We start from the raw sequence: 56,906 nt of genomic DNA on the forward strand, positions 1-56,906 counted from the left end.
TATCAAAGCTGTTTTAAAATGTGTTTCTTGGCACAACATTGCACGAGGCCCAGTTCCATGTCATTGTGCTGTTTTGCTCTTATTGTAAGTAACCGTGACATTTATTATACTCTTGAAAAGCTTGCCATAGTCCCACTGAATACTTGATAAAATGTTCGCTTTTGGGTTGTTTATTCGGACGCTTCCTAAGTATTTGTGGCCAAGTGCTTTTTATTGTTCGTATTACGTACAGTTACATGGCGTTTGATTTTGTCACACGTCTTGATGCGGCCGGTTCCATCCGGCCCAAGATTAAGATTTCACTTCCGGTGGGGAGGGGCGCTCGAACGGAGAGAGGAAGCTAAGAGGCCTGCACCAAAAAAGAGCTGTTCTACAAACTACAGGAGTGGCCTTGTTATCTTGTGTCGCGCTGAAACACAGGACCGAGTATTATTTTAACCTTCCAACGGAGAATTTTTTTTGTAAATATCTAGCAGCACGATCAGTCTGTTTGGCGATTTTTCCACGCGCGTGTTCACCTGCATCCGGGAAGCGCGCGGCGGTTGTCACTCCTCAGAGTTCCGTACTGCAGCAGGATCAACAATAACAAGTGAGCGCAGAGACTGGACCAGGCCCCGGATCTGTGGTAAACATCATCGCGATGGCGTGTCTTGGCGGTTTTAGATGGTGATAAATTTGTCCGGTGAAATTCGGACACTATGAGCCAAAAGATAAAACTCCACCTTAAACTGTAGCCTCAGAAACGCAGCAGCCGGAGACCGGACATGGTGAGTCGACATTCTTTCACACACAAACGCCTGGGAATTTTCTCTCCTCAGCTGATTTACTGTGGGTATTACAGTGGAGTGTAGGAACTATCGGTGACACAAATAAGCAAGTCATGTAGTTACGTCTGTATCAGGGTCCTGGGGTGCGTTGCTTAATGTCGCTTCCTTGTTTTTACGGTCTCGCCACAATAGTGTTTCATATCGTGATTTAGTGCTTTAGTGGAAATGACAGTGTCGGAGGGGCGGACTAGTTACCTGCCCCCTGGGTATATAGTTATGGATTGTTTTTCGAAATTGTGTGACGGATATAACCGCTCGAGGCGTTAAAGTTACCGTTGTATGTCCGGTATTCTAACTAATAACAGTCACCGTTTGAAAAGCGACTTAACGGCTATCCAGGTCGCGAGCCTCCGCCTCGGTGTGCTCGGTACGAGTTGCTGCGCGCGACGTGTCGTGACTCATACAAAGAATTCAGCCTCAGTATGGCTACACGACCTCTTCCTCAAATTCTCTTCCTCCTTCTTACTTTTACAAACAGGCCCAGGCAAATACCGTATGAGCGATAAATTTGGCACGCTTCTGAGGAAAGTGTGAAGACAGAATATGTAGTGTTGTTGTTAATCTGTAGACTGAAGTCAGTTTTAAGTCATTCTGCCCTTTTGACACATCTGTCTGTATCTTTGCTCTGTTCACAGGCATCAGTGGAGGCCTCGTTGCGAGCTCTAGAAAGTCTTATGACTGAGTTTTTCCACAGTTGCACTACTAATGACCGCAAGAGAGAAATTGGTGAGTTTCTTTATTATTTTTTCGTTTATTCAGTCATCTTTAGTAGTCACTTCATCCTGGAATGGGTGTGAGGTGGGAATACACCTGAGGTGGGACATTGGTCTATCACTGGACAGAATCAGAAGCACTTTATTGCCAGGTATGTTACACACACGAGGAATTTGACTCCGGTTCGACTTAGCTTTCATAGTACAGACAGAAGGAAAGTATAGGGGAAAAAAATGTGCATTCAAACACTTTCACACCTACTGGCGCTTTTTTTTTTTTGAAGTTGGGAAGAACCAGCGAACCCAAAAGAAAGTCATGTAGACAGAAGAAGAGGAAACTTTTATTGGTCACATGCACAGTGAAATTCATCCTCTGCATTTAACCCATCTGAAGCAGTGAGCACACACACCCAGAGCAGTGGGCAGCCACACCAGAGCGCCCGGGGAGCAGTCAGGGGTTTAAGTACCTTGCTCAAGGGCACTTCAGCCCAAGGCCGCCCCACGTTAACCTAACTGCATATCTTTGGACTGTGGGGGAAACCGGAGCACCCAGAGGAAACCCACGCAGACACAGAAAGGCCCTTGCTGGCCGCTGGGTTCAAACCCGGAACCTTCTTGCCGTGAGGCGACTGTGCTGACCACTACACCACCGTGCCGGCCTTTTTAAATATATAGAAGTGAATGCATGAAAAACATGCACAGAAACACTACACAGACAGTAACCCATGCTCAGGATCAAACAGGGGTCCTTGGAGCTGTGAGGCTGCACCACATGCGGTTAGGTTAGCTGGCTACTCTAAATTGTCCAGAGGTGTGAATGTTTGAGAGGAGAAAACATCCTATAATAATCTGGTAGAAGGCAACCGGAAATCACTACTGTAATTCTTCCCTAGAAACCATCTGAGCGGACGTGCCATCAGAAAAAAAAGAAAAAGGGTGCAGTGGTGCCACAGTGGGTTAAGGCTCTTGATTACTGATCAGAGGATTGGGGACTTGGCCCCCAGTACTGCCACGCTGCCACTGTTGGGTCCTTAGTCCTGTCAGCTCAACCTAACCACCTTGATTCCACATAGAGGTAGAGAAAAGATGTAAGACGTTTGGGTTTGTCTTTCAGTTTAGTCTTTATCCATTAGTTGGTAAAGGTTAGCAAAGACATACAAAGCCAGCAACTGTATCACCTTGAGCAGCTGCTCATGCAACCTCATAGGGGTTGGCCAATGCTAACTGCTGCCTTCTGTATACATGACCTTCATGACCTCTGGAAGCCATAGCATCCTTATACCTAATGCCCTGGGGCAACATCAGCCTCTTGGACCAACATAGCAAACGAATCAGCCTATTTCATATGTCAAGTGGAACACCTGGCTGGTAGACCTTGACTGAGACATCATAATTTGTTTCCCCCATGATACATGGGCTGTCTCTCTCCCAGACAGCAGGGCCAGTTGTACTCCTTTCAGATTCCTGGCAAGGGGCGGTTGGGTATTGTCAGTGTTGTGTGGTGGACAAAATCAAATCAAATCAAGTTTATTTGTACAGCGCTTTTAACAAACATTGTCGCAAAGCAGCTTTACAGAATTTGAACGACTTAAAACATGAGCTAATTTTATCCCTAATCTATCCCCCATGAGCAAGCCTGTGGCGACGGTGGCAAGGAAAAACTCCCTCAGACGACATGAGGAAGAAACCTCGAGAGGAACCAGACTCAAAAGGGAACCCATCCTCATTTGGGCAACAACAGACAGCCTGACTATAATATTAACAGTTTTAACAGGTATAACCCTCAACTGTCCTCATGGGGCCGTCCTTCACAGGAGTGGGGCGATAAAACTCCGACCAGACACAGGGCACCAGGATGGATCAAGCAGGTCCGAGGGGCAGAAGAGGCCAGCATCTCAATCCCAGGATCAACATGTAACTCAGAGGGACAGATGGGGGGGGGGAAGAGAGAGAGAAAGAAAACACGTTGTTAGGTATGCCCTAAAAATGACAAGTATTAAATCTGTGTGGTAGGCTCGCAGAGACGAGAGTCTTTACATCAGGCATAACACACAATGGCATGTTAATATGGTAAAAAATATATCATGACCTGCTCTGGCTGGATGCTTGATTGGGTGATGGGAGCACACTCCTCAGCAATGATGAGATGCAGAGGGGACCCTTAGGCCTGGCCAAGACAATTCAGTTACATTTCACCGGGTCTGGGACATGCGACAGAATGTCTGACGGCCGATTCCCTGCAGGCTACGATAGCCAGTCGAGGTCCCCACCGTCTCCACCAAAAGATTTCCTGTTGACTCCATGTAACTCAGAGGGACAGATTTGGGGTGGGGGGGAGAGAAAGAAAACACAGGTGGTTAGGTATGCCCAATGTCACCTGAATAAGTAGGAACAGTATACATATTGCACCGAGTACAAGCAGGGACTCCGGCAACTAACTATGACAGCATAACTAAAAGGAGAGAGCCAGAAGGTAACACAGGCATGAGGGAGCCCCGGGACATACAAAATGGATGTGTCCCAGTAATTCTTGATGAGCTGTTTCTGCATTGTATTTTAGATATGATGGTTAGGTTTCCTGCCTACAATGTTCTGATAAGGCAGAAGTATCTTGCACTGAATCTGACCTTGATGCATGTTCTGTAAAACAGTTGTAGGAAGAAGAGCCATCCAAACATCACACCATTTTTACTACTAATAGGTGTGCACTTTGTACATTAGATTTCAGTGTTTTGCATTCATTTTAACCACTTAAAACAGTGTTTGAGTGTAGTGCATTTGACAAAACCACATATGGCTGTTAACACCTCATGCAAAAGTTACTGACCAAGAAGGCTATAACAGCCTGTGAGGAAACTTGGTGTCAGAACTTTGCAAGGCATGTGGGGTGGGGTGTGTTTTTTATTTTTTTGGTGGTGGTTGTTTTTTTGCACACTCAAAGTTCAGTGGCTGCAGTTCAAGTAAGTGAAAATATACAAATTTTCACTTGTGTGAAATTCAGCTTAGCCTAAATTGCATATGAGATTATAATTTTGACATTGGAGTTGCCGGTTATTAAAAATTGCCCTGAGGCTAAAAAAGATGTAACAGAAGCTTCTGACCACCATTTAGCCTCCATATGAGACAAGTAATACACTTGCCTTAATCCATTTTTCTAGACTTGCTTTTTGTTAATTTTCATACTGTTATTTGAAGTATTTTTCTCTGATTGAACCTTTTAATGCTGTAAACATTTGTGCTGTGCATTGTAGAGGAACTGCTGAATAGCTTTGCTGGCCAGCCGGGCTCCTGGAGACACTGTCTCTACTTCCTGTCCAACAGCAGAAATGAATATGTCATGATGTATAGTCTTACAGTATTTGAGGTGAGTATACACAGACCCACTCACATACATTGTACGACGTAAATAATGTATAGCTACCATATGGTGTAATGCACTCAGCATCTATGCTGTATACTAACTCTGATATTCATTTTTAGAACCTGGTCAACAAAATGTGGGTCGGTGTAGCCAGTGAAGATAAAGCAGAGCTTCGTAGCTGCTTGCCAAAGTTGTTGCTGTCCCAGCATGCTCTGTTGCCCTTCTTCATCAGAAATAAGCTCTGCAAAGTCATTGTGGACATTGGACGCCAGGACTGGCCAATGTTCTACCATGACTTCTTTAGCAATACTTTACAGGTACCTGAGATCTGGATGTTTATATTTGGAGATGTTCAATTATAGTTTTAGCCAGCAATATCTCATTCCTCTTAGCTTACTTCTACAGAAGTGCATCGCAGGGTTTTTTTTCCTTTCTAAATATCGACCTTAATAATTAGGTAGTTAAAATGAATGATTTAATTGTCCAGAATTAAAAAAAAAAAGACAGAAAACACGTCAAAAGTTTGTGGATACCTGACCATTATACACACATTTGCTTGTTGAATGTCCCATTCCAGATTTAGTCCCGTCTTTGCTGTGAAAAGAACTTCCACTCTTCTGGCAAGGCTAGATTTTGATGAGATGAAATCGAGGTTATTATTCACAGATATTCACTGAGCCTGAGGTGGATAAATATTCTCAGATGTGCAGTTGGGAGTGGCAAGTGTGAAAGCTGAATGGGGATTGTGCAGATTTCGTGCCGTAAACAGTTAAATGTTTTCTCTGTTGCTCAGTGTTTGAATGTGTCCAAGTGCTGACTGGTGCTGGAGAGAATAATCCCAATATATTCAATCACTTTCAAATTCCTGCAGACCTATTTAATTTAAAGTAACATTTTTGCCCTTTTTGTCTTTAATTTGAAAATCAAAATTGCTGTTTTTCATCATTTCGGACAATTTTGTGACATCTTTAACATATGTGGCAAAACCAGTCACATGGGTCGAGATTTGACCAATATGCCACTGAGAGATGGGCATTTGAAGTAGTCAGATGTTACTTTTTATGAAAAGTCAGAAATGAAAAGATCTGCTTGTAAAGTTTACATAAAGTCCTTAGGAACACATGTAAAAAAGGTTTTAAAATGAAAGTTGGAGCACATATTTATGGCTTCACATATGTACACCCCTACCTTTTTAGCAATGTTAACATTTACAAAATGTGGACTGATTGATTTATTCATAATTTTAAAAGTAATTTTTCCCCTTGTACAACCCCGATTCCAAAAAAGTTGGGACAAAGTACAAATTGTAAATAAAAACAGAATGCAATGTTGTGGAAGTTTCAAAATTCCATATTTTATTCAGAATAGAACATAGATGACATATCAACTGTTTAAACTGAGAAAACGTATCATTTAAAGAGAAAAATTAGGTGATTTTAAATTTCATGACAACACCACATCTCAAAAAAGTTGGGACAAGGCCATGTTTACCACTGTGAGACATCCCCTTTTCTCTTTACAACAGTCTGTAAACGTCTGGGGACTGAGGAGACAAGTTGCTCAAGTTTAGGGATAGGAATGTTAACCCATTCTTGTCTAATGTAGGATTCTAGTTGCTCAACTGTCTTGGGTCTTTTTTGTCGTATCTTCCATTTTATGATGCGCCAAATGTTTTCTATGGGTGAAAGATCTGGACTGCAGGCTGGCCAGTTCAGTACCCGAACCCTTCTTCTACGTAGCCATGATACTGTAATTGATGCAGTATGTGGTTTGGCATTGTCATGTTGGAAAATGCAAGGTCTTCCCTGAAAGAGACGTCGTCTGGATGGGAGCATATGTTGCTCATTGCTCACAGGCTTGCTCATTGGGGATAGATTAGGGATAAAATTAGCTCATGTTTTAAGTCGTTCAAATTCTGTAAAGCTGCTTTGCGACAATGTTTATTGTTAAAAGCGCTATACAAATAAACTTGATTTGATTTGATATGTTGCTCTAGAACCTGGATATACCTTTCAGCATTGATGGTGTCTTTCCAGATGTGTAAGCTGCCCATGCCACATGCACTAATGCAACCCCATACCATCAGAGATGCAGGCTTCTGAACTGAGCGCTGATAACAACTTGGGTCGTCCTTTTCCTCTTTAGTCCAAATGACACGGCGTCCCTGATTTCCTTAAAGAACTTCAAATTTTGATTCGTCTGACCACAGAACAGTTTTCCACTTTGCCACAGTCCATTTTAAATGAGCCTTGGCCCAGAGAAGACGTCTGCGCTTCTGGATCATGTTTAGATACGGCTTCTTCTTTGAACTATAGTTTTAGCTGGCAACGGCGGATGGCATGGTGAATTGTGTTCACAGATAATGTTCTCTGGAAATAATTCCTGAGCCCATTTTGTGATTTCCAATACAGAAGCATGCCTGTATGTGATGTGCCGTCTAAGGGCCCGAAGATCACGGGCACCCAGTATGGTTTTCCGGCCTTGACCCTTACGCACAGAGATTCTTCCAGATTCTCTGAATCTTTTGATTATATTATGCACTGTAGATATGTTCAAACTCTTTGCAATTTTACACTGTCGAACTCCTTTCTGATATTGCTCCACTGTTTGTCAGTGCAGAATAAGGGGGATTGGTGATCCTCTTCCCATCTTTACTTCTGAGAGCCGCTGCCACTCCAAGATGCTCTTTTTATACCCAGTCATGTTAATGACCTATTGCCAATTGACCTAATGAGTTGCAATTTGGTCCTCCAGCTGTTCCTTTTTTGTACCTTTAACTTTTCCAGCCTCTTATTGCCCCTGTCCCAACTTTTTTGAGATGTGTTGCTGTCTTGAAATTTCAAATGAGAGAATATTTGGCATGAAATTTCAAAATGTCTCACTTTCGACATTTGACATGTTGTCTATGTTCTATTGTGTATACAATATCAGTTTCTGAGATTTGTAAATTATTGCATTCCGTTTTTATTTACAATTTGTACTTTGTCCCAACTTTTTTGGAATCAGGGTTGTATTCTCCATGTATGTTCCCTTCAGTCTATAGTTCAAAAGTTCCAAAATTCTAAGGTTCCTTGAACATGTTGTCTATAGTTCATGAACAACAACAAAAGACCCCCTGCTTCAACCCCTCTGTCATGGTTGATGCCATGACCCATACCATACCCATGACCACACCTGCTTTTGCAGCCGCACCCATATCCTCGCCCACATTGATTACCTCGATTCTGTCCTCCTTGTCCTTTATCTAGGTATCTCTTCATCTTCTGACCCATTTGGAGGCAGCACATATGGTTTAGGGAACATTGTCCTTGTAGGGATCAGGAACAAAGGCTCAGATGTGTTTGTAGAGATACTGTTGCCTAGCTAGCGGAAGTCAAGGTGAGGAAAGTGTGACTGGAAGACCACCTGGATAATTTCTTTGCATACAAAAAGGTGATAGAACAGTGTTCCATCAGGCTCAATTTGGAATGTGTATCTGGAAAAAAAGAGTTCATTGAGCTTTAGGATATCAATATGACAAGATGATGTGCCTTTTTCATTAAATTGAGTCTAGCCTGTTATGTGCAGCCACTGTAGGCACTCACTATTGACAACTCATGCTTGCCAATTTAAAAATAAAAGGGCATGAAAAAGAGTCCTATCTGTGTATGTACACATTAATTACATGCCAGTTTTTTCAGAGTCCTGGTATTGAATGTAACTGAAACATCTCGTCCTGGTTTATAGTTGCTTAGTTTTTGTGTGCCTTCAATGTTTGTCCACACAATGCATATAAACTTAACAATATAATGTTAGGCTTTTGTAAGACTTCAGAATGTATACTCAAGAAATTAATGCTGATTCCCATTGTGTTTATGACGCTTCTCACAATAACAACTTCCACAACACGCTGCAGAAAGATCATAGTAACAAGATATGAAAGTATGACTTGCACTACCGTTCAAAAGTTTGGGGTCACTTTGAAATGTCCTTATTTTTGAAAGAAAAGCACTGTTCTTTTCAATGAAGATCACTTTAAACTAATCAGAAATCCACTCTATACATTGCTAATGTGGTAAATGACTATTCTAGCTGCAAATGTCTGGTTTTTGGTGCAATATCTCCATAGGTGTATAGAGGCCCATTTCCAGCAACTCTCACTCCAGTGTTCTAATGGTACAATGTGTTTACTCATTGCCTCAGAAGGCTAATGGATGATTAGAAAACCCTTGTACAATCATGTTAGCACAGCTGAAAACAGTTTAGCTCTTTAGAGAAGCTATAAAACTGACCTTCCTTTGAGCAGATTGAGTTTCTGGAGCATCACATTTGTGGGGTCGATTTAAATGCTCAAAATGGCCAGAAAAATGTCTTGACTATATTTTCTATTCATTTTACAACTTATGGTGGGAAATAAAAGTGTGACTTTTCATGGAAAACACAAAATTGTCTGGGTGACCCCAAACTTTTGAACGGTAGTGTACCTTTGAGGCTTTCTTCCACTTAACTTGGTCAGCATCTCTAGCATCGGCAATTTGGCACCTTCCATGACAAACTCTTAAGTCGGGCTTTTTTTGGGTGAAAGTCATCCTTGAATTCATCTTTGTTGTTATTCAGTTATCACTTTGTGATTTCTCCTGCTATGGTTCATACAGGTAGTTATGCTATGCATGATTTATAAGAAGGCTTCTGATTGGCTGCATTGCATCTTTGTATGTGCAGTTCGCAACATGCATGCATAGGAACAAGGAGAGTTTGTTTACACACGAGGTTTTATACCATTTTATTGGCTACTCATTGAAATTGCATCAAAACAAGTACTGAAGTTAGTGAGTGGGGAAATCTCAACTGTCTTGATAAGACATGAGTAATCGTCAGACATGCAATCACTGGTACAAAGTCTAAAGGGTGTTTTTCACTTAGGTTTTTTTTCTTTTTTTTTTTAAACTTTCTAACAGGTTTTGAATATATTATCTCAAGAAAAGCATGTTTTAAACGTCATAAGGTATGAATTTCTGCAAAAGTCTTTCAAAACATGAAAGTGTAGACATTATGCCAAACTCTAAATTTTTTACTAGTTTAGCCCACACAGTGTTTCCCCATTTATCTCAAAATTGTGACTTCCAGATGGTTTTGTAATAGTGGGTCTCATATATAATGAGGGAGTTAACTGATGTATTCTTAATTTCCCTGAGGGAACCCACCCAAAGGGATCAATAAAGTTTTATCTAATCTAATGTTTACTATACACCTGTCTAATACTGGATACGTTGTAAATACTTTTGACTTTACACAAGTTCAAAACATCTGTATAAATCATTCTAGAGCCATGTGTTGGGTGGCTCATCTCCCATTTTATTGCCAAGAAGGTGACCGCTCTTTAGCGTATTTTTGAGCGATACCAGTAATCCGGATGGTACTCTGTCAAATTGTTGAGTTTCTGTTCAAAATGTGTAAATGTCTGTCAGGTCTGATAATGTAATTAGAGCAAATGTTACTGGACACTGTGGCAGTGTAAAATCATCTAGCGACAATTCAGTTATCTTGTACAACAGTTTATTTCAGTCCACTAATTTTGATTCTTTGAGCTGCTTTCAAAGGTTGTCAATATTTAGTCTAACCGAACTGGGATGTTTCACTGTGCATCACTCTGCTTGTCTGTGTTTGGCAGGTAAAATTCTAGTTCTTACTTTGAAACCGTTATTTTGGTAGTGTTGGCAACATCAGCAGACATGGCAAATGATACTTTTCAGGAATATAACTTGACTTAAAATATGAAAGCTCATAAAATGAAGATGAAAAAGAAGGAACACCAGTTTTACTGGAAACATCTTTAGCTGGAATGTACAGATCAATGTGAGCTAGCTAGCCAGTGGTCTCTAAAGTGCATGTGGCTTCTTCGGGGCCCTATGATCACCACTGGAGCAAAAATGGAGAACATTTGACCATGTTGTGTCCAAAATGTCACTTGTTCAATATTAATTTCTTGTTTATAGAACTGTTGTAGAAAGCAACATTACAGTTGAGGTCATGTTGTACTGGACTGACAGTGGTGAAGTAGCTCCTGTTATTTCTTAAGATCATTTCTTTAATACAGGTTGTTGAATATCTCTCAATTTTCTGCTTGCACATCTGCAGTTCCTCCCTGGTTTAAAGGGAAGAAGCATATTTTTTAACTACTTTTTTTTTTTAAACATCGAAATATTTGTGCAACTGCAGTTGCTTATCAGAACATGAAAACAGCTAGTCAGTGCATGCACACAAGCAGCAACAGCCTCAAGAAACAAACCAAGTTTACAGACAGCAGTAGATATCAGCCTGGAAAGAAATGACTCAAGAACTAGCTGTTAAGACAGTTTTTCTGTATGGTTTGTGTGTAGCTTAAAATTGAGTGAGTCATTTCACTGAAACTGTTTCCAGCAAAGTGGTGTATTTTCTACAAATGTATATTTCCTGTGCTGTTGTATTCAGTTCTAGTACATGTGGGGAAGAGTGTCAGTATGAAGTGCTGATATTTTCCTAGTATACTGGGTGGGATTGGATGTGTGTTGTATTACAATTTCATCAACTAATGTATTTTAATGTGCGATGCTGATTGACATGACACTAACAGTTGTTACATTAGGTAAATTAACGTGTGTGTGTGTGTGTGTGTAGTTGGTGCAGTCCCCTACTATGGCACCTCTTGGTTTGGTTCTATTAAAGATGACTTCAGAAGAGCTGGTGTGTCCAAGGGAAGATTTGAGTGTTGCTAGGAAGGAAGAGCTGAAAAAACTCTTACTGGAACAGATACCCACTGTATTAAACCTGCTGACTGGTGAGATCCGCAAACGCACTCTTCTGTTCGGTTTAAATGTTTTTTTACATGACCAAAGCTGATGGATTTGGGTTTGAGTGTGTGTGATGCTAAACTGATGATTTTTTTGTATTTTTGGTTTTCAGGTATTCTGGAAACTGTTTGGGATAAGCACAGTGTGTCAGTAACGACGCCTCCTCCATCACCTACATCAAGAGAGACAGGTGAGTTGTGTGTTGACCTTTCTTCTTCTGGCTTTAGGTTTTATTACATTTGATTCCATGGAACTTTTGCAAGTATTTTCCCTAATGCATTTATCTTTCACAGGAAATGATAGAAAAATCCCATTATTTGACACGCATGCTCTAGTGAAATCTGGGGAATTTTTTTGGTCATTTTATGATGCACGTTTCTTCATTAGGTGTACTGACTGGTGACGCCACTCCGCTGGGGCTGGAGTTAGAGAGTAGTACGTTGTGTCTGTTGGCACTGGAGTGCTTAGCTCATCTCTTCAGCTGGATCCCGCTGTCGTCCTCCATCACACCGGCTCTCCTGGCCTCCATCTTCCACTTCGCTCGCTTCGGCTGTCAGCTGCCAATCAAAACTAAGCCTCCACCCACTTCCAATGGAGACTCTGCCCCCAGCAGTCTCTTAGCCAATGGGAGCCAGGGAAGGACAGGACACGTGGTGGACCATGCCAAGCGGGCCCAGTTAGGCGTCATGGCTATGAACTGCATTAATGAGCTGATGTGTAAAAACTGTGTACCGCTGGACTTTGAGGAGTTTCTACTCCGCATGTTTCAGCAGACTTTTTACCTCCTACAGAGACTCACAAACTCGCACACCAACATACACACAGTCAAAAACAGACTGCAGGAGTTGGATGAAAGGTAAGAGCACAGGCAAAAAAAAATGAAAATGCACACTTGCATATACAAACTAATAAGGTGCAGAGCCATGAACTGCCGACACACAGTCCGGTGATGACCTCCCCCCCCCTTACTTTTTCTTTCTCTTCCACTTTAACTACTTCCCTGGTTCAGTTATTTGGAGAAGTTCACAGATTTTCTACGACTCTTTGTAAGTGTTCATCTAAGGAGGATCGAGTCCAATGCTCAGTTTCCTCTAGTGGAGTTTCTGGCTTTGCTCTTTAAGTACACCTTCAACCAGGTATGCACACCTATTCTCTTCCCTGCAACACTGCTCTCTGTCCATTCAGTGTCTGAGTATTCTGTTTTGATATTTATAGCCCACACATGAGGGCTACTTGGCTTGCTTGGATATATGGAGTATATTCCTGGACTACCTGACCACCAAAATCAGGAGCCGACTGGCCGACAGAGATAGTGTCTTAAACAGGTGCGTGTTTTTGTAACCCTTGAACGTCAATGCAAAGCTTCGAATACAAATTGCAGCTCAGAAAATTGGGTCGTGCAGCACGCAGCTTGCCACACAGAATTCACTTAAGCACGTATTTCCAATTTAGTCAACTTAAGTTTCCACAGTCATGCTTTTCTTCCTCATCAGATAATTAGAACTTCATTTGGTTTAGCCATGATCGAAAACATGTCAATAGCCTACTAGATGTCTGCCTACCATAAGATGTCTAATTTCCACCATGAGCTGTCTAGTTTAACCATATCAGCTATTACATTTTTCTAAACATTTGATAATCATATGGCATAGTTTTTCTTTGTGGGCAAAATTCACTAGTACAGTTCATGAACTACAGTGTTGAGACTGATGTACTCTGTGGCTCTAATTCAACCCTGGCTGAAAAGCTTGTTTTTTATTTAGTGGTAGCCTCAGCTCCATGGCCCAACGAGCATCTGATGCCTTTTGTACACTTTTCTGGCCATAAGCTTTAGGGCCTTAATGGTTGCAGTATAATTAGTTCTCCACCTTTCCATGTATACACATTTATGCCACTGGATTGAAAAAAGCTCATTTTAAGTTAATGATAAGATATTGTTGTGTAATTGCACAGTATATCAAACCACTTCTTCCTATGAAAATGTATCGTGTTTGGCTACACTTAGTGACAGCTAATGCCAGAGGTTTAGCTTGATAATGCCAGTCAGTCTGCTGATTAATGCAATGTTGATGGATGTTTGTTCAGATAAGCAGGTATGTTGATGCTAATGTTGGTTGTTTTACAGGTATAAGGATGCTTTAGTGCTGCTGCTCAGAGAGGTCCTGAACCGTATTCAGTTCAGGTTGAACCAGAGTCATTTGGAGGAGCTGGACGACGAGACCCTTGATGATGATGTAAGACGCACACACTCTTGTCCATTTTTTAGTGTGGCTCTTTTCAGTGTCTCTGCAGTGCTTCTTTCGAGTTTTTCCTCTGTACTTGAGGAGTGAATTTGCTGGATTGTATTTTTGGACTGAACATTTTGTCTTTGGTTGCTACAGCAACAAACTGAGTGGCAGCGATATTTGCGTCAAAGTTTGGAGGTGGTTGCCAAGGTGATGGAGCTGCTCCCATCGCAGACCTTCTCCATTATGGTAAGTGTGTGTAGCTACATCCCCCCCCCCCAACAAAGCATTTTAGCAAGTCAAATTTTGGTAATTAGACTTCTAATGAAGTCTAATTATTATAATACAGTGAATCACATGAAAACATGGACATAGTGCCCTGCTGTCATCATGTACATCATGGAAAAGAATATCTGTGTGTTTTAGTTCCCAGTCCTTCAGGAGGACTTGGACATTTACCTCGGGCTGCAGCAGTTCATCGTTACCACCCGAACAAGTGAGCCTTTTTCATCTCCTTTACAAAATATTTCCTGCATATTGGCTCATGTCAACAACAAACATGCAAATATCTAACATCAGTATGTGTGCCTTCACCATCATTTAACATCTTTAAAAACACTAATGATGCTTATTGCTCAAACAGAGTGCAAATGGATGAAGAAAAGTTTAAGTACTAAACATGGCTGTTGTTACCTCACCTGGTGCGGAGTCCACTGGGAGGGAGGTGGTATTGTTTTCGGTTGGGCTTGTTTGTTTGTAAACCATATTACAGGAAAACGGCTGGATCAATCTTCATGAAACTTTCAGGATAGATGGACATTGGTCTCAAATAGAACCTCCAACATTTTAGGGGTCATCCGGTTAAGGTCAAGGTTTTTGTGGCTACTGCTTCATATAGAGGCAGTAGCCACTATGTCATTGTGCTGTAAGAGTGTAATAATCGAGCAGTACAGTGTGTTCTGATTGGCTGAGAGCAGCAGAAACTCAGAATCGGAACCATGTTTATTGGCCAAGTATGTTCTCACACATAGTCAAATTCAAGGTCACCAAAAGGTAAAAATTGTTTTTTCGCAATATCTTCCTTCATATTCATCGTAAGTGCTACTGCGCAAGGTTTGTTTTGCCTGGTTGCATTTGGCCAGTAACAAATCAGAATGGTAGACTGAGTGGCTTTTTTTAATGGCCTCATTCAAGTAAGAGTTATACAGTGGTGCTTGAAAGTTTGTGAACCCTTTAGAATTTTCTATATTTCTGCATAAATATGACCCAAAACATCAGATTTTCATACAAGTGCTAAAAGTAGATAAAGAGAACCCAGTTAAACAAACGAGACAAAAATATTATACTTGGTTATTTATTTATTGAGGAAAATGATCCAATATATTACATCTGTGAGTGGCAAAAGTATGTGAACCTTTTGCTTTCAGTATCTGGTGTGACCCCCTTGTTCAGCAATAACTGCAACTAAACGTTTCCAGTAACTGTTGATCAGTCCTGCACACCGGCTTGGAGGAATTTTAGCCCATTCCTCCGTACAGAACAGCTTCAACTCTGGGATGTTGGTGGATTTCCTCACATGAACTGCTCGCTTCAGGTCCTTTCACAGCATTTCGATTGGATTAAGGTCAGGACGTTGACTTGGCCATTCCAAAACATTAACTTTATTCTTCTTTAACCATTCTTTAGTAGAATGACTTGTGTGCTTGGGGTTGTTGTCTTGTTGTATGATCCACCTTCTCTTGAAATTCAGTTCATGGACAGATGTCCTGACATTTTCTTTTAGAATTCACTGGTATAATTCAGAATTCATTGTTCCATCAATGATGGCAAGCCGTTCTGGCTCAGATGCAGCAAAACAGGCCCAACCCGTGATACTACCACCACCATGTTTCACAGATGGGATAAGGTTCTTATGCTGGAATGCAGTTTTTCCATTCTCCAAACACAACGCTTCTCATTTAAACCAAAAAGTTCTATTTTGGTCTTGTCCATCCACAAAGCATTTTTCCAATAGCCTTCTGGCTTGTCCATGTGATCTTTAGCAAACTGCAGATGAGCAGCAATGTTCTTTTTGGAGAGCAGTGGCTTTCTCCTTGCAGCCCTGCCATGCACACCATTGTTGTTCAGTGTTCTCCTGATGGCGGACTCATGAACATTAGCCAATGTGAGAGAGGCCTTCAGTTGCTTAGAAGTTACCCTGGGGTCCTTTGTGACCTCGCTGACTATTACACGCCTTACTCTTGAATTGATCTTTGTTGGTTGACCACTCCTGGGGAGGGTAACAATGGTCTTGAATTTCCTCCATTTGTACACAATCTGTCTGACTGTGGATTGGTGGAGTCCAAACTCTTTACAGATGGTTTTGCAACCTTTTCCAGCCTGATGAGCATCAACACTTTTTTTTTTTTTTTTTTTTTTTTCCCTGAGGTCCTCAGAAATCTCCTTGGTTTGTGCCATGATGCACTTCCTCAAACATGTGTTGTGAAGATCAGACTTTGATAGATCCCTGTTTAAATAAAACAGGGTGCCCACTCACACCTGATTGTCATCCCATTGATTGATTGAAAACACCTGACCCTAATTTCACCTTCAAATTAACTGCTAATCCTAGAGGTTCACATACTTTTGCCATTCACAGATATGTAATATTGGATCATTTTCCTCAATAAATAAATGACCAAGTATAATATTTTTGTCTCATTTGTTTAACTGAGTTCTCTTTATCTACTTTTAGGACTTGTGTGAAAATCTGATGTTGTTTTAGGTCATATTTATGCAGAAATATAGAAAATTCTTAAGGGTTCACAAACTTTCAAGCACCACTGTATAGCCTTCGTATAATGTATGTAGAAAGTGTAGTGCTATACTGACAGCGATTTCTCCCAGAGCATCTTTATAAATCATGTTGAGTAATGGTTAAGTGCGCCAATCGTTTTTCATTCTTTTGCACTCATGCTGCCACCTAGTGTTTTAACTCTGTAACTAAGGTTGGATGAAATGAAATCTCATCGATCTTTCTCAGATGTTTACAGCCACCTGAAGTAATGACTGGGTATATATTAGAGGAAAAAGCCTCATGTATTATTTTGGTTACAGGCTAGAACAGGCTTGTTGGTTGCTATTCCTGTCTTCTGTTATTTAAAATATTAACAACTAAAATGGTAATGAAATACAAAACTACAGTGATACTAAATATAGACATACCTCAAAAATGATCTCATAGAAAGTTACTTTTTTCCGATGCGATATTTGTGCAAAAAAAACTTTGCTAATAGAGTGCCCAGTTCACAAAAATAGTTCTAGCAAAAGGTGTGACAACACAGCATAAGTCAAAGATCTGACTTTAAGGAGACAGTATTTGAGATTGGAGAGATGTGCCACATATGTAATGGTGTATGCACAGACTGATCTGGCAAGAGTTGGGACAGATACGTGAGGAAGAGTGTGTGGCCTATGGACTTTTTAGGCAAATGTTGTAACTGAAGCTGTTCAGGAAGTGATGTTTTTCTCAGTATTGTCGTCTTAAAATACAATCTTTAAGGGGTTTTTTTGTTTGTTTTTTTAACTTGTGGTGATGAACAAACAACTCTGAAAACTAGCACACTAAATGTCTTGATATAAATTTAATTTTATCCTAAGGGTATGCGAACTTTTACTCAACTAATGTATTCATTTCACAGAAAAAAGTCTTAACTTGAGAAAAAATGCTCTCTGTTATCAGGGTCTCAACTCTTATGATTTTGGCTGCTTACTTATCAGTGAGGAGAGTTCAATAAATCACAAACAGCGGGTCAGTCTGTGCAAACACTGGATGAGGGCATTAACACCAATTGAAAATTTGAGTTACCAAATACTGTTTTGCCTTCGCTCTGTTTCAAAGGCCTGCTTCTCAAAAGAATAATGTAAGACATTCCCTAAGAGCAAACAAACTGCTATCCAGTGCAGAGAAGCACTATAGTAATGAATTCCTGTTTCTTGTGAGTATGTGTACAATCCTGATTCCAAAAAAGTTGGGACAAAGTACAAATTGTAAATAAAAACGGAATGCAATAATTTACAAATCTCAAAAACTGACATTGTATTCACAATAGAACATAGACAACATATCAAATGTCGAAAGTGAGACATTTTGAAATTTCATGCCAAATATTGGCTCATTTGAAATTTCATAACAGCAACACATTTCAAAAAAGTTGGGACGGGGCAATAAGAGGCTGGAAAAGTTAAAGGTACAAAAAAGGAACAGCTGGAGGACCAAATTGCAACTCATTAGGTCAATTGGCAATAGGTCATTAACATGACTGGGTATAAAAAGAGCATCTTGGAGTGGCAGCGGCTCTCAGAAGTAAAGATGGGAAGAGGATCACCAATCCCCCTTATTCTGCGCCGACAAACAGTGGAGCAATATCAGAAAGGAGTTCGACAGTGTAAAATTGCAAAGAGTTTGAACATATCTACAGTGCATAATATAATCAAAAGATTCAGAGAATCTGGAAGAATCTCTGTGCGTAAGGGTCAAGGCCGGAAAACCATACTGGGTGCCCGTGATCTTTGGGCCCTTAGACGGCACTGCATCACATACAGGCATGCTTCTGTACTGGAAATCACAAAATGGGCTCGAGAATATTTCCAGAGAACATTATCTGTGAACACAATTCACCGTGCCATCCGCCGTTGCCAGCTAAAACTCTATAGTTCAAAGAAGAAGCCGTATCTAAACATGATCCAGAAGCGCAGATGTCTTCTCTGGGCCAAGGTTCATTTAAAATGGACTGTGGCAAAGTGGAAAACTGTTCTGTGGTCAGACGAATCAAAATTTGAAGTTCTTTATGGAAATCAGGGACTCCGTGTCATTCGGACTAAAGAGGAGGACGACCCAAGTTATCAGTGCTCAGTTCAGAAGCCTGCATCTCTGATGGTATGGGGTTGCATTAGTGCGTGTGGCATGGGCAGCTTACACATCTGGAAAGACGCCATCAATACTGAAAGGTATATCCAGGTTCTAGAGCAACATATGCTCCCATCCAGACGACGTCTCTTTCAGGGAAGACCTTGCATTTTCCAACATGACGATGCCAAACCACATACTGCATCAATTACAGTATCATGGCTGCGTAGAAGAAGGGTCCGGGTACTGAACTGGCCAGCCTGCAGTCCAGATCTTTCACCCATAGAAAACATTTGGCGCATCATAAAACGGAAGATACGACAAAAAAGACCCAAGACAGTTGAGCAGCTAGAATCCTACATTAGACAAGAATGGGTTAACATTCCTATCCCTAAACTTGAGCAACTTGTCTCCTCAGTCCCCAGACGTTTACAGACTGTTGTAAAGAGAAAAGGGGATGTCTCACAGTGGTAAACATGGCCTTGTCCCAACTTTGAGATGTTGTTGTCATGAAATTTAAAATCACCTAATTTTTCTCTTTAAATGATACGTTTTCTCAGTTTAAACATTTGTCATCTATGTTCTTTTCTGAATAAAATATGGAATTTTGAAACTTCCACATCATTGCATTCCGTTTTTATTTACAATTTGTACTTTGTCCCAACTTTTTTGGAATCGGGGTTGTACATGCACCACCCAAGGGGGGGTTTACAGCTTCTGTATGTGTAAGTGTAATGGTTGTTCTTCACTGTGTGTGTGTGCGCGCGTGCGCGCTTCACTTTTTAAATTTTTTATTTTTTTGTAGATCGCAGGTTGAACATCACGGCAGAAGCTGACTGTAGGAAGCTGCACTGCGCACTGAGAGATTTGGGCTCCCTGCTGCAGGCCGTAGGGCGTTTGGCTGAGTTTTTCACCGGAGATGTCTTTACAGCTCGCTTCAATGATGCCTTAGCTATTGTCCAGAGGTACGCTACCGTTTTCTAAAAGCTCAAGTTTTTCATATCACTCATAAGTTGCGTATGTTGGTGATCTGATGTAGCCATTATTTAGGCAAAAATTGTTTTGATGGGCATAGGCCTGGGCAATAAAATGGCGATAACGAACTACTGATACACGCTTCATTAATAGAACGAAAATTGGAATTGTTCAATGAGAAGTTTGGTAGTTTCACTTAAATGCATTAAATGCAAACCACCAGGAAAGCACATAACGAATACTCAGATGATCGTTTGCATGAACAGCAGCACCCCTGCTCATAAATGGCCTGTCGTTTGTTTGTTTATCTGTAACCGCTTATCCCATGCGGGGTCGCGGTGGGGGGCAAGCTGGAGCCTATCCCAGCTGACCATGGGCGAGATACACCCTGGACAAGTCGCCAGCTCATCGCAGGGCTGACACACACACACAGACACAACCAACCATTCACACTCACGGTTAATTTAGAGCCACCAATTAACCTAACCTGCATATCTTTGGACTGTGGGAGGAAACCCACATAGACACGGGGAGAACATGCAAACTCCACACAGAAAGGCCCTCATCGGCCGCTGGGTTAGTTCTTGCTGTGAGGCGACAGCGCTAACCACTACACCACCACACCACGGCCTGTCGTGTCCCTTGATAATGAAGCGTACTATGGGTGAAACGCAAACAGCCACGTATTTAACAGGTTCAGTTGCACCATTGACATGTGACACAAGAACAGAAACGGCATGAGAAAATGAGCAGGGTTTCCCACAAGTCTGATTTGTACTTGTGGTGATAACCATCGAAAAGAGCTGAGATCACAAAAGTGATCTACATGTGATTTTTGGATTGAAATCTGCTGCACTTTCATGGACTGGAATTTGCTCCACTGAAGGTGCTTAGTCACGCATGCTATTGATCAACACCAACCACAGGCTTCAAAAAAATACTGACTCGCTTCTTTTTATTTCATTTTTGTATTGATGAAGATAAGGAAACCAAAAAAATGGCCTATTAATTTCTGTTGCTGACATGAAAACGGAATGATCAAATGTACATGGACTGTTTAATGGCCTTTTTAATAAATAGTTTAATAGGCTTAAAAGAGCTGTTATAAAGCTGAATGCACTGACTGGACTCAAGCACTCCATGTTCTCATGGTAACATTGACAACATGTAATGTACACACTGGTGTAAACGATGTGAAGGCTCTCTGTGTGGTCAGCTGTTTGGCCACAGCGCAATTCTTTATGATACAGTACATTATGTTCACTATGATTTAACCATCACTCTCAGAATATTCTAGTTCTTCATATTTAATTACTAAAACGGGCCACCTAATATACATTAGGTGGCCGTTTATATTCATGGGTGGCCTGTCCAAGTCAAGTGTGTGCGTGTGTGTGTGGGGGGGAACACTGCAGATGATGAGGAAATTGATCAAAGTAAGGTGTTTTCAATTAAAAATAGTGGTTAAATTCAACCTTTTTCTCCTGGTAATGACTAAAAATAGGTCATTAAAATGATCTATATCGACTGAAATGAAATGTTTTATCATGACGAATTTTTCAGCTACATTGCCCAACCCTAGATGGACACAGGTCCAGCCCTTTTCATAATTAGGATGCAGTGCTGCAGCACAGCAACCTATGGGCTCCCCTAGGGGAGCCCATAGGTTGCAGTGCAAAGCACTGCAACTATTGTTCTTCTACGTATTTCTTCTTCTTCTTCTTCTTATTCCTACGCAAATTTTGATTTCGAATAACTCAATAACCGTACGTCGCACACAGACAAACAATATATCAAAACGTGCGGCTCAATCGGACTCGCTATGCTATTACTTTTCTCTATAGAATACGATTTTTTCGCGACGTAGTCGCGAAAAAATCGCCCCAAAAAACCCCATTCATTTCTATGGAATTAATTGAAAAAAAAGCCCTTTTTCAATGTTTTTCAAACATCCACTGCTCTGGCATGCTTTCACCTAGAGACATGATTCAAACTCTAAAACGTAGGAAAACTTATCCTCTGTGGATCTGGCATTCAACTTTTCTGCTAGGTTTTACACTTTCGGATCAGGCCCGGTTCAAACGCCATGTGGTTTCTGGGAGAAAATCCGGCTTTTGAATGGGTGTCTATTGCGTTACACACCAGTGCGCCTCGTTAACTCAGAGTGTAGGCGGCTTCAAAAAAAAGCTCAAAATTTCTCACTTAAACTGTATTTTCATCCACAAATTTCACTCTACAGACATGATTTTCTCAAAAGTAGTAGGAAAACTTGTCCTGATTCACACAATGTGTCTACCTAAACGGTAGGATTTACGGTTTTTGAATGACAAGCCTCAAAGTGAGGAGAGCACAGGTGAGCGGCCTCATTGACTCCCAGTATAAACGTTGCTGAAAAGTCACTCGTTTTTAACTCCCTGTAGCGTCCTCATTTTTAACAATACAAACAAAAAAATACATCATTTTATTCAGGAGACCCTTCTAGCGCTCACTGTGAAAGAATTTTGTGAATAGCTGCTTCCGTTGTCGAGTTATTTGTCATTGTTCGAGGTCTGGTCTGTAGTAAAACACAGCCCAAAATTCAAGACCTTGTGTGTTTTAGCTCATTGACATGCATTATAAACGGGATAGAAAAGTCACTCGTTTTTAAATCGCTCTAGTGTCGTTATTTTTAAGAGTACAAACAAAAAAATACATAATTTTATTCAGGAGACCCTTCTAGCGCTCACTGTGAAAGAATTTTGTGAATAGCTGCTTCCGTTGTCGAGTTATTTGTCATTGTTCGAGGTCTGGTCCGTAGTAAAACACAGCACAATATTCAAGACCTTGTGTTTCTTAGCTCATTGACTCACATTATAAACGTGAGTGAAAAGTCACTCATTTTTAAATCGCTCTAGTGTCGTTATTTTTAAGAGTACAAACAAAAAAAATACATCATTTTATTCTGGAGACCCTTCTAGCGCTCACTGTGAAAGAATTTTGTGAATAGCTGCTTCCGTTGTCGAGTTATTTGTCATTGTTCGAGGTCTGGTCCGTAGTAAAACACAGCACAATATTCAAGACCTTGTGTGTCTTAGGTCATTGACACACATTATAAACATGAGTGAAAAGTCACTCGTTTTTAAATCGCTCTAGTGTCGTTATTTTAAAGAGTACAAACAAAAAAATACATCATTTTATTCAGGAGACCCTTCTAGCGCTCAGTGTGAAAGAATTTTGTGAATAGCTGCTTCCGTTGTCGAGTTATTTGTCATTGTTCGAGGCCTGGTCCTTCATAAAAAAAACAGTAGAAAACTCCAGCCCTTGTGTGTCTTAGCCTCACCTTAGCCGCCCACTTTATTAGGAACACTTCTGTTCGTACATACAACCTACAAACACTCTTCTTAGAGTTTAGAGTTTATTTTATTTTTAAAAGGGACAGTGCACAAATTAAACATTATCCTTGTGGTAAGGACAGATGTCTGTCCCAGGTTATAGCAGTACATGCTAATTTCCGCCTGTAGTCACTTTGGTTATAGTCTTGAATAGCTCTTCTTCATGACGGCTGCTGTCTCAAGCACACACATAATCATTGCATTGAAACATCATTGCGGGTCACACATTCACGGCCAGCGAACATGCGTGACCGAATTGCTTCGCGCACTGCATCCTCTCACAATTTCCCCCGGGGAATTGTCCGGTCTAGTATTGTATAGCTCTAATTGCAAAACTTTTCATCCACTTGTAATAACATGATCAATGTATCACTGGTATTTGCTACAGTTTATTTCCATTAATAAAACAGAAACATCAGCTAAAACGTGTAATTTTTTTTTTTTTGAACATCAATAAAGCCCTTTTAGCTGTGTCCATAGCTCCTTTGCTTCTGATTATAGAATAAAGTAAGGTTCTAACAGGGGATGTAGCTCAGATGGTTAAGCACAGTCATGGCTACCCAGTACAGTAAAGAGGTTTAAAGATTAAGAAAGTTGCACAAGAGCCTCAGAACTTGGATAATGCTGCTGCTGATCATGACGTGGTTACAGTGATGCTTAGATGGGAAGTATAAGCTATAGGGAGAGAGGCAGGACAGAAGCAAGAAATATAGCCACAAATTTCAATCAGTGGGGTCCAAGCACCAAGCCATACTTGCCACGTTATGCTAGGATCAGACTACACAAATTCAGCCTGATTTTGTCGTAGTATACAAATTTCCAGTGTCGGGCCAGTATATGAACTATGGGAACAACAAACAGACTGTGTAGTGTGACACAATTGAAGATCAGCAATGAGGCATTTTGACACCCCACAACACCTTAATGAAAAGTCTAGTATGTAAGATTTTTGTGGCCCAGTGGTTGAGAAACCCTGCTTTAGAGCATACAGCAAATGCCAATCTGAGTAAACGTGTGTTCAACACTGCCGATTTGACAATTTCTTGACTCTTCTACCTGACTACACGCAAGCATGTGAATGATCAGTTGTTGGTCAGGATCAAACTTGTGTTGCCAGTCTTTCAACAAACAAACGGCAAGAATTTTATGGCACTGTGATTGTCTAATCTAACATCATGTCCCTCATGAAAGACAAATATTGTGTAGTCTGATCCCAGCGTTTGACAAAACACTAGTCTATAGATGAACATACTGTTCATATTTCAAAATACCTGCTGAAAGCTGACTGCCTGATGGAAGCCCTGATTTTTTTTTTTTAAAGGCCCAAACATTAAATCAACACAGCAGTTAGCACATAGCCACCATACACCAAATTATAGCTTGACTGGACTTGCGAACAGCTATGAGAACTTAACCATGACCTTATAAATGACTACTTGGAAAGCTTCGTCAGAATCTTTTTATAAATGTATGGGATCAAATTAATGTCAAAAAGATATTAAGCTTATGAAATGTTCACATGTAATAAAATTTTGCAGCTGTAGAGATGTTTTGTGCACACATTTTACACGTGCAAATTTTTGGATGGGGACACAAATTTCCTACCTCTTTTTGTGTATGAATTTTGTTTGTTAAACATGCGTAACACAGCAAACGTAATCCAGTTAAGGCAATACATTGGTGCATAGTTTTGCCTCGTAGTAATGCCTCAGCCATCCTCCTTTCATGCTTTCATTGGTTTTATTAGTATCAGTCAGCTTGAAGTAGCCAACTGAGGCTGTCCAGTGGGTCTCGCAGCTTGCGTTGAGCACATGGGGAAACCTGAACCATGGCCTTTGTGGAAATGTCAAGAAGAACGGCATACACTAGTAACACCAAATCAATTTAAAGCAAAGAAACATATCGATCCCATGGCAGATGATTAATACACAATTCAGAAAATGGTTATGTCAGAAATTGTAGAATAAACATCTATATTTCATTGTTTCTTCTTGATGTTATCTTCTTTATCTCCCTGTCAGGCTTGTGGAGGTCACGTGTTATGGCTCTCAGATCAGCCTGTATGATGTGGAAATGGCTGTCCCTTCAGTTCTTAAACCTGACCTTATAGATGTGTAAGTGCACCCAAATAAAAATCTCACACACACACGCGCACTTCAAACATTTTATCTCTATTATGCCGCTTTTCCACTACAAACGCGGCTGAGCCGTGCCGTGCCGAGTCGAGCTGAGTCGAGCTGAGCGGGGCTGTTGGAGTTGCATTTCGACTACAACCGCGCTGAACCGTGCTGGCTGGAAGTGGGTGGACACATTGGGTGGAGTTAGCGAAAGTGGGTGGACGTCATGTGATGTCGTTAAGCAGCGCAAACAGTGACATCAGTGACAGTGGCGGAACAAGTCAGAGCCGGGCCGGGGGCGGGGCAAATGACCGGGCCCTTTATTAAAGCTTATCATAACATCATTTTAGGCTACAAAATGTCCGCAACTGCGGTGTTTACCAATTTCAACACTACCGGGTGCAACTATGTTATTTAGTACATCAAGTCCTTCAAACGAACATGTAACTCAGAAACAAAAAACATTAGGATACTGTACATGGCTCATAATAAAACCTCAATAGCCTATACTGCGCACATTATTTGAAGGGCATACGAATGAGCGCTCAGAGTGGTGACAGGAAGAGTCAGAAATAAAAGGAGGGCGGTGCAAACCTCACTGAATGCACTGTGTTTACCAATTTCAACACTACGGGGTTATTTTGTACATTAAGTCCTTCAAACGAGCATGTAACTCAGAAACAAAAAAACATTCGGCGACATACTGTACATGGCTCATAATAAAACATCAATAGCCTACTGCGCGCATTATTTGAAGGGCATACGACGAGCCTTGCGCTCCGCGAACTCGTCCACGATGCTCTGTATGTCACTGATTCAGTGAGCTTTTAAGCGGTAGTCTCACGACCCGAATAGTAAACAATAAACATGGAGGACATGGAGTCGTTAGTGTTGCTGGTCTTGGTGCTGTGGCTTGACAACGCCAACAGATACTGGCAAGAGCGTATAGATGAGGCGAGGCGCATAAGGCTTCAGAAATTCTCGTAATTATTCTTCTTCCGGGTTTGCGGTGTTTACAGATCCCAGCGCGCTCGCGGGGCGTGTGTGGGCATGTGAGGACACTCCTCCTCACCAATCAGTGCACAGGGGAGTGTCTGCTCACGCCCCCAGCCTCAGTCAGCACGGTTTGGCTCGCTTCAGCCCCACTCCAAAACGGTGCGAGTTTTAGGGGCTAAGCAGGGCTGAAACGAGCTGAGTCGTGCTGGTTTTTGGTAGTCGAAACGCGAGCCGTGTCGGGCCGAAGTGAGCTGAAGCGAGCTGAAGTGAGCTGAAAAAGGGTAGTGGAAAAGGGCCATTACTGGCAGATTTTTTTTTTTTTTCACCTCCATATTTACCACTGAACCACACGTGCTTTTTTTGGGGGGGCGGGGGGGGGGGGGAGTCTGATTATATGTACCTTGTGATCTACATTGCAAGATTTTGCACTCATGTTTTTCTGCTTTTCTTTTTCAGCCATGCCCAATCACTGGCTGCACTGCAGGCGTATTGTCATTGGCTGGCTCAGTTCTGCAGTGAAGTACAGCGGCAGCAGGATCAAACGAGATTCGTTGACCTCGTCACATCATGCATGGCTGCCACTACACCTCTCGTTAATGCCAAGGTAATATTGTTAATAAAGATGACATTATCTAGCAAAGAGCAAGTTAAGTCTGTAAGTAAGTGAATAAAGACCTGAATGCTCAGACCAATCAATCAGACCACATAACTATATGATTTTGTACTCTGCCAAATCGGTAACGCTTGCATCAGAAACTTCATCCTCCAATACTGTGAAATGGAATTAAACTGACATTAACCTAGAATTTATTGTTATACCATTTATTGATCCCTCTGCACTAAATCTGCTGTGTAGATAAAAGGATGCCAACTTGTATGTATAGCATTTACAATTTTGGACCACTTGCCTCAGCAATACAGGAGGCACAACTAATTTGTTTTTCAGCCAAGACAATAGCCAGGCCGAATGCCAGCAAAATTTGTCTAGTGAGAAAGGTGGATTACTGAAATGGAAGCAATGCAGAAGGTGATGGAGCTTACTTTAGCTTTGTTCTGACTTCACCTGTGAGCTTACGAGCCTCAGTCATGGAGGCCAAATGCAAACTTGTGGGTGGGACTGTGATCATTGTTCAAAAAATAAAATGGACGAGCTGCTAAATCTGGTGTGATCACTGCTAATTTTTTTTTTTTGGTCAGATTTTACACTTTTTTTTTTTTTTTTTTTTCTAAACTCTGGTGTGGGGAGAGCTAGTTGACATCCATACATTTTCTCAAAAATAATAATGCACCTGTTTTTGGTCCATGCACATTAATGGAATTATGTGATCAGTCTATATGCTAGCTGGATCTAAGGCTCTGGTCACACTACAGCTCGCAATGGGTTTGCGAATACTTGTCAATGAAAAATTGATGGCATTGCCACCAATCATGCGATGCATGGCGAATGTTCTCCGAGCTTCGCGAGTTGTTTTTTGGTGTCTCTCTCGAAGATGAGTAGCCAAAAACACTTAGTTGACTAAGCGGTGAATACTCACAGGTGGGTTTTGGAATACTTCCTGAAGCTCAGGCAACCTTTTGTTGAGCCCCTTGAGAGATTTGTCTCGAATCCATGTCCCCGATGATCATAGGAGCCTCATCAACACACCGGCTTGGAATAACCCAACCTTCGCCAAGATTTAAAAAGTGTGTTTACATTTGGGGATCCTTCGGAGCATGTTGTGTGCACTCTTGGGACCCAGTCATTATGGGAAATGCCTGATGCTGATTTGACCGCAATCAGCACATGCATATAAGGATGCTGTTTTCACAGAGACTTTGCAAAGTATTCTTTCAGGTGTGCAGTGGTAGATGGATGTAAGTGCAGGAAGAGTGTTTATTAGCAGGCATGATATTTACAGTAACAAAACACAAACGAAAGCAAAGCAGAATATTTAACCAGAGTCATCAGTGTGGCGAGAAGCAAACATAGTAGTGCTAATGATCATACTTTGCAAAGTCTCCTGTGAAAACAACGTCCATATATGGGTCCCAAGAGTGCGCACAACGCACTCCATGAGCAAGCATGGCTGCTCGAGCTGTGCCAGACTCAAGCGCGCAAAGGCGTGACAGTCAAGTGTTCACTTGCTGTGTGACCACAACTTTTAGCTCACCTGTGTATCGCCAAGCATCACCGCCAAAATTCCTAATTTTCATCGGCAACCCATTGTAAAGCATCGTGAGCTGAAGTGTGACTCATTTAGGTGGAGACATTTTTTAAATCCTTAATTTTTTTTTTAATAAAATGTAGGATATTTACAATTCTATCATTTTTAAAGTGTATGGTAGGATATACTGTCATTAATATTTTTATGTTGATTTTTCACACATTCGTTGCTTTTCTTTCATGTCCATAGTAAAACTGTAAAGACCTTTTTAATACTGTACTGATGCTCAGAGAATCAGCTGCCCACAAGTAGGTCCGTTAATCAGCAATAAATATTTCACTACAGATTATTATTGTGTGCAGCATAAAATGGACATGGAGCAGACTGCAGACCGGACACTCACTTGTGTTAAATTTCTGACAGTTATTTAAAGCTTGTACACTAAACTGGTTGCTTATACGTTCCAATATTTCTGAAGATCGCAGAACACATCAGTTGACACGCAAGGGATTTTGTGGTAAAATTCAGGGGTCTCTGCCTGCTAGGATTTTCTTTAACAGTGCTGGCACATCTGTACATCACACCCATGTCTGTTGTTGTACACCTTACTACTGCTACAGGTTCCTGAGAAATTGCTATTATCTGCTTGCCATCTCCTGGTATCCATGGCAACAACAGTACGACCTGTGTTCCTGGTGTCATTATCCGCAGTACAGAACGTCTTCAATCTCATCACAGAAAACCACAATCACAGGCTGCCTCAGGAGGTGTGTTTGTGCATGGGGTATATTTTTGAGCTGCATTTTAATAGAGCTTACCCATTTAAGTTCAGTAACCTATTTTAAAGGAGATATGCAGAGCCTTTATTTTTAAATACATTTCTGAGTGGATAGTATCTCCATCCTTGACTCTTGTATGCTGCATAAATGAGAATAAAAAATGTATATTTTTGAGAGTTAAAATTGACTGCAAAGTTGGCATTCGAGCTGCCCCGCTGAGCCAGCCAGCCCTGAGTGCGTGACATCACAGCAGGAACCGGTTTTAAGGCCGAGGCCTTTTGCAGCTATAGACCAAAGTCATATAAATAAATAATTTACGGTGAAACTAAGAAATACTGTTACTGACTTGCTCAACTAAGACTGATTTGACTTCATTGATTGTGGGTTGACTCTCATTAAAACAGGATAGGTGTTATAACTTATGCAACATACGTGTACATGCATGCATTTTCACTGATAAAATGTAAAAGGATAATTAATCTCATACCGGTAACTTAAACACACAAGTTACATGTATTAATCTAAATGCAGGTAAAAAGCTTTTTTTTTTTTTTTTAATCCAAATGAGAGTCGGAGCTTACCCGTCTGTTCTCGCTTCTTGAAGGCCGATATTGTGGCCGATTGTTTTTGAAACAATCTGACTTTCAGTTGTTTATTCAATTCTCTGTTCATTCACTTCTTTCACGTAAGGGAGAGATGGCAGCAATATCCAGTTTAGAAGTCAGATGGCTGCTCCACTCATTCACTTTTCTTCATACTGTGTACGCCGCCATTACTGCTGGGCTCAGGCAATTACTAAAACCTGGGACAGAACGGGATGTCACCGGTTTTAGCAACAACTGCAGGGAGGTCACTGCCCAAGCAATATGTTCCGTCCCGGGTTTTAGCAACAACCCTCGGCTCACTGGGGGAGGACTGGTGCAACTGAACTCACTTTCCTTTTTAAAAATAAATAAATTAATTAAATGCTTGTAGTTTTTTCTTTAATTGTTGGTATTGCACCCTCTTTCAAGACCGGCTTATAGCCAACACTCCTCAGCAGATCAGAGGTCTCGTACGAGTCTTCAGTAAAATGTGCAGAGGAGAGACCACTTCATAAGCGCCCAATGTGCCTGTGAATTTCTCGCAAAACGCGTCCAAATCTTTGCAGTTTGAACATTCTGGGGGCATGAATGCAACGTAAATCCACCTCCTGTCGTGTTGCTGCACTGGCCAGCAACACCTCTACGTGGCATGGCGATAAATTGGCTCAAAACGGAGGATCGGAGTTGCAGTCAGCTGTGTTTTAGTATAGCGGAAGTGGCGATGAGGCCGATAGACTTCCTGCTGTGACGTTACAGACGTCAACGTCATTCACTCAGACCGCTACCTATATAAATCACTTTAATCATAAAAATTACTATATTAGATTTATTGTTAACGCTTAAAACTATTCCTGTGCCATTCTTGAGGTTTCAAGGCATTTATAAACGAAAGTGAGGCCATGGCTCTGTGTATATGCTTTAAGCTTTCCTGTTAGTATGTATTTTTTCCAGATAAGCATTTGTGTGCTCTTGTTTATTTTGGTGTGTGTGTTTTAGGCTCATGTGCTGGTGTGCAGGGCTTTGTCAAATATGCTTCTTTTACCGTGGCCAAGCCTACCAGAGGCAGAACAGCAGTGGCAGAGTCGATCAACCAGTCATGCACGTCTAATCGGCACCATCACACATCAGTATCGCCTGCTGCCCCGCCCACCAGACCAACATCCCAACAGTGAGTGCAATCACACTCATGTCCTTCAAATAGATTACGAAGGGGTTTTTTTTGTTTTTGCTTGTTTGTTTTTTTAATATAAACTTAAATCAGTAATTTTGTTGCAGCCAATCTGAGATGTTCAGTAAACTGGCCAAACAGTGCTGATCTAAGTGCTTCTTCCTTGTCTAACTTGTGCAGCAATGGTGTCATTGCAAGACAACGTGACAATACGGTTACTTTTTTACTTTTGAGCATTCGAGGCAGGTCATCAGTGGAAAAGGAACTAGATTCAAGTATAGAAGTAGAATTTGGGCCAGTTTCACCATGCAGAGGAGTAGCCTCATCAGCAAAAGAGAACAACTGATCAGTCAACTTATAAAGTGTGTGCGCGCGCATGTGTTTATGATGAATATTTGGATGCACAATAATCCCCCAAGCTGTTATTTTTCCAAGCTTAGTTTTTGGCTTTTGGCCCAATGGTTTGTTGCAAGAATTTTTGTTTTGCTAAAGCTGAATAAATAAAGGCTTTTGGAAGGATGGGAATTTCATGTCATGGCCCCATGCTGGGGAATCACTAAAGGAAAGCCTGGAGTTGCTGTCTCAGCTTATGCAAGACAACTTTGCCAGTTTTCTCCTCTATAAACAGATCATTCTTGCATGGGCTTGTGGTAGATTAATGCATCCAAAGTGCTGTTAAATTTGTAGATGGCCAAGAACGTACAGTGTAATTAATTAAACCATTTGACATTTGCTCTACTATGTTGATTTTTCTTTTTTCCTCCAGGTAAAGTGGTGCTGCAGCAGACCCTGTGTGTCCTGAGGGATGTAGTTGACAGCATATCAGGAGAAGCCACAAAATCTCGTCAGATATGTTACCAGAGCCTGCAGGAGTCTGTCCAGGTCACTCTGGCTCTGTTCCCACTGTACATTCAGCAGCCTGGTAAGAGTCCCTGTCCTCCACTACACTCCTTACAGAATAATGTCAGTGCTAAGTTGTGAAATTGGGAGAGTTCTAAAGTAGTGGATTAAATTACATGCATTTACACAGACCCATGTTTGTACATGAAATGATTAATCATGATTAGAGTGTTGCATTAGATGTCTTTTAGATACAGTAGATTCGACATATTTTAAAATTGATCTTTAGCATTCCAATATGGATTAGTTTTGGCTTTGAATGTGTAAATGTCATTCTGACCATATATACAGTTAACATATGAAAATTACAAAATGGTAAGTGTCCAGTGAATGTAAACATTTAACATACCGATTATTATAAATATGATGGTCTCCCATCAGCATGTTGGACTCTGACCTGATGCTGTTGAATAAAACGTGCAGAAGTGTTGATCTGTTTTGACTTTTACACTGTTATTTATCACTGCTTAAATCAAACTAGTATACCTGGATGTACCTTCAAATCCATGTTTACAAGTGCATTGCTCAGAAGAATATAATATGCAAGCTGTGCAAATAATGTTTTGCTGTAAATGATGGCTATATATGCAGTCTTTTTGCTCTTTTAAGAACTAGCCAGCTGAGTGAATAGAGTATTTGAAAGTACAGACCTGTTTCTAAAATCCACAGCCAGTGTTGTGGTCATTAAGTAATCCTTTTTCATACAGGTTGCTTTGGAAAACAAACTGTCCTCATATACTGTAATCATTTAATATTAGTCATATTGCCAAACCCTAGGTTCGATCAAATCTCCATTACTATTCTGCTTTAGGTTGTGATGAATGAAAGGGGGAAAAAAATAGAGAATTTTGATCCCAAATGGAGAACCCCTTTGGTAATCTACCAACATTAATATTTTTATACCCTTATGTCTGGTGAGCAGAATTGTATGGTGACTGTATTCTGGAGTGTCCAGGATACTGTGCTCATGTAATGATGTAATGTGTGGTGTATTCGGGTTTTTGTTTTGTTTGTTTTTTTCCCTTTCTCCTCATTATTTCTGGTACATTTCTGATTTTGCTATTGTGTTTTTCTCTCTCACACACAGATGTAACAGATGAGATCCTGAGTTTCTTCCTCACACTGTTCCAGGCACTTCGGGTGCAGATGGGAGTCACATTCACTGAACAAATCATTCAGACTTTCCTCAGCATGTTCACCAGGTAACCTCCATGACTCTGATTTAAAGAACCCTATAACTATCAAAGTGCAGCCTTTAGTAATAAGGCAATCAGCTGGAGAAGTCATTATGTGCTTTTGGACCAAACAGTTCTAGGGACTTATTGAGAGGAACCTACCCACTAGGAAGCTCCTATGAGAACCACTTTATACACACCACACCACAAGTCGGAACGCTGATGCGATATCAGCTGGCTTGCTAACATGACGTTAGCAGGAAATGCTAGCGAAGATTTTTATATTTCATTTAGATGTGTAAAATAGCGCTGTTTCCTCTGTTGCATATGTGCACAATAACAATGGATTTTACTGTCGTTCTGTTTGTCTGTGGGGTGTGTTCTCACCCACCCCACCATTTTTTTTTTAATCGCTGATATTAAAAGCTATTTACATAGCTAACATTTTACACAGATTTTTAAAAATGGTGCTTGCTGGTGCTGCATTGGCTCGTGTTCAACCGGTCAGTGTACACTTGTGTCTGGACCAATCACTCTGTACTTGCGTCACTCATAGTTGCTTTTGTGCTGGGAGAGAACCTACCCTAAAGTAGGAGCTGAAATCTCTCAAAATGGTGTTCTAAGAACTGTGATCATTCTCAATTCCTGCACTGCAGATTCACACAAAAGGGGGAACTTCCTCCAGCAGTTCTAAGAACTATGAAAAAGTTCCTCTGGTCCAAAAGTGCCTATTGTTTTGTCTAACTTCAGAGTGTGTCTATATTTACACTAATAATCTAGTTACCAATTGATGATGCAGAGACCCTAATCACAGAACATCCATTCATGCGTTATCTATACAGCTTATCCATCAGGGTCATAGGTGAACTAGCACCACCTTCAGGTGAGAGGAGGGGTATACCTTGGGCAGGTTGCCAAACTATCACAGGGCTAACACAGAGACGAATAACTATTCACACCTCTGGACAATTTAGAGTAGCCAGTTAACCTAATCTGCATGTCTTTGGATTGTGGGAGGAAACCGGAGTACCTGGAGGAAGGAAACCCGCACAAGGGAGAACATGCAAACTCCAGACAGAAAGGCTCCAGTCAGCCACCAAGACGACCGTGATAACCGCTGTGCCACCCACTCGCAGAACAAATGAATATCAATCCATTCAAGAATGCAGTCACTAAAATGGTGTTGGTTAATTTTCTAATTCTAATAACAGCAGCTCTGACAGTGGATCTGGCTGCAAATCACAGGTTTATAATAAATTTGTTCTTTCTAATGTATTAACGGTGAGAGTCTGTCTGGTGATAGTCTGAGGTCTATATCTTTTTATAATGTAACTGACGACAGGAATGAACCCTTTCACCACTGCAGACTGCTATTCCAGTCTCATTTGTAGTAGGGAAACCCCCTGTGTATGAAGTTAAGCAGTGGTGAAAGGATTAACTTGTTTCTTTTCTGAATGGGTCCATGGGAGCCCATGGAGTTTTAGCGAATATCATGAAAGATCTGATCCACTTGTGGCAGTTAGTAATGGTTAGCCTTGCAGCTTTTATTTGATGTATGTTTTAGGGAGCAGCTGGCAGTCAGCATCCTCCAGGAGGGCAGTGCTGGATCAAAAGTTGTTGAAAAATTCCTCAAGATTCTACAGGTATGAAAATGTAACTGTGTCCGAGTGGTTTTTTTTTTTTTTTTTCATGTGGGTGATATTTAGTGAATCAGATGTTTGTTCATTATAGCATTTTTTAATTCTTAAGTTCTCTGTTTTTAGATTTTAATTATTCTACAGAATGAGTGGATATAATTAATTGTACCTGATCTACTGTGTGCATCCTGTGTGTGTGTTTGTGAAGGTTGTGGTTCAGGAGCCTGGTCAGACATTTAAACCCTTGTTGCCCAGCATCCTCAGCCTTTGTATGGAGCAGGTGTACCCTATAGTGGCAGATGTAAGAATCACTTAAAAGCCATCCTAATAACTGTCTATAATCCACCATTTTATAATGAGTCCATTCTTTAAGCTTGAAGTGTTTAAGCTTGAAGCGGTTTGTGTTTTTGTTTTGCAGCGCTCTTGTCCAGACGTCAAAGCTGAAATGTTTGAGCTACTCTTTCAAATCCTCCATCAGAACTGGAGATTCTTCTTCAAGACATTAGTCCTAAACAGTGTTCAGAGAACAGGAGCAGAAGAACACATGGAGAACGAAGCCCAGTTTATTGCTGCCATGCAGGTACATAGCGCACAAACTTTTTGAGTTGAATTTTAATGTAAGCTGGCCTTAAGATCTGCAGGCTGGAATATAACTGCCAAGAAGACAGTCCTCCAGCCAAAAATATTCATCTGGCCACTTGACAATTAACATAAGTCATGCAAGGTCAAAGACAAGTTGTAGTCTCTGATGCACCTACCCTGCTGGTACAGTTAACAAGAACAGTAAGTACGCAGTGTTTAAAAAACCCCAACAGCTCGTGCTAGAGCAGCGAACTACCATAAAACTGCAATGCAAGTTTCAGTTCTGCCCTGAGAAAACTCTGCGATCCAAAGATCTGCTTATGTCATGGTGCCTCATCACTGCAGTGTTCTCCCCAGAGCGCTATTGCATGTCGGGGCCAACACGCTTTAAATTTGCTGACGTGCTATTTTTTGGCTCCGATACTTGCTGAAAAATCATGTCAGATTTTTCAGCAAGTATCGGAGCAAACATCTTGTGATGTTTGGGGCATATTTTGAAGGAAAATCAGTGTTTTGGGCCAGTTTGCTGCCATGATGCACTCAGGCAGACCAGAAGTACCCCTGGGAAATCCACAATCACAACAAACGCCCTCAACCACTTTGCTGCTGCATTGGTACCATGACGCTTCAGTGTGCAGGTGAGCACCCTTGCGTTGATGTAACGTTTACCTTAGCAGCCGTCGCTCCTGTCTGCCTGGGGGACAAGTGAACTTTGTTTACATACTGTTCACATATTGAAGCCAAGCAAAGATGTCTGGCGTCTGTTGCCCGAAGAAAACTACAGCTGAAAAACGCTACTACCAGATTACTTGGATAATCTTAGTCAGAAAGAAGCAAAGGATAGATATATGTGGAAATTAGTTTATTAGCAGTTATTATCCGTATAAAATTCCTCGAAATGACTAGATCCAGATTTGTGGCTTAGCGTTAGCTACATGTTGGAATATACCTTCTTTTTCCCCCCCAAAGTGTCCTGATGCAGAAGAACAGTTTTAAAAATAAAAATAAAAAAACTACAAAAGCAAGAAAACTACCTTTGTGTAAAGACTTTTTTCCCCGACATCAGCTTTTGGGAACAGAATGTTGTGAAAGCTAAAGCATTTACTCAAAGGACTCCAACCTGAACTGTGGGCTAGATGGTATTCCTGCTCCTCCATGTCTAGTCAACCCCAAGGACATCTAGTTACGCAGCTGTTTGCACTCTATCATTTATACAGTGATTCTTATTATTGTTAAAGCAATATCTGAAGTTTTTTTCATATAAAATATCAAAATATCTTGCTCTAGACTTTCAGACAAATCAAATCAAATCAAGTTTATTTGTACAGCGCTTTTAACAATAAACATTGTCGCAAAGCAGCTTTACAGAATTTAAACGACTTAAAACATGAGCTAATTTTATCCCTAATCTATCCCCAATGAGCAAGCCTGTGGCGACGGTGGCAAGGAAAAACTCCCTCAGACGACATGAGGAAGAAACCTTGAGAGGAACCAGACTCAAAAGGGAACCCATCCTCATTTGGGCAACAACAGACAGCCTGACTATAATATTAACAGTTTTAACAGGTATAACCCTCAACTGTCCTCATGGGGCCGTCCTTCACAGGAGTGGGGCGATAAAACTCCGACCAGACACAGGGCACCAGGATGGATCAAGCAGGTCCGAGGGGCAGAAGAGGCCAGCATCTCAATCCCAGGATCAACATGTAACTCAGAGGGACAGATGGGGGGGGAGAGAAAGAAAACACGTTGTTAGGTATGCCCTAAAAATGACAAGTATTAAATCTGTGTGGTAGGCTCGCAGAGACGAGAGTCTTTACATCAGGCATGACGCACAATGGCATGTTAATATGGTAAAAAATATATCATGACCTGCTCTGGCTGGATGCTTGATTGGGTGATGGGAGCACACTCCTCAGCAATGATGAGATGCAGATGGGACCCTTAGGCCTGGCCAAGACAATTCAGTTACATTTCACCGGGTCTGGGACATGCGACAGAACGTCTGACGGCCGATTCCCTGCAGGCTACGATAGCCAGTCGAGGTCCCCACCGTCTCCACCAAAAGATTTCCTGTTGACTCCATGTAACTCAGAGGGACAGATTTGGGGTGGGTGGGGGGGGGGAAGAGAAAGAAAACACAGGTGGTTAGGTATGCCCAATGTCACCTGAATAAGTAGGAACAGTATACATATTGCACCGAGTACAAGCAGGGACTCCGGCAACTAACTATGACAGCATAACTAAAAGGAGAGAGCCAGAAGGTAACACAGGCATGAGGGAGCCCCGGGACATAAAGCAGCCAGCCACTGCACCGTCAACAAACTCGAGTGAGCAAGCGAGTGGGGACTGACAGCATCCATACATCCCAGTTTACCAAAACACTCTATGTCTGAGGACCCTCCAGATCTACTCCTTTACCTCATAAACACCATTAACAAAAGGCTTGACTAAACAGATATGTTTTCAGCCTAGACTTAAATGCTGAGACTGTGTCTGATTCCCGAACATTACTTGGAAGGCTGTTCCATAACAGTGGGGCTTTGTAAGAAAAGGCTCTGCCCCCTGATGTAGCCTTCACTATACGAGGTACCAGCAGATAGCCTGCACCTTTTGATCTAAGTAGGCGTGGCGGGTCATAGAGGAGCAGAAGTTCACTCAGGTACTGTGGTGCGAGACCATTTAGTGCTTTAAAGGTCAATAGTAGTATTTTATAATCAATACGAAATTTAATTGGGAGCCAATGCAGTGTGGATAAGACAGGCGTGATGTGGTCATATTTTCTAGTTCTAGTAAGGACTCTTGCTGCGGCATTTTGAACTAACTGGAGCTTGTTTATGCACTTATTGGAACATCCAGACAGTAAGGCATTACAATAATCCAACCTGGAGGTAACGAAAGCATGGACTAGTTTTTCTGCATCATGCAATGACATTAAATTTCTTATCTTTGCAATATTTCTGAGATGAAAGAAAGCTATCCGGGTGATGTTATCAATGTGAGTTTCGAATGAAAGACTGGGGTCAATAATCACTCCGAGGTCTTTTACTGCTGCACGTGAAGAAACAGAAAGGCCATCCAGAGTTACTGTGTAATCAGAAAACTTACTTCTAGCTTTATGTGGTCCTAGCACAAGTACTTCAGTCTTGTCAGAGTTAAGCAGAAGGAAATTTATAAGCATCCAGTGTCTAATGTCCTTAACACATTCCTCAATTTTATTAAGCTGGTGTCTCTCATCAGGTTTTGCAGAGACATACAACTGTGTGTCATCAGCATAACAGTGGAAACTAATACAATGTTTACGAATAATATCGCCCAAAGGTAACATATATAGAGAAAAAAGCAGTGGACCCAAGACAGAACCTTGTGGAACACCAAACTTTACCTCGGTACGTCTAGAAATATCACCATTTATATCGACATACTGATAACGATCAGTTAGATAAGACCTGAGCCAGGAGAGGGCCATTCCCTTAACTCCCACAACATTTTCTAGTCTATCCAGAAGAATGGAATGATCAATGGTATCAAATGCTGCACTAAGGTCAAGCAACACAAGTAGCGAGACACAGCCCTGATCAGACGCCAACAGTAGGTCGTTTACTACTTTAACCAGTGCTGTCTCTGTGCTATGATGAGGTCTAAATCCTGACTGACACATTTCATGGATGTTATTCCTATGTAAATATGAGCATAACTGCTGTGCCACAGCTTTTTCAAGGATCTTGGAGATAAAGGGGAGGTTTGATATTGGCCGATAATTGGACAGCTGACAGGGATCAAGGTCAGGTTTTTTAATCAGGGGTTTGATAACTGCTAGTTTAAAGGATTTGGGTACATAGCCAATCATAAGAGAAGAATTTATTATTTTTAGAAGCGGTTCAATTACTCCAGGCATTATCTGTTTGAATAGATGTGTCGGTAAGGGATCTAGTACGCAAGTTGAGGCTTTTGATGTAGAGATTAATGAGAGTAATTCAGTTTCTTTTAGGGGAGTAAAACATTCTAACTGATGATCTGATACAGTTATATTGTTAACTACAAGGTCACTTTCATTGTCTAACCTTAAATTAGTAGTTTGAATTTTTTGTCGGATATTCTCAATTTTGTCATTAAAAAAATTCATGAAGTCGTTGCTACTACATACTGCAGGTGTGCATGTGTTGATAGTGGACTTATTCCTGGTTAATTTTGCTACAGTATTAAATAGGAATCTAGGATTATTTTTGTTATCTTCTATTAGGGAGGAGAGATATGTTGATCTCGCAGCACTAAGAGCTTTTTTATACTTCAGGAAGCTCTCCTTCCACGCCAATTTGAACACTACCAATTTTGTTTGACGCCATTTACGTTCCAATTTTCGAGTGGTCTGTTTTAATGTGCGAGTGTCATCATTATACCAGGGTGCTAATTTTTTGTCTCTGACCATTTTCCTTTTTAGAGGAGCTACATTATCTAAAGTATGGCGGAATGTTGACTCTAAGCATTCAGTTGCCTGATCGAGTTCTGCAGGGGCTGACAGTGACCCAATCAAAGTTGACAGCTCTGGGAGATCATTTATAAAGCTCTGTGCAGTAGTTGACGTGAAAGTACGTTTAATACAGTAGCGTGGTGAGGTGCATATATTATTACTCAGACATATTTTGAATGAGATGAGACAATGATCTGAGATAACTTCAGACTGTGGAAGTATGACTATATTGTCTACGTTTAATCTGAATGTTAGTATTAGATCAAGGGTGTGACCACCATTATGGGTCGGTCCTATGACATTCTGCTTAATCCCGACTGAATCTAAGATGGACACAAACGCTGTTTTTAAAGGGTCTTCTGGGTTATCAAAGTGAATATTAAAATCTCCGACAACTAAAGCTTTGTCTAAGGAAATAACCAAATCTGAGATAAAATCTGCAAATTCAGAAAGAAACTCAGAATATGGCCCCGGGGGCCTGTAAATAATAAGCAATGGAATTAACTGGGTAGACTTATTTTTCGAGGCTACATACATTATATGAGTATGAAGAACTTCAAATGTATTAAATTTATAACCAGGTTTGTGTGTTACACCTAGATAATCGTTATAAATAACCGCGACGCCTCCTCCTCTGCCAGTTAGACGAGGCTGGTGTATATAACTGTATCCAGACAGTGTTGTAAGATTTTATTTTAATTTTATCTAATAGTGGATGGTAAAATAATTACATTACCTAATGCAATAATTACATTTTACTAGTAGCAGTATTATTGCTCAAACATATTTATTCTAAGGTGCTTTTGGTGTTTGAAGTATTAAGTAGGCCGAAGTATAAAGGGCATTTTTGCAGTAAATGCAGTCTGCAGGGGTTTTTTTTTTTTTTTTTTTTCCCTAACTGCAACAGAACTCAAACTTTTGGTTGGTGGTGTTCTGGCAGTGGTTCAGGGAATAAAACTGCATTATTATATAATACATTGCTGTTAGATGATTTTATTGCTCGTGTGAACCCCATGCTGCAAACCACAGTATCACAGACCTCCACTTGTTGTAGCAACCTTTTGAACCATGTTAACAGTAAAAAGTGACTGTCAGTACCACCATAAAATGCTTCTAAAAGTCACCAGATGTCACCAAATGGGCTCTGTGACACATAGCTGGGGAGGTCTGTCATTGATTTTGATTTGACTGGAAATCAAAACGCATCTTTATCAATTGTATTATATGCATTATTGAGTTATTATAGCCATTAGCCTGTTTGACTGGTCATTTGAATTAGTTTAGGCCAAAATTCAAAATAAGTAGTCCTATAAATATGGTCAAATTGGGTTTAATGTGTTTGGTCACTGGAAAAATAAATGGACAAATGGTGATAGATAGATAGATAGATAGATAGATAGATAGATAGATAGATAGATAGATAGATAGATAGATAGATAGATAGATAGATAGATAGATAGATAGATAGATAGATAGATAGATAGATAGATAGATAGATAGATAGATAGATAGATAGATAGATAATTTACTTATGGTAAATGCACAAATACTTGGATGATGTGCATTAAAAATAACTCTACTGAGAGGTTCATTGGAATTTATTTTACAGTACCTGCTTACAGAAAGAACCTCTGATCTAGAGCTTAGTTAATTACTTTTTCAGAAAAGATTTCCAAGTGTCACAAACTTTTTTTTTTTTTTTCCTCCTCCCCGTTTGTAATTTCCTAGAACAGTGGTGAGAAACATGACAAAGGAAATGCTGGATACTCTACTGCGGGTTTGTTTTTTTTTTTTGTGCGCAGTGATCTAAACCGTATGATTTGTTTGACAGGCATTTGGACAGTCCTTCCTGCAGCCGGATATCCATATCTTCAAACAGAACTTGAACTATCTGGAGATTCTTAACACAAAACACAAACTGTACCACAGGGTGAGAGGTGCACTCATTGTCAGACTATTTGGTTCATACATGTGTATTTATTTTGCTTACCGTGTGTGTGTGTGTGTGTGTACGTACATACAGAAGCTGTTCAGGAACTCCATGCTCTTCCATTTCCTCAATGTGCTGCTGCAAGTTCTCCTACACAAGAGCCATGACCTCCTGCAGGATGACATCACTCTGGCCCTCTACAACATGGCTGCTGTAGATTTCTCAGCTTTTTATTCCTCCTTCCTGCCAGAGTTCCTCAATGGCTGCCAAGGCCTTGACCCTCACCAACGCACAACGCTCGCTCGCAACTTCACACCAGAGAGGGTGAGCACTTTAGCTCGTCTGTCTGAAGTCATATAGTACGGTCTTTGTGTTGCAGTTAGTCACAGTGTATGGTTATAATACACTGGCATCAAATAACAATCACTTCAAAAGTTAGGACCATTTAATAAAAATCTAAACTCTGCATTGTGTGTGTGTATATACACACGTGCGCACTCGCACTCTCTCTCTCTCTCTCTCTCTCTCCTTTGAAGGACTTTAGACATGACATTCCATGTTGTGTAACATACAATTCCTTTTATTTCCTAGGACCTGCCATCATTTTCTCAGGGAGTGTATCGATTGGTGAATGACCTGCGTTTTTACAGACTGTGCAATGGAAGCTTGCCTCCAGGAACGCTGAAATTATAGCGATGTTCCCTGCTAAGTGCAAAGCCAAACCACGTCTCGTCTTCACGAGGAAGCGGATCACTTCCACACAAGTGATCAAGCCACGCCCTCTGCCAGGACCCAGCCTATGATCTCTCAGTTGTGGCGTGTTATCAGAACCACACCCATTGCTGGGTTTCTTAGCTTTTTTTTTTTATGTTTATTTCAGCAAAAGTTCACATTGCCAATGCTCATGAGGCCAAAGTGTACGTTCCACTGCTGCAGTGGTGACCAGAGCTGAAAAACTGAAGCCAGTTTAAGTTAAGTGCATGTTTAAGCACTAGTGGAGGGGGTACTGTGAGTACTGTGGCTTGGGGTTTGAATCCTTGTTCTTTTAAAAGGAAAGTGCCATTGAAAGCACTTAGCTGCAGTTGAAATGAGCAGTTTTGATTTAAACAGAATGAACATAGACACTTGATTGGGTCACTGGTGTGACTCCATGTGAGTACGGTTTTAAAATGGACTGCTGTGATTTCAGACGGCCGAATTTCTTTTCTCCAATGTCTGATTTTAGCGCCTTCATCCCCATGGAGACGGACTCTCACTCCTTTCATATCATTCCATCCTGATTCAGGAGATAGACCTTCAATAAAGTTTTATAAGGAAACACCTGTGTATTTGCTGCTCTTTAATTTGGTCACTCCTTAAAATTTTGTGCTTCATCCTTAACAACAATAATAAAGTTCAGTCAGTAATGATTGGAAAATATTTTGGAAATGCTTGGTTTATACAATCTATTCATCCAAAAGTTCCATTTTAGTTTTTCCTGATCTGATGTGTGTAAAGACTCTCATGGGGTGTTGAAAAAGAGTGTTTTGATTTAATTTACTGCATTGCTGACATTGCCATATTGGCTAGCGGTCATTCAGGCACAGCTTTGCCTGTGCAAATATAAAATTCTCAACTGACCTTTGAAGCCTTTGATTGGGCGGCTGGGGGGGATGGAAGGGTCCAGCAGGATGGAGAAAGGCATATATAAGGTGATTTAGGGAAGAAATGGGAGGAAGTCACAAAGGTCCTATGGGATGGAATTCCAATGTTTTTGGGGTCTTTGGCAGTTAATGGTCTGACTGCCACTGATGCCAGTCTGGTCTTGGGTACCACCAGTGGACCAGGCGTAATGGACCAGGAGTTTGTCTGCGATTCTTTGTGAAACTGGTAACCAGTGTAACAGTTGGGAAGAGAGATGTAATGTGTGCTGAATGTATGAGTAAGGACTCTAGCAGATGAAGGTTTGAATGTTAGGCTGGTGTTTGAAAATATAGGATTTTACCAGAGAGGCCAAAGAAGAACTAATATTAATCTAAATGTAACATTATGAAAGCATGGCACACAACTGCATCATGTTTCTAAATACTTTCCATTTTGTTCGGTGCCAGCACTTAGTACCTACAGTAGGTACCTCTAGAAAAATAAATGGATTCAATTCTGTCATTTTTCACTTGAGTCACTCTGGCTAATTAAAATGTGATCTAATGTAGGGTTCAAATCAAAGGTTGTTAAACATACCAAGATTCCACTGCAGAATTTCACTTCCTGTTCATTTAACTAAGGTAGTGAGTTTGATGTGTTAGAAGATTTAAAACCTTTTGCAGTTTTGTATATTTGAGTTTATACTTCTGTATTACACCAGTAAGACCTGAGGCACCTCTCTAAATGCAAATCAAGAACACACAGCCACTCCTTGACCAGTATTGCATGGGTCCGTAGCCTAGGCACACATTATTTGCAGAGGTGGACAGTAACTAAGTACATTTACTTGAGTACTGTACTTATCGGTACTTGAGAATTTTTTTGGCAACTTATGACTTTAACTTCACTACATTTGAAAGGCAAACATCATACTTTTTACTCCACTACATTTCTATCAAGGTCCTCGTTACTATGAAGTGGCTTTGAAAGTGGATGTATTTTTCTCTTCTTTTCTAAAACCTGATTGTTTTTTTCACAGGTGACACTGAGACAGTCCATCAGTAATCACTAGGGTCACATCATGTCCATAGATTGGATAAAATCAAGTTCAATGATTTCTCAGCAGCATTATTTAACACGATCAGTTGATGGTAAAATGGAAGGAGGCGGTTTTTCTGGGGAATGCACGCACTCATGGCTATACCTAGAACCCATTTTTCAGTTTTCTGAAAGGAAGAGTGTCATTTCGTTTTAAATGTTTGCTCTGTTTGCCTAAAACTGAGCACATCACAGCCTACAAAAACTCGCCGTCCGACCTGCGGAAGCATATTGAGGTATGTAAACGTTTTATTCCAAGAGAAAGTTTGCAATGAAGTTTTATGTGCTTTTAGAGCTGGCAATAATGTTGCAATAGCTATACAGTCTAGTTAGTCAAATGACTTTCTATGGATTTGCCCACCAAGTTGCCATCACCTTGTCCATGGCTAATGTTGGCACACAATTAACTTGGACACAGCATGAATAACGTTAACTTGTATGAAGTGCTTCCAGAAATGTTTTAGCATAATCTTGCCAAATGAACAATGTAGAAACCTTTCTTTTCTAGTAACATTACCTACCCAATATGATTTCGAGTTTGAAAAGATTTTGTTAGCAGGTCAGATGGAGCTTCACTGACTAGCTAGCTTAACGTCAAACCATCATGATTCCACAGGCAGATTCGTATGTGCATGAATACATGCGCTTGTGTGTGCGCTCACAGACGACCTGTGAGATGGACAGTATTGTACTAGTCAGTCACAACAAATTGTTGGAATTTTTTGTTTTGATGTCAGATGATGGTCTTGCACTTTTTTTTGTCTTGCTTAAAGCAGTGTGTAGCAGTTCGTGTAGGTGGGTGGAGCCAGGGGCGCCGCTAGGGGGGGGAAGTTAGGACGATTCTAAGGGCCTGGCACTGACAGGGGGGCCTGTGAGGGATATTAATATTATTTTAATAGTATTGCCTTGTGTAAGTTTTTGAAATAAAATATTTCATTTCATCTGTTAAAATATGCAAATTATACATGGTTATGATTTGCTATAACATTTTTCTTGAATTATTTATGATAGTCATTTCACCCCTCCACCCTTTTTACTAATGGTACAGTCTGATTCTGGGAGCGGGACGCGTGAAATGTGTAGCTCCGTGTGTGCACAGCTCTGTTAGCGCAACTTAGAGCAAGTTGTCAGTTTCTCTCTGCACGCAACAGAGGTGTACATTCTAGAAGTTGCGAAGCAGGAGCAGGTGTGATAAATTATGAAGTCCGGATATCACACTGTGTGTGAAAAAAAAAATCACCTTTTTTCATAGGTATCTTTATTGTATAATTAAGTCTAGGTGTTTTGCCATTGTTCATGTGTGGATTTGTTGATGTTAAGTATTTAATATTTTGCACATTAGCTGTGGTCATAGATATCCTTGCTATTGTTCATGTGTGGATTTATTGGTACTGTTGCTAAGTATTTAACTTGAATATTTGAACATTTGCTGTGTTTTCTAATAAATGTGTGATGCCTAAAAGAAACCAAAAACAGTGGATTTCTTGAAGTGCACTATGTAATTGTATCAAAAAACTAGTGTAGTTATTCGTCAAGGCATACACTTGATCACATACAATAAGTCAATAAATGGAGGAAACAAAGGAATACATTTTGTAATCCTGATTATTGATGATGTTTGCTGGAGGGCTCTGGAGTATCCATAATGTGCATACAGAATGTTATAAATCCATACTGGTACAGTGATGCATGCAATTTCTCTCAACACAAACATTTGGATTGAATGAACTCCATAGGCTACTGAGTGGCCTAATAAAATATATATATATCATGGAATTTTCATTTTAAGGCAACAGTCTATTCCGTCTAATTCTGACAGTTCTGCATTTAAAATGTTCATATACCAAATAATTGTATCACCTAAACTTGCTAGGTAGCTGATCACATGCGAAGTGGCAGCCAAAAACAGACTTCAAATTCAGTTGCTTGAGCTTGAAAATTTTACCGGGGGGCCCTAAATTGTAATCTTTCATAGGGCCCAAGATTTCTAGCGGCGCCCCTGGGTGGAGCACAGAAGGACGGCAGGACAGAACTGATTTCACAAAACTCTTTTCTTTATTCAGCTTTTATCGCTATTCCCACACACGTACACACATCAGTCGTCTGGTTGTGGAGAGAGCTCCCTCTGCTCTCGCTCTCTCCCCTTAAATAGGGCGCAGTCACTGGGAAGACACACAAACACATTAATTAACAACAGGTGTAGTGATTCTGCCACTTACCTTCCCTGACTCCGCCCTCCTGTCACAGACCGATGCTAGACCACGCCCCCGCTGCTACATACCCCCACCGCCCGACTCAGGCCTGGCAGCCGTCCGGCCCGCAGCCGACTCCCCCCCCCCCCCGACGGGAGAGGAAGTCCGCCATGACCATCTGCGCCCCCGGCCTGTGGATCACCTTGAAATTAAAGGGTTGGAGTGCCAGATACCAACGGGTGATCCGCGCGTTGGCATCCTTCATGCGGTGGAGCCACTGGAGGGGCGCGTGGTCCGAACAGAGGGTGAAAGGGCGTCCCAGCAGGTAGTACCGGAGGGCGAGGGCCACCCACTTAATCGCCAGGCACTCCTTCTCGATGGTACTGTAGCGCCCCTCACGCACCGACAGCTTCCGACTAATGTATAAGACTGGGCGATCCTCCCCCTCCACCTGCTGGGACAAAACGGCCCCCAGACCTCTGTCCGACGCATCCGTCTGCAACATAAAGGGGAGAGAAAAGTCAGGGGAGTGTAAAAGTGGCCCCCCACACAGTGGAGCCTTTACCTTAGAAAAAGCCCGCTGGCATTGCTCCGTCCACTGGACTGGATCTGGTGCCCCCTTTTTAGTGAGATCAGTCAGCGGGCTGGTGATGTCCGAATAATTAGGTATAAACCTACGATAATAGCCAGCCAGCCCCAGGAACTGTCTCACCCCCTTTTTGGTCTTGGGCCTCGGGCAGGCCGCAATCGCTGCGGTCTTGTTAATTTGGGGACGCACCTGCCCATTGCCCAAGTGGAAGCCCAGATACCGTACTTCCACCCGCCCAATCGCACACTTCTTCGGGTTGGCTGTGAGACCCGCCCACCTCAGCGACCTAAGGACGGCCCTCAGGTGTTGTAGGTGCCGTGGCCAGTCATTACTATAAATAATGATATCGTCTAGGTACGCGGCCACGTAGGTGGCGTGGGGGCGGAGGACCCTGTCCATCAGCCGCTGAAACGTAGCAGGCACCCCAAACAGCCCAAAAGGAAGTGTGACGAATTGGTGTAAGCCGAACGGTGTGGAAAAGGCCGTTTTTTCCCGGGATAATGGAGTCAAGGGGATCTGCCAATAACCCTTTGTTAAATCCAGTGTCGAGTAAAAACGAGCCATGCCTAGCCGATCGAGCAACTCATCAATACGAGGCATTGGGTACGCATCAAATTTAGACACCGCGTTGACTCTTCTATAGTCTACACAGAACCGGTCCGACCCGTCGACCTTGGGTACCAAGACCACCGGGCTGCTCCAGTCACTGTGGGACTCCTTGACGATGCCCATTTCGAGCATGGCCTCGAGTTCTTCCCGAACCACCTTTTTCTTGTGTTCGGGTAGTCTGTAAGGGCGGCTACCAGGGGTGATAGCGTTCCGGCGCGCCCCCGGCCTGTGGATCACCTTGAAATTAAAGGGTGTCATTCTGAGATGCGCAGATAGACAGTAAAGGGAATTCTCCCTTTACTGTCTATCTGCGCATCTCAGAATGACACAGGACAATGGGCGAACTAGATTTTTTTTTTTCCCCCAGCCATGGCGCGCCGGAAATCCGGCGCGGCGCGCCGGAACGCTATCACCCCTGGGCTACGCACTACCACCCCCGGGGGTGTCTCAATGTGGTGCTCTATGAGGTTAGTGCGGCCGGGCAGGGGCGAGAACACGTCTGAAAACTCGGTCTGCAACTGGGCAACCTCTGCGAGTTGGGTCGGGGAGAGGTGGTCTCCACAGGGGACCGGAGAGGGACATGATGCTAATGTTCCTTTTTGAACCTCCGGCCCCAGCTCCGCCTTCTCTGGAACCACCGACACCAACGCCACGGGGACCTCCTCGTTCCAGAGTTTGAGTAGGTTGAGGTGGTAAATCTGTAGCGCCCCACCCCTGTCCGTTCGCTTCACCTCATAGTCGACGTCCCCGACTCGCCGTGTGACCTCAAAGGGTCCTTGCCACTTGGTGACTAATTTAGAGCTCGATGTGGGCAACAGTATGAGTACTTTCTCTCCCGGTGCGAACTCTCTAAGGCGCGTACCCTTGTCGTACAGGCGGGTTTGCCGTTCTTGGGCCTGCCACAAATTCTCCTGGGTTAGGTGTGCGAGTGTGTGGAGTTTTGCGTGCAGGTCAATAACGTATTGAATTTCATTTTTGCTTGGTGAAGGTCCCTCCTCCCAATTTTCTCGCAGCACATCTAAAATGCCACGCGGCTTACACCCATATAATAATTCAAACGGGGAGAACCCCGTGGAGGCTTGGGGGACCTCTCGCACTGCAAAGAGCAAGGGTTCGAGCCATTTATCCCAGTTACGCGCGTCCTCACTTACAAATTTTTTAATTATGTTTTTAAGGGTGCGATTAAACCGTTCCACTAAACTGTCCGTTTGTGGGTGATACACGCTGGTGCGGATCAGCTTAATACCTAATAACCCATACAGTTCGTTCAGTGTTCATGACATAAACGAGGTGCCTTGATCAGTCAGAATCTCTTTCGGGATTCCAACTCGGGAGATGACGCGGAAGAGTGCCTCCGCAATACTGCATGCTGAGATATTGCGAAGAGGCACTGCTTCCGGGTATCGCGTTGCATAGTCCACTAGAACTAATATAAAGTGGTACCCTCGTGTTGACCGATCTAATGGCCCGACGAGATCCATCCCAATTTTTTCGAACTGGGTCTCGATTAACGGTAGAGGGGGCAAAAGCGCTTTTGGAATGGCCGCTGGATTTACTAACTGGCATTCGCAGCATGCCATACACCACCTACGGACATCGCCGCGAATCCCTGGCCAATAGAATTGGGCCATTATTCGGGCTAGTGTTTTATCCTGCCCTAAGTGTCCAGCCATGGGATTAAAGTGAGCCACCTGGAATACCAATTCCCAGCGGCTCTTCGGAATTAAAAGCTGCGTGACTCGCTCTTTAGTTTGAGTGTCCTGCGTCACTCGGTATAATCTATCCTTCATAATCACGAAGTAGGGGAAGGACAGGGTGGCGTTCAGCTAGAGCGTTTGACCATCGATTACTCTGACTTGGTCAAACGCATGCCGCAGAGTCTTGTCTCGCGATTGCTCTAATGGGAAATCCACGAGGGATTCCCCAAGAGAGAGAGGAGGAGCCGGCGGCTCCTCACCCTGACGCGGAGATGACGTAGACGGCTCTGTGACAGCTGCTCCTGCCAAAGCGACACCGGGACCTCCCCCTGTTAAATGACAGGACCCACTCTTTACTAAGTGTGTCATTAAATCTCGAAATCCCGGCCAATCAGTCCCCAAAATTAAAGAGTGGGTAAGGCGAGGATTAACCGCCGCCTTCACTATAAATTTTTCCCCTCGGAAAAAAATGTGGACTGACACTAAAGGGTAGTTGTGAACATCCCCGTGCACACACAACACCTTCACCAATTGTGCTCCCCCCAATGCTTCGTCTTGCACCAGGCTTTGGTGGATTGAGGTCTGATTACAGCCAGAATCCACCAACGCCTGATATGTATCCCCTTGGATACTCACCGGTATGCGATACGCTCCGGCCTGATCGAGGGCGGCTCCTGGCGCGTTGGGGATCCGAACCACCGCGCCCACCTCCATTACCGAGCACTGCTGTTGGAGGTGGCCCGGTTCCCCGCAGCGCCAGCAAACCGGCCCGGGCTTCCTCTCTGCACTAGTGCTCTGGGGCTCACTCACCTGAGGGGGGGGAGAGACAGACACAGAAGGGAGACACGGAAGGGCACCGTGGGTGCGGCGGGCCAGCTGAGGTGGCGCCGGCCCTCACCTCTGCGGTGGGGGAATGGGGCGAGGAGAAGACACAGGAGGAGGGAAGAGAGAGAGGAGAGAAAAGAAGGGGTCGTCTGCTGTCCTGCCGTCGGGACAGCCGCCAGATGATCCTCCGCCAGCTCGATTGCCTGATCCAGCAACGCCGGGCGGTGGCACTGGACCCACTCTGCGGTTCCCGCTGGTAAATGCGCGACGAACTGTTCCAGTACCACCTGGTCAATGAGTCCCTCGGCGTCGCAGCTGTTGGCCCTCAACCACCGCCAGCAGGCGTCCCGGAGTTGCTGGCCAAACGAGAATGGCCAGCCGACTTCCTCCAAGCGCAGAGCGCGGAAACGCTGATGATGTTGCTCTGGGGTGCATCCCACCTGCTGGAGGACAGCCCGGCGAAGGTCCGCGTAGGCCAGCCGGTGGTCGGCGGGGAGCTGTAGCGCGGCCAGCTGCGCCTCTCCCGTTAGCAGGGGGAGGAGGTGCGCCGTGCGCTGTTCCACCGGCCACCCCGAGGTCTCTGCTACCTGCTCAAAGAGCGTGAAGAATGCCTCAGGGTCGTCCTGCGGGCCCATCTTTGTGAGAGTGAGGGGGGAAGGGCCCGCGGCGGTGGAGATGGTGGACCCCGCCGACGCGAGGAGGTGCCGGAACGCCCGACGATCTTCCTGTTGCGCCAGCACCAGGGCCTCAAACCGTTTTTCTTGCTCCTTTCGGAGGGCGAGCAGCGCCTGGTGCTGGCTGTGTTGGGCCGTGGCGAGGGCGTGGATCAGGTCGGCGAAGGTGGAGGACTCCATGGGGCTGTTGTCTTCCGTGCTCATTTCCCGGGTTTCGGCACCACTGTAGCAGTTCGTGTAGGTGGGTGGAGCACAGAAGGACGGCAGGACAGAACTGATTTCACAAAACTCTTTTCTTTATTCAGCTTTTCAGCTTTTATCGCTATTCCCACACACTCAGACAGACGTACACACATCAGTCGTCTGGTTGTGGAGAGAGCTCCCTCTGCTCTCGCTCTCTCCCCTTAAATAGGGCGCGGTCACTGGGAAGACACACAAACACATTAATTAACAACAGGTGTAGTGATTCTGCCACTTACCTTCCCTGACTCCGCCCTCCTGTCACAGACCGATGCTAGACCACGCCCCCGCTGCCACACTGTTGCTGTTGGACAGTTATTAAGCTTGAGGTGTGGATCTGGGTTTTAATCAGGTTGGATTGTCCTTTTTATTTTCTGAGCAAGCTGCATTTACAGCTATTCCACTGTCTTCCTGATTAATATACATGTGTGCACACATTGCCACAGCTGGGTCACTACCATGCTGCTTTGTGGGGATGGGGAGGAGGGTTACAATAAAAAAAATAAAATGAAAATGAGACTGGCTCTTTTTCAGTTTAGTTGCGTTTCATTTTGTAACATTCTACCAGGTGTTTACAGGTTCTACAAGCTAGTCAGTAAATCCAGTTGGTTGTTTCAGGGGCATTAGGTTTTGTAAGCGTTGTGGCAATAATACAACGTGTTGATAGAAAATCTACTTTTAATACTTAAGTATTTTTAAAAGTAAATACTTCAGTAGCTACCTTAAGTAAAAATTTGACTGTACAACTTTCACTTGTATCGGAGTAACATTTGACCAGTGGGATCTGTACTTTCACTTAAGTAATGAAGTTGGGTACTTTGTCCACCTCTGTTTATTTGTGTATGAAGTACATGTCCTGATCCCTGCTCAGACGTGTTCACTGTCACACACACACACACACACACACACACACACACACACCCCACCTGTTCCATGAGCAAGGGTAATGTTTGTTTTGTGACCTTGTCCCAGCATAAACTTTGATTTAAGTGTGTATATTTCAGTATTTGCTTGGAGACTTCATTTTCATGTTCTAGATGCTTCAAACTCCAAACAGGAAAAGTTTTCAGTTATTTAAGTTGTTAGTTAACAGTGAGAAACTGCAGCCTCTTAACTCTCTAGTGCAGGGGTGGGCAATTATTTTTTCCATGGGGCCACATGAGAAACAGAAAATTTTGTGGAGGGCCAGACCAAAAGGCTGAACTAAATTCTGCATAATATTAATATTTCTTTATATAAAGCAATAAATAACATTGTTTTTACAAGCTGCTAAGACTGGTCAGAGTATGGAAAAAACGAGGTTGCCTTACAAAAAATTTCATTTATTCAATCAAATTTCCCAAAATAATGGTTAACAAAATGTAAACGTTTGTACCATTTTTTTTCAGTCACATTCACCCCAAAACACAATAAAGACATCACAATATTGTCTTTCTACTCCAAATATCAAGCAAGATACATCATATTATAATGATGATGCCCACATTTGTAGTCTAATCACCTCATTTGGTGTTTTTCAGTTTTTTATTTGTTCACTGAGAAATCTAGTCGCTGTTGGTCTTTAACGAGTGCATCAAAGTCAGGTTGAATGTCTGAGGTGGAGATGTGAAGCACAGCTGACAGATGATCATCAGTCCATTCGGTGTAGGTATCAGATCTACAGATCGGCTCCGGCGCCTGCTGGTGACGTCACACTGTGATTGGCTGGACCGTTTGAAGGATGACGTACAAGTTTGTGGTTGGTCTGAACAAATTACGGAAGTAGTTATCATGGGATTAGGTTTCGTGGGATTTCATGTCATGTTCATGTCACGCGCATTGCGTTTTTGTTGAACACAATTTCAAAATAAAAGCAATGCACATTCAGTCCATGCATGAGGTAAAATTAGAAAATACGTTTATTTTGTAATTTCTAATTAACCTTGGGCAGCACGGTGGTGTAGTGGTTAGCGCTGTTGCCTCACAGCAAGAAGGTCCTGGGTTTGAGCCCCGTGGCTGGCGAGGGCCTTTGTGTGTGTGTGATAAAAAATTGATATTAGCAATTGAAATACATTCAAATATGATATGGTCATATACTTGATGAGCGTGTGTTTGTGTGTAGGGGAGGTGACCACGTGTTTCTAAGTAGTACAAAAGAGTTAGCTTTGGTTGCTAGCTAAGATGTGTTTGTGTGTGTGTGGCCACGTGTGGAGATAAAGATTAGCCTTGTGTTGCTAGCTAAGACAAAGGAATGCTAGCTAAGGTGTGGGGGTCACCATGTGGGATTTGAGGAGAACAAAGGGGGGGTGTCACCACGTGGGGTTTGAGAACAAAGGATTAGCTCAGATTTGCTAATTCGCTAGCTTATAACATTCCTAAATCCACTGAAATCTTGATGAGGTCAAAATATGTGTAAGAATGAAATTAAGAGTGTTAGGAAGGAATAGAAGAAGCATGCAAAACCTATCTATTAAACACAACTGAGAGATCAAAACAAAATAGAACAATCATCAATTCAACACCCTAAGTGTTTACAGTGTACACAATTAAACCGTTCCTGAGTTTAAATTCACACTGCTTCATAAAGCTAATTTCTAAGACTAGTTTTATGCCCAAAAAATGCCAGTCTTACTTCAGTATCTCGCTTATAGTGCAAGATTATGGAGATATGTTCCGAGACTTTTGGAGTCCACAGGAGCACGAGTCGCTTCTGTGGAAAGCAGAGGATTTCTTGGTCCGAATGCTTTGTAGTTCGTGGGAAGAAGTCTCTGATCAACAATGTGCACAGCGCTTTTATTTAGAAGGAACCTGGTCGCTTCTAACTTTAAATGAACTGCTCTGGGCTGCAGTCTTGTAACGTTACTGATAATGAACAAATGAAATCGGCTGTAGCTCAACCGAGAGAGAGAGATAGCACGATTTAAGTAGTTCTACCGTGGCCAAGGGTAAACAAAAGAAAAACCATGCTGAATATCTCTTCTTGGTAGAAAGACGTCTTTATCTTGGGGGCTCGGAGCGAGCGGTCCTCCTTGTGTCAGTGTTGAATTCACGGCACCGAAAGAGGAAGTATGGCGGATTTCCGGGTCACGTATGGACTCAGGGAGGAAGTGACGTAGGTCACCGCGGAAGTTAGTTGATGGGAGTTGTAGTTCTTAGACGGACTGTGTTACCTACATTTATAAATGCCTTGAGACCTCAAGAATGGCATAGGAATAGTTTAAAGCGTTAACAATAAATCTAATATAGTAATTTTTATGATTTAAGTGATTTATATAGGTAGTGGTCTGAGTGAATAACCTTGACGTCCGCAACGTCACAGCAGGAAGTCTATCGGTCTCATTGCCATTTCCGCTATACTAAAACACAGAGCTGACTGCAACTCCGATCCTCCATTTTGAGCTAATTTATCGCCATGCCACGTAGATGTGTTGCTGGCCAGTGCAGCAATATGACAGAAGATGGATTTATGTTGCATTCATGGCCTAAGAATGTTCAAACTGTAAAGATTTGGACGCATTTTGGAGAAGTTCACGGGCACCTTGGGCGGCTACGAAGTGGTCTTTCCTCTGCTCTGCGCATTTTACTGAAGACTCGTACGAGACCTCTGATCTGTTGAGGAGCGTTGGCTATAAGCCCGTATTGAAAGAGATTGCAGTACCAACAATTAAAGAAAAAGAAAACAAGAAAAGGAAAGTATTTTATTTTAATTTTTTTATAAAGGAAAGTGAGTTCAGTTGCACCATTTCTCCCGGAGTGAGCCAAGGGTTGTTGGTAAAACCCAGGACGGAATGAGATGGGACATATCGCTCAGGCAGTGACCTCCCCGCGGTTGTTGCTAAAATGGGTGCCATCCCATTCAGTCCCGGGTTTTATTAATTGCCTGAGCCGAGCGGTAATGGCAGAGTACTCAGTAATGGAGAAAATGGAGAATGAGTGAAGCATCCGTCTTATTTCTGCGCTGGATATTGCTGCCATTTCTCCCTTACGTGGAAGAAGCGAATGAACGGAGAACTGAACAAACAAGTGAAAGTCAGATTGTTTCAAAACAATTGGCCACAAGATCGGCCTTCAAGAAGTGAGAACACAGCTCCGACTCTTATTTGGATACAAAACAACAAAAACGACACATGTTGTTTACCTGAACTTAGATTAATACATATAATTTGTATTGTGTTTAAGTTACCAATATAAGATTATTTAATTTGCTTCAGAAGGTGATTGGCTCAGTTCATCTGATTATTTAATTAGCCTTTTACATTTTATCAGTGAAAATGCATGCATGTTGCATAAGTTATAACACCTATCCTGTTTTAATGAGAGTCAACCCACAATCAGTGACGTCAAATCAGTCTTAGTTGAGCAAGTCGGTAACGGTATTTCTTACTTTCACCATAAATTTTTATTTATATGACTTGGGTCTATAGCTGTAAAAGGCCTCGGCCTTAAAACCAGTTACTGCTGTGACACACACTCAGGGATGGCTGGTTCAACAGGGCAGCTTGAATGCCAACTTTGCAGTCGATTTTTTTTTATATATATATATATATATATATATATATATATATATATATATATATTAGGCGGCACAGTGGTGTAGTGGTTAGCGCTGTCACCTCACAGCAAGAAGGTCCTGGGTTCAAGCCCCGGGGCTGGTGAGGGCCTTTCTGTGTGGAGTTTGCATGTTCTCCCCGTGTCCGCGTGGGTTTCCTCCGGGTGCTCCGGTTTCCCCCACAGTCCAAAGACATGCAGGTTAGCTTAACTGGTGACTCTAAATTGACCATAGGTGTGAGTGTAAATGGTTGTCTGTGTCTATGTGTCAGCCCTGTGATGACCTGGCGACTTGTCCAGGGTGTACCCTGCCTTTCGCCCGTAGTCAGCTGGGATAGGCTCCAGCTTGCCTGCGACCCTGTAGAAGGATAAAGCGGCTAGAGATAATGAGATGAGATATATAAAATTTTTAAAATTCCCATTTATGCAACATACAAGAGTCAAGGATGGAGATACTATCCACTCAAATTTATTTAAAAATAAAAGGTTCTGTGTATATCCTTTAAAAACACTCAGTAAGTGTTTGGGAATTGAGGCAAATAATTGTTGAAGTTTTGAGCATGAACTTCTTTCCCATTCTTGCTTGATATAAGACTTCAGTTGCTCAATAGCTCGGGATCCCCGTTTTTGTATTTTGCGCTTCATAATGTGCCATACTTTCACTGGGAGAAAGGTCTTGACTGCAGGTAGGCCATTTTAGCACCTGCACTCTTTTATGACAAAGCCATGCTGTTGTAACACATGCAAAATGTGTTTTGGCAACGTCTTGCTGGAATAAGCAGGGACGTCCCTGACAAAGACGTTGTCTGGATGGCAGTATTTTTGCTCCAAAACCTGAATGTACTTTTCAGCATGATGCCTTCAAATATGTGTGATTTACCCATACCACAGGCACTAACCACACTCCCATACCATCACAGACACTGGCTTTTGAACTTTGTGCTGGTAATAATCTAGGTCGTTCTTTTCCTCTTTGGCCCAGAGGACATAAATGTCCATGATTTCCAAAAACAATTAGAAATGTCAATTTGTCAGGCCACAGCACATTTTTCTACTTTGTGTCAGTCCATCTCAGATAAGCTTCAGCCCAGAGAATTCACCAGCATTTCTGGATGTTGTTTGACTTATGTTTACATGTGTAATGTGGCTGTGACAAACCAGACGCCCGCAGATTGTAAAT

General features: G+C 42.2%; 1 protein-coding gene across 1 annotated transcript; it reads left to right on the forward strand.

The window, feature by feature from the left end:
* The first annotated feature begins 315 nt into the window (after nt 1–315).
* On the forward strand, nt 316–42,970 carry xpo6 (exportin 6). Its single transcript, XM_060901521.1, has 25 exons — nt 316–767; nt 1,463–1,553; nt 4,792–4,904; nt 5,021–5,218; nt 11,538–11,697; nt 11,823–11,900; nt 12,098–12,566; nt 12,720–12,846; nt 12,926–13,035; nt 13,836–13,944; nt 14,092–14,184; nt 14,362–14,431; nt 19,629–19,788; nt 25,191–25,283; nt 26,739–26,886; nt 29,047–29,193; nt 30,786–30,957; nt 31,724–31,879; nt 32,945–33,059; nt 34,597–34,675; nt 34,878–34,970; nt 35,088–35,249; nt 41,554–41,652; nt 41,746–41,976; nt 42,244–42,970. The coding sequence occupies exons 1-25, from the start codon at nt 765–767 to the stop codon at nt 42,343–42,345; spliced, it is 3,378 nt and encodes a 1,125-aa protein (XP_060757504.1). The 5' UTR covers nt 316–764; the 3' UTR covers nt 42,346–42,970.
* The last annotated feature ends 13,936 nt before the right edge of the window (nt 42,971–56,906 follow it).

This window comes from Neoarius graeffei, chromosome 20 (genome assembly GCF_027579695.1).
Source record: "Neoarius graeffei isolate fNeoGra1 chromosome 20, fNeoGra1.pri, whole genome shotgun sequence".
Lineage (NCBI taxonomy): Eukaryota > Metazoa > Chordata > Actinopteri > Siluriformes > Ariidae > Neoarius > Neoarius graeffei.

Excerpts from the sequence above, each read along its gene's own strand:
- xpo6 (XM_060901521.1), top strand. Across the intron at positions 1,554-4,791 it reads TGACCGCAAGAGAGAAATTG|AGGAACTGCTGAATAGCTTT; the intron begins GTGAGTTTCTTT and ends TGTGCATTGTAG. Across the intron at positions 29,194-30,785 it reads ATCACAGGCTGCCTCAGGAG|GCTCATGTGCTGGTGTGCAG; the intron begins GTGTGTTTGTGC and ends TGTGTGTTTTAG.